At 37.7% G+C, this 72089-nt stretch overlaps 2 protein-coding genes and 1 non-coding gene across 3 annotated transcripts; 2 read left to right on the top strand and 1 right to left on the bottom strand.

The window, feature by feature from the left end:
* Positions 1-33070: 33070 nt before the first annotated feature.
* Positions 33071-36100, top strand: LOC111881029 (transcription factor bHLH18). The gene is made up of 4 exons (XM_023877424.3): positions 33071-33226; positions 33349-33905; positions 34509-34886; positions 35471-36100. The coding sequence occupies exons 2-4, from the start codon at positions 33351-33353 to the stop codon at positions 35543-35545; spliced, it is 1008 nt and encodes a 335-aa protein (XP_023733192.1). The 5' UTR covers positions 33071-33226; positions 33349-33350; the 3' UTR covers positions 35546-36100.
* Positions 36101-38454: 2354 nt separating this feature from the next.
* LOC111881009 (malate dehydrogenase, glyoxysomal) lies at positions 38455-41099 on the bottom strand. Its single transcript, XM_023877405.3, has 8 exons — positions 40747-41099; positions 40253-40468; positions 39856-40170; positions 39583-39756; positions 39448-39483; positions 39241-39330; positions 38781-38875; positions 38455-38697 (listed from the first exon to the last, which is right to left on the bottom strand). The coding sequence occupies exons 1-8, from the start codon at positions 40804-40806 to the stop codon at positions 38625-38627; spliced, it is 1059 nt and encodes a 352-aa protein (XP_023733173.1). The 5' UTR covers positions 40807-41099; the 3' UTR covers positions 38455-38624.
* A 2022-nt stretch (positions 41100-43121) lies between these two features.
* Positions 43122-43228, top strand: LOC111881030 (small nucleolar RNA R71). The gene has a single exon (XR_002846662.1). It is a non-coding gene; the product is annotated as a small nucleolar RNA R71 (small nucleolar RNA).
* The last annotated feature ends 28861 nt before the right edge of the window (positions 43229-72089 follow it).

Genomic DNA, 72089 nt, shown 5'->3' on the forward strand with positions numbered 1-72089 from the left:
TTCTTCGGCAGATCTGGAAGATCTTCACAAAAACCGGGCTCCTCGCGGCCAGAGCTTCGGCATGGGAATCTTACTTCTCGGGATCTTCGGGGCTTTGGAACTTGCTTCGGGGCTCGGGAATGATAACGGGGCTTCGGGGTATAAATGGCATGCAAATCGAGGCAAAAACTAGAGAGAAAGGAAGAATTTGGCAAAAGAATAAGGTTGCCCTCACATGCCCTTTTATAGGAGGTTGAGGCCTCGCATTACGCTCGGCGTAATGCTCTACGCGGGGCGTACTCCTCCGAAATCGTCACTGCTTACGTATCCTAAGAACTCGAGTACGAGGCGCGTCATGCTTCGTTGTACGCTGGGCGTAACCCGGATAAGTCCGGTGACTCCCCTTCGGATAATATCGGATTAATAATTAAATTTATATATTAATTATTTAATAAACTTCAAAAATTCATATCTTCTTCATACGAACTCTGTTTTCGACGTTATTTATATCCATGTGTAGGTGAGACTACGCTCTACAACTTTCGTTTAGACTCCGTCGGCTAATTTTGACTTTATTTTTATTATTTATTTTTAGTAGGCCGGGACAGGAAAACTCCGTTATAAAATCATAATTTCTTCATCCGACGTCCGTTTTCGCCTATCTTTTTATCGATTTACTACTATTAGCAAGATCTTCGATTCTCGTTTAGATTGTTTCGGCTAAAAACCGCTCGGTCTCAAATCGAATATTCAGGCTGCATACTGCTAAGTTGAAACTTAGAAAAATCATAACTTCCTCATACGAAGTCAGATTTGGGCGCTCTTTTTATGCACGCTCTCGGTTTAACGAACTCTACGACTTTCATTTAGATCACTAAGGCTAAATATCGCTCTAACGTAAATTTCACTTTTTACGTCATCCAACGTTGCCGGTTCTGTCGCGAAACTTCGACAGGTCATAACTTCTTCGCTATAACTAATTAAATATTCACATATCTAAACTCATGATTAAAGAACCGTAGCCCTATGTAAAAGTCACTAAAAAGGAAAATAAACATAAATCAAATGACATTTGAAGTGCGTTACTTAAAAATTAGTGGTTAGCAGATTTAGAGGGAATTAGTTATCCTTGTAGGTATGTCAGTCAATTTCTATTCCATAAAAAATTGATTAAATTTAAGTGAATGAAGACACCTTAGAATGAAATCGATTTCAAAATCGTCGGCATCAGAACACCTTATAACGAAATCGACATCAAAACACCTTTGATAATTCGTTGTAAGTCTGGGTCTAATGGTTTTGATCGGGGCTGTTGAGCTGCTTTGCTTGTCGCAGTCAAGTTGACGAAACCTAAATCAGAACCTGATCGACGATCATCTTCATCTTCGCTCTAATCCCATCTTGACCGATAATTTGTCTTCATTTCACGGTGGCACTGATTTCACCGTTTATCGTATCTGGAATTAGGAACATATAGAAGTGAAGAATCGGGTGGAAATAGACAAAAAAGGAAAGAGGAACGATGGTCTAATTCCAAAGGGGCTCGAGGTAGCATATAGTCTTTAATCTAGAGAGAGAGAGAGTGGTGACGGTGTGACAACCCGATATTTCAACTCTATGTAATGACCTAAAAAGTCAAGTATTGTAGCTACTTTTGAAATAATGAAATTAAATTCGAAAATAAAATGTGCAAAAGTCTCTATAGGGATGTCTATTATGCTAGATAATGTGTCAAGGTTTATAGAATTACTAAGAACACTAAAATCTGAGTTATAACGAAGAAGTTATGACCATTCTAAGATTTCCGATAAAACCGGCAACACCGATTTAACGAAAAATGCAAAGTTTCAATACAATAGTTTTTAGCCTTAAGTATCTAAATGAGATTTGTAGATAACATTAAACCATGAGCGTACATAAAAAGAACGTCCAAATCTGACTTCGTATGAGGAAGTTATGATTTTTCCAAGATTCGGGTATAGCAGTAGACAACTAAAATCTTGAAATAGAGCTCAAGAGACTTTTGACCAAAACAAACTAAATGAGAATCTAAGGTCTCAACATTAGTAGCGCAACGGCGAAAAGTCTGACGAAACGGACATCGGATGAAGAAGTTATGGATTTTTAACGGATTTTTCGTGTCCCGGCCCGTTAAAAATAAATAATTAAAAATAAAGTCAAAATTAGCAAATGAAGTCTAAACAAGAGTTGTAGATCATATTTTCAGCTACGCGTGCATATAAAGAACGTCGAAAACAGAGTTCGTACGCGAAAGTTATGGATTTTACAAGTTCGGGGTCCAAAATCCGAGGCTGTCAGGCTTGCCACGACGTGGCACAGTTTTGCCGCGACCTGGCAAGTGACTGAGGGCGTCCAATCAATGGAAGAGGATAGAATTGCTCCCCACGACGTGGCACTCAAAAATCCCCTATAAATAGAACTCTTGGGGTGCCGGGTTTAGGTGCTCCATTCTTCCATCTCTCGTGCTGAAACTCTGCGATTAAGCTCCCGAAGCCCCGATTTTCACACTCAAGTTCCGAAGGAAGGATTCTACGCTCCCGAGACTCCCGAGATTCCCGAGAATCTCGAGAAAATCGACTTTCACAAGCCGAAGTTCTGCTCGATTTTCAACTCGCCTTTTTTGATCTTTCAAGTGAGATCATACCCTTATAATCCACACTTTTAAATGTGTTATAAATACTTTTATATGCTTTTAAGGGGGGAATACAAGTAAACCACACGATTATTATCGTGTGTTATATAAAGTTTCATTATACACCTTTTTATCAATGAAATCATATGTGATTTATAACTATTATAGGGAAACTTTCGTATGCAAAATATATCACGATATCATCATATCTTTTGAAATGAAAAATGTTGTTATATATGTATAAATCAAACACTCTGCTTAGACTATATGTATATGTGTCCATCTTAGACACTATAAAAATTTATACTTTCATAACAAGTGATTCATTTTTCTAGGGATTTCTATACAAACGAGACACGCTTCTAGAAAACTATAATAGGTATAGTTTTACGAGAACATCACGAACTTTTACATACTAGAAATACTATTTCAAGAAGTTTACTTTCACCTACAAGAACAAACGAACATTTTTTTAATGTAAATATGTTTTATACTAAGTTTTGTGAGACATTAACCTCATGTACGTTCGAGTACACATTTCAAGTCCTGTATTATATACCAGAATCCCTTGGAAGGGGAGCATGGTGTTTGTGTATAGATCTATACGGGCTTGACAACCCGCGCCCTGACTGTTAGCTACAGTCCACCATTTGGGGTGACAAACGTCAGAACATTCCAACGCCTGAAGAAACGTTGTGTATAGGCATTTCTAGTCAATAACATGGTTATAAAACTCACATGGAGTATTAAAAACACATTGATTTACGGGGTTTTTCAGACGTATTGGAAATTTTATACGTACATACATTTTCTAGAAACAAACATTGGTCTTGATAGAAGGCTACATTTAGGCTAGTAGAAAATATAGGATTTTCTAGGAACAAACAAACAAGAACAAAACATTTCATTTCATACAAACATTGTCATTTAATACTTATGCAACTCACCAGCTTAAATGCTGATCTACTCTTTCAAAACTACTTGTATGTCCTAGGGATTCAGTAATTACAGGTAACAAACAACTTTTGAAGAAGGGACGCTGCGGCGTCAGTTTAAATTCATATTTTGGCATCATATTGTAATTGGTTTTGAACATGTACCTTTTAACAATGTAAACTTTCAATTATATATATGATGGTTGTATTGCTTTCTTTACTATGTATTCATTTGTTACGTTACCACATGAAGTCATTCGCCCCCGAACGTTTCCGCCGTTCCGGTTTGGGGGTGTGACAAATGGTGGTTCTCAATACCTTTTAAAGAGAAACACTCATACATGTTGAGGAAGGATCCAGATGAAACGGTGGGTTCTAGATTAGAACAATAGAAATTAGAACCTGATTGGCAGAAGCCGAGCAGTGAGACTATCAGGCTGAGGAGTAGGCAAGTGTTACATATGTGGATTAAAGCCATTGGAAGGCAAAGGCGGTGGAATATACATGTCTAGGAAACGCATAGACCATACACCTAAAGAATTGACAAAATGACATAAAATGCCCATACAAAAACCGGCAGTAACAAATACATAAATAAAGGACCAGTTTTGCCAAAACCTCACCTAGTTTACTATTCATCAAGTGGTCATCTTTAATATATATATATATATATATATATATATATATATATATATATATATATATATATATATATATATATATATGAATGACAATAAAAAGGATATAAATTATTCCAATACCGATTATGAAACGAAGATGACAAAGCTTCTTGAAAATTGTCATTTCTTGTTGCTCCAAAAACTCCATCCATAATTCAAGTATTAATCCAAAAATTAATCTAATCTAATTACAAAGATAAATGACTCATTACCAAATTATGATAGTAAATCATAACTGCAATGTTCCAAAAATATATAAAGAAAAATAAGGAAATAACACAAAAGAGAGAACGAGTCTCCTCCTTGTGCCGTATTGTGACAACCCGAAATTTCCATTTTGTACGAACATTAGCTATTCAATAGAAGCTAGTCCAGTTTCAATGAATTTCAGACTTCTCTGAATAAGTTTGTGTACATTAGGGTTTACGTTTAAGGAGATATCAGGAGAGTGGATGCTCATGGGTTTATGAAACTTGAGCATTTCAGAACTTCATAATGTTAGAGTCCAATTCCGGAATAAAAATATTTTCTGCCAAAAATATTTTAGGACTATAAATAGATTTCTGAACTAAATTCATTCATTATTCACATTTCCAACTAGAGAAAAGCCATTTTCTCTCTCACGGATCTTCGGGTTTTTATCCCAAATCGTGAGTACACTTCCCTAGTTGTGTTATAATGCTTGTTTTATGCTTAATAACATAGATTACATGTCAAATATGTGAGATCCGGGAGTTTACCGCCCAAGAAAGTTCTTGGGGAGTAAACTCCAAAATGAAGCTTAAAGGCTTTCTAGTCCCATTTCCTTGTTAGGTAACTAGCTTAGGATAATATGTATGTACATTTGAGACTAGAAAACAATCAAAAACATCTAGCTTAGGGTGTTTACGGCCCAAGAGTTTCTTGGACCGTGAACACCAAATTCAAGGGCTTAAATGTGCCCTAATCACTCCTAAAGGCTTTAGACATTAACCCTTAATTACTTCTAGCTAATTTGGGGACATTAACACATCAAAAAACCCCTTAAAGGGAGTTTTCGGCCAAGAGAATATTCATAGGCCGTAAACACCAAATAAGGGCACCAAAGTGTGCATAGGGTCCTCCTTAGCCTTAAACAAATGCCTAGAAATTATCCTACTTGTGTTTGGGACTTGAAAGAATTAAAACACCCATCCCATGAGAGTTTACGGCCGTAAACTCTAAGGGATATGGTCTTTCGGCCGTAAACTCCTCAAAGGAGTATTATATATGCCCTAAACTACCCAAAGGATTAAACCACCAAGTTAGGCTTATTCTAGAAATCATATAACACTTCAAAACACCTATTACCACCAAGATTGGAGTTCACGGCCGTAAACTCAAGGGTTTACGACCGTAAACTCCTTGTGTGGGGTTTATTGGGTAGTAAACTCTTATATAAGGCCCTTTGGTACATTAAACCCCTTTAGCCTTGTCCCATAACAACCTAAAAGCAACCCTTAGGACCTATAACACTTATACAAAGTGTTTACATGTTCCTGAGTGTCCCAACTTATTTCATTAAGTTATTATTTGGCTAATTAGTTATATATATGCTCATTATATGATAACTAGGCTCGTGCGTGTGAACAAGTCTCCGTTTGCCACCTAGCACGGTATCCGACACTACAATCCAATCCACTCACCACAAGTGAGTTCATACCCCTTTAATTAACCTTTGAAATACTTTTAAATGTTTTAAATACTTTTATGGGGGAATACAAGTTAAATACTTATAGTTATTGCATCAATCACATGTGATTACATCAATCACATGTGATTAATAACTAGAAAACCAATGATTTTATCACTGTTCAAACTGTTTATCAAACTGTTTTACTTCAAAATGTTTTACAAACTCTTTTATTTATCAAATGCTTTTATTAAACTCTGTTTTACTTCTTATAAATTGCATGCCCATATATGTATAGATATATAAGCAATGTTTAAAGGACTTAGGAAGGCCATCCGCCCTATTTCCTTTTTCTTGATTTGGATGTGGTCTGGTGGGATTTCGGGTAACCGTCTGAAGGTCGTTTCAATATTAATTATATATCAAATATACATATATAGACATAAAAGTACTTCCATATTCATGCGTATTAGACACATCATTAGTAAGTTACCATCGGGGTAACACAGGATCATACTACTACAATTTCTAGATCAATGAGTCAGTTCATTCATGAGTCTATACATTACATTACTATGAGAACTTATACATTACATTACTATGAGAACATATACAACTATACTAGAAAGAGAACATATACAACTATACTAGGAGGAGAACATATACAACTATACTAGAACGAGTAACATTACATTACATATACAAGAATACGTTAACAATGGTGATCCACTGTATCGGAACATGCCTTAAATGTCATGGTCCGAGTTGTAGCCAGAATTCTCTTGGAGGGAGAGCGTGAGTTTGCGTATAGATCTATACTGGATTGACTATCCTACACCTTGCTGCTAGCTACAGCCGGACCTGCAGGTCTGCGGGTGCCAAACGTCATTCTGTTATTACGACCATTCGTATGTCGTTGTTACCAGTCGATAGTATGGTGCAATTTATCACATAATACCTTAATATAAATCCGGTTTAAGGTAGTTAGTACAACAGTAGTTCCTATAATACAAGACTACAGTACTACAATGATTTACCCATTACATATTTTTAGTGATTATTTCACTTAAACATTAATGTACAAACTATATTTTGTTAAATGATAGTTACACTTGGGAAATTACACACTTTTACAAAAAAACGAGCATACAAAACAGTTAAGCCTTGGTAGAAGGCTACTTTAATAGAAAATATAGGTTTTTCTGTGAAATTCAAACTTTTACAAACACTTGCAAACATTTACTTACATTTTACAAACTTACACTTGAGACATGTTCAAACGTTTTTGATAACAAACATCGACACTAAAATACTTATGAACTCACCAGCTTAATGCTGATAAACTCTTTCAAAATAACTTGTATTCTCAGGTCATCAGTAGACAGGTACCGATGCCAACTTTTGAGAAGATGGAGCGCATCCAAGACTCATCTTATTATTTTGATTTACATTATTTTTGGTGTCTATAACTGTACAGAACACGCTTGTATTAAAATTATATATTTAATGCAATGGATGATGTTGTTTGCTTATTTACTTTTACTGTGTTGTGATACTTTACATGACGTCCTCCGCCCCAGAACGTTTCCGCCGTTCTTGGTTTTGGGGTGTGACAGATTGGTATCAGAGCATTGTTTATAGTGAATCAAGTATATCAACCCATAAAAGATATACTAAACTATAAACCCATTAGGGATTAAAGCACTCTGACCAAGAGTCTATACTTTAAATATTTAAAATATTTAATTAAGTATACTAGTCTGCATTCATACTAAAATCAGTGTCACAATGACAAGAACAAAAGTATTACGATTGTTAAATATCACAAGTGAGCTCGGGGATGTATGGTCAGTCCTGGGAATGGCATAGCCTGATCAACTATGCTGGTCCTAGGAGTGATTAGCATATGCCCTAGAATGGTTGTGATGTGTTAACAAGTCTAAAAACTTACCAACAATACCAAAAGAAGATCAGTAGAACTTAAACTTAAAATACTATAGGTGTATTTTGTACTACTAGTTACATGTATACTATATTCTTATACCTCTCTTCTCGCGTAGATTTAAATGGCTGGATTCCATCACGGCGACCCGTACTTTCCAAATGAAGGCAATGCTGGGTGGATCGATGAAGAGCCCGAAGATGAGCATCCAATCCCTTTGGATGATCACCTCGCAGAAGGCTTTTCTGATGGATCCGACTCCGAGCCTGAAGTCAACAACCTACCGCTAGTAGGTCAAGCCCCGAACAACAACCCCCGACCAGCTTTTCCAGGTCCTACTCCCTTGTGGGCAACCAACTTGAATCGCTGGAGTGACGAACATGGTCAACCCTTACCATACCTTGGGGACCGAAGCTTTTACAACGTCAGTGATGGTGGTTCTGCTGACAGAGCTCTGCTCGTCATTATCCGCAGAATAGCTCGTAATGTTGAGCAAGGTCGAGCAGCCATCGACCGGGTCATGGAAATTGATGCCAACTCAGGTGTCAACGCAGTCCACATCCGCCGTCTTGAAGAAGACATGGAATGGACCCGGAGAACCAATGAAACCCTGCAGCAGCTGCTGGCTGCCTCCCGAGCTGAAGTCTTGGAACTTCGAGCCCGCTAGAGGGCTCAGGAGCGACACCTTCAAGAAGTGTTTCGTCAAGTGTCAGACCTCAGGGCTCGCCCGAGGAATTCCCATCGCCGTTAGATGATGTCTAGTACATCTCTGTCTTTTGGTTAAGGAATAGCCTTTAACATCTGTGCCCTAAGTAGCACTTGTCTGTAAAATATTCCTAACTTTCAGTACTCTAATTAGGAATCTAAGAACTGTCAAACTTTTTTGTATGGTATGATGTAAGACCTACTGTTAGGTCGATTTTCCCTAACTTATTACATCAGTAATACCAGTATTATTGAAATCTATCTAATCTGTGGGAAAAATCTGTACACTTGTGTTTTCCTACTAATCTTCCTTGTTGTGATTTCAAACACCCATTCAACTGTTGGGCTATGGTTAGTTAGTCCATGTGTCACTCTCACGTTGCTTACAAATTGATTCTTACCATTTTTCTTATCTTTATAAACTTATAGCTGAAAGATGCCTCCTCGCAAGTCTCCCCGGAATAACCCTACACCTCCACCGCCTCCTCCGCCTCCGGTCATCGATACTGCAGCCCTGAATGCTGCCGTAGCTGCAACAGTGGCAACTACCATGGCTCAGTATCACTCATCTGATGCCAGCAGAGGTGGAACCCCTGTTGAATCAACTCCGGTTGAAACCCCTGTGGGCTCGAGAGAGTGCTCCTACAAGGATTTCACCAATTGCAAGCCGAAGTCTTTCCATGGCACCGGCGGAGTCATTGCCCTCTCACAATGGTTCGAGAAGACTGAATCAGTCTTCGAAATCTGTTCATGCCCTGCTGCGAGCAAAGTCAAATATGCTGCATGCACCTTTGAGGGAAAGGCCCTGACGTGGTGGAACAACCACGTTAAAGCTCTAACCCTCGTCGTAGCCAACGACATGGGCTGGGAAACGATGAAAGACCTCATGATGGAGGAATACTGCCCAAGGGGCGAAGTCCAGAAGTTGGAGCAGGAACTTTGGAACCTGACTATGAAGGGCACCAACGTGGTCGCTTATACTGCCCGATTCAGCGAATTGGTGGCCCTCTGCCCCAATATGGCTCCCACTGAAGGGAAAAAGATCGAAAGGTACATATGGGGGATAGTGCCTCCGTATCAGGGGAATGTCCTAGCATCAAACCCCGCTACCTTCAACAGTTCCAAGCGATTGGCACAACGACTCATTGACCATGGAGTCAAAACCCCTGAAACAACAACCACCCGAGCCATCCCGGAACCCTCCAAACCCGCTGACACCAAGCGGAAGTTCTGGGACGAAAAGAAGAAGCAGCGAGCTGCCAAAAAGCAGCAAATTGTGGTAGTAAATGCCGCGGTAACCCCTGCTGCTGCTGCTGCTCCGGGGAAGCAGTATGCTGGAAGTTTGCCTAAGTGCAACAAATGCAACTTCCACCACAACGGCCCCTGCCGTGAAATGCAGTGCTCTAACTGCAACAGGAAAGGACACACAGTCTGTTTCTGTAAGTTCCTGGCACAACCGATCACCCAAGTCCCCGGCTCTGGTGCGAGCCCGACCTGCTATGGATGTGGCGAAGCAAGCCACTTTAAGAGGGACTACCCCAAAGCGAAGAATGTTGGAGGAGTAGGGAGGATACCAGCTATAGGCCATGGGGAAGCAGTTGCTGACCCGACAGTGGTGACTGGTACGTTCCTCCTCGATAACTCCTATGCATGCATTCTGTTCGATAGTGGAGCGGAGCGAAGCTTCGTAAACCATAAATTTGCTCGCATGCTTAAACAACGACCACACACACTTAAGGAACAATTCACAGTAGAAATGGCTAATGGGAAAACTGAAAGTACGAATAGCATATACTTAGGTTGTACCCTAACTCTAGATAACCATTCATTCCTAATCGACCTCATGCCGGTCTCAATAAAAATCTTCGACGTTATCATCGGCATGGATTGGTTAAGTCTTCATCGCGCCGACATCATGTGCTACGAGAAAGCAGTCCGTCTAAACCTTCCGTCTAACGAAACTCTTATCGTCTACGGCGACAAACCTGGTGCGAGTCTTCGTATTATATCAAGTATTCAAGCACAGAAGTATCTGCGTAAAGAATACCATGCATTCCTTGCTCACGTCGTCGATACGAGCCTCGAAACGAAAGAACTAAAGAACATCCCAGTAGTGAGCGACTTCCCCGACATTTTCCCAGAAGAGCTACCTGGATTACCTCCGCAACGACAGGTCGAGTTCATAATCGACTTACTCCCAGGAGCTACCCCAGTAGCCAAGTCGCCCTACCGTTTAGCACCAACTGAGATGCAGGAACTCTCTGGTCAACTTAACGAACTGCTCAGCAAGGGCTTTATAAGACCAAGTTTCTCACCTTGGGGAGCACCGGTCTTGTTCGTTAAGAAGAAAGACGGATCATTCCGTATGTGTTTCGACTATTGAGAACTCAACAAACTGACGGTCAAAAATCGTTACCCTCTGCCTCGCATAGACGATCTATTTGACCAACTGCAAGGGGCGAACTATTTTTCCAAAATTGATCTGAGGTCCGGATATCACCAGTTACGAGTACTAGAGGAGGATGTGCCGAAGACAGCCTTCCGAACTCGTTATGGACACTACGAGTTCGTGGTGATGCCATTCGGATTGACCAATGCGCCCACAGTTTTCATGGATCTTATGAATAGAGTATGCCGACCTTACTTGGATCAGTTCGTCATCGTTTTCATTGACGACATCCTGATCTACTCCCGAAGTAAGGAAGAGCATGACGATCACCTGCGACAAGTTCTAGGGACATTACGAAAGGAGAAACTTTATGCGAAGTTCTCGAAATGTGAATTTTGGATCCGAAGAGTCGAATTCTTAGGACACGTGGTAAGCGAAGAGGGAATCCACGTGGACCCATCCAAAATTAAAGCCATTGAGAACTGGTCAGCACCGAAGACGCCTACTGAAATTCGTCAATTTCTAGGCCTCGCTGGCTACTACCGCAGGTTCATACAGAACTTCTCCCGATAGCGAAACCTCTTACAACCCTGACCCAGAAAGGCGTGGCCTTTGACTGGGAAGAGAAACAAGAGAGAGCGTTCCAAACGCTCAAGCGAGCCTTGTGCACCGCGCCAATACTATCCCTCCTCGAAGGGATAGAAGACTTCGTAGTCTATTGCGATGCATCGAATCAAGGGCTCGAGTGTGTTCTGATGCAGCGAGGTAAGGTCATCGCCTACGCCTCGAGACAGTTGAAGACACACGAGGTTAACTATACGACTCATGATCTTGAACTAGGAGCAGTGGTGTTTTCTCTGAAGATTTGGAGACATTACTTGTACAGAACGAAAAGCACTATCTTTACCGACCACAAGAGTTTGCAACACATTTTCGATCAGAAGGAGCTCAACATGAGACAACGACGGTGGGTCGAGCTACTCAGTGACTACAAATGCGATATTCGTTATCATCCGGGTAAAGCCAACGTAGTAGCAGACGCCCTAAGTCGGAAGGAATATTCTGGTCGCAGAGTCAAGTCATTGTCAATAACCATCCATTCACAATTGTCTAAGCAAATTCAGGCGGCTCAACTTGAAGCCATGAAACCTGAAAATGTGACAAGTGAATCCCTTAGAGGAATGGACAAGAATTTAGAAGCCAAGGGTGACGGAGCCTTATATTTCATGAACCGGATCTGGACACCGAAACACGGTGGTTTTCGAGACTTGGTCATGACCGAGGCGCACAACACTCGGTATTCCATCCACCCAGGTTCAGATAAGATGTATCTGGATCTTAAAAAGCTATACTGGTGGCCTAATATGAAAGCAGAGATTGCTACCTTCGTAAGTAAATGCCTTACTTGCGCAAAGGTTAAGGTCGAGTACCAGAAGCCCTCCGGTTTACTACAACAACCAGAGATTCCAGAATGGAAGTGGGAGCGGATCACTATGGATTTCATAACCAAGTTGCCCAAGACAACGGGTGGACTTGATACCATATGGGTCATCGTCGACAGATTGACCAAGTCTGCACACTTCCTGCCTATCAAAGAAACTGACAAGATGGAGAAACTTACGAGAACATACATTAGGGAAATCGTATGGCTACATGGTGTACCTATGTCCATTATCTCCGATAGAGATAGTAGGTTCACCTCAAGATTCTGGCAATCACTACAACATTCCCTAGGAACAAGGTTGGACATGAGCACAGCCTATCATCCACAAACCGACGGATAGAGTGAGAGGACCATCCAAACACTGGAAGATATGTTGCGAGCCTATGTGATTGACTTTGGGAAGGCATGTGATACTCATTTACCCCTTGTCGAGTTTTCCTATAATAACAGTTATCACACGAGCATCAAGGCTGCTCCATTTGAAGCCCTCTACGGCCGAAAGTGCAGATCCCCTCTGTGCTGAGCTGAGGTGGGTGATACCCAATTAGCCAGGGGGCAAGCTTCTGACAGTACTCTCACCGGTCCGGAGATCATTCGGGAAACGACAGAGAAAATGGTTCAGATTCGTGAACGATTGAAAGCCTCTAGAGACCGACAGAAGAGCTACGCTGACAAACAAAGAAAACCATTGGAATTTCAGGTGGGAGACCGAGTCCTTCTCAAAGTCTCACCCTGGAAAGGCTTGATACACTTCGGCAAGCGTGGGAAGCTTAATCCGAGGTACATAGGACCTTTCGAGATTCTTGCAAGAGTCGGCCCCGTAGCTTACAAACTCGACCTACCCGACGCACTTCGTAACGTACATTCTACATTCCACGTATCTAACTTGAAAAAGTGTCTGTCCGACGAGACTCTTGTAATCCCACTCGACGAGATCGAGATCAACGAGAGCCTCATCTTCGTGGAAGAATCGGTAGAGATCATGGACCGTGAGGTAAAGCAGACGAAGCAAAGCCGTATCCCTATCGTGAAGGTTCGCTGGAACGCCAAGCGAGGACCGGAATTCACTTGGGAACGCAAGGATCAGATGAAACTGAAATACCCTCATCTTTTTGCTTAATTGTTTGTAACTTCTTATTTGCTTAAATTCTAATTTCGGGACGAAATTCCTTCTAACGGGGGGATGATGTGACAGCCCGAAATTTCCATTTTGTACGAACATTAGTTATTCAATAGAAGCTAGTCCAGTTTCAATGAATTTCAGACTTCTCCGAATAAGTTTGTGTACATTAGGGTTTACGTTTAAGGAGATATCAGGAGAGTGGATGCTCATGGGTTTGTGAAACTTGAGCATTTCAGAACTTCATAATGTTAGAGTCCAATTCCGGAATAAAAATATTTTCTGCCAAAAATATTTTAGGACTATAAATAGATTTTTGAACTAAATTCATTCATTATTCACATTTCCAACTAGAAAAAAGCCATTTTCTCTCTCACGGATCTTCGGGTTTTTATCCCAAATTGTGAGTACACTTCCCTAGTTGTGTTATAATGCTTACTTTATGCTTAATAACATAGATTACATGTCAAATATGTGAGATCCGGGAGTTTACCGCCCAAGAACGTTCTTGGGGAGTAAACTCCAAAATGAAGCTTAAAGGCTTTCTAGTCCCATTTCCTTGTTAGGTAACTAGCTTAGGATAATATGTATGTACATTTGAGACTAGAAAACAATCAAAAACACCTAGCTTAGGGTGTTTACGGCCCAAGAGTTTCTTGGACCGTGAACACCAAATTCAAGGGCTTAAATGTGCCCTAATCACTCCTAAAGGCTTTAGACATTAACCCTCAATTACTTCTAGCTAATTTGGGGACATTAACACATCAAAAACACCCCTTAAAGGGAGTTTACGGCCAAGAGAATATTCATAGGCCGTAAACACCAAATAAGGGCACCAAAGTGTGCCTAGGGTCCTCCTTAGCCTTAAACAAATGCCTAGAAATTATCCTACTTGTGTTTGGGACTTGAAAGAATTAAAACACCCATCCCATGAGAGTTTATGGCCGTAAACTCTAAGGGATGTGGTCCTTTGGCCGTAAACTCCTCAAAGGAGTATTATATATGCCCTAAACTACCCAAAGGATTAAACCACCAGGTTAGGCTTATTCTAGAAATCATATAACACTTCAAAACACCTATTACCACCAAGATTAGAGTTCACGGCCGTAAACTCAAGGGTTTACGACCGTAAACTCCTTTTGTGGGGTTTATTGGGTAGTAAACTCTTATATAAGGCCCTTTGGTACATTAAACCCCTTTAGCCTTGTCCTATAACAACCTAGAAGCAACCCTTAGGACCTATAACACTTATACAAAGTGTTTACATGTTCCTGAGTGTCCTAACTTATTTCATTAAGTTATTATTTGGCTAATTAGTTATATATATGCTCATTATATGATAACTAGGCTCGTACGTGTGAACAAGTCTCCGTTTGCCACCTAGCACGGTATCCGACACTACAATCCAATCCATTCACCACAAGTGAGTTCATACCCCTTTAATTAACCTTTGAAATACTTTTAAATGTTTTAAATACTTTTATGGGGGGGGGGGGGAATACAAGTTAAATACTTATAGTTATTGCATCAATCACATGTGATTACATCAATCACATGTGATTAATAACTAGAAAACCAATGATTTTATCACTGTTCAAACTGTTTATCAAACTGTTTTACTTCAAAATGTTTTACAAAATCTTTTATTTATCAAATGCTTTTATTAAACTCTGTTTTACTTCTTATAAATTGCATGCCCATATATGTATAGATATATAAGCAATGTTTAAAGGACTTAGGAAGGCCATCCGCCCTATTTCCTTTTTCTTGATTTGGATGTGGTCTGGTGGGATTTCGGGTAACCGTCTGAAGGTCGTTTCAATATTAATTATATATCAAATATACATATATAGACATAAAAGTACTTCCATATTCATGCGTATTAGACACATCATTAGTAAGTTACCATCGGGGTAACACAGGATCATACTACTACAATTTCTAGATCAATGAGTCAGTTCATTCATGAGTCTATACATTACATTACTATGAGAACTTATACATTACATTACTATGAGAACATATACAACTATACTAGAAAGAGAACATATACAACTATACTAGGAGGAGAACATATACAACTATACTAGAACGAGTAACATTACATTACATATACAAGAATACGTTAACAATGGTGATCCACTGTATCAGAACATGCCTTAAATGTCATGGTCCGAGTTGTAGCCAGAATTCTCTTGGAGGGAGAGCGTGAGTTTGCGTATAGATCTATACTGGATTGACTATGCTACACCTTGCTGCTAGCTACAGCCGGACCTGCAGGTCTGCGGGTGCCAAACGTCATTCTGTTATTACGACCATTTGTATGTCGTTGTTACCAGTCGATAGTATGGTGCAATTTATCACATAATACCTTAATATAAATCCGGTTTAAGGTAGTTAGTACAGCAGTAGTTCCTATAATACAAGACTACAGTACTACAATGATTTACCCATTACATATTTTTAGTGATTATTTCACTTAAACATTAATGTACAAACTATATTTGGTTAAATGATAGTTACACTTGGGAAATTACACACTTTTACAACAAACGAGCATACAAAACAGTTAAGCCTTGGTAGAAGGCTACTTTAATAGAAAATATAGGTTTTTCTATAAAATTCAAACTTTTACAAACACTTGCAAACATTTACTTACATTTTACAAACTTACACTTGAGACATGTTCAAACGTTTTTGATAACAAACATCGACACTAAAATACTTATGAACTCACCAGCTTAATGCTGATAAACTCTTTCAAAATAACTTGTATTCTCAGGTCATCAGTAGACAGGTACCGAGGCCAGCTTTTGAGAAGATGGAGCGCATTCAAGACTCATCTTATTATTTTGATTTACATTATTTTTGGTGTCTATAACTGTACAAAACACGCTTGTATTAAAATTATATATTTAATGCAATGGATGATGTTGTTTGCTTATTTACTTTTACTGTGTTGTGATACTTTACATGACGTCCTCCGCCCCAGAACGTTTCCGCCGTTCTTGGTTTTGGGGTGTGACACATATCTCCCCACTGCCAGCGTAATATGAAAATGTGATGCTTCTTCTGTTTTGTTCTACTTGCCGCCAACCACGAGTTGCCCTATTCCAACGCAAAAAGATAAATTGGGTTCACTTAATTTTAAAGGGATGGTGGAAAATTGGAATTGGGCTATTGAATTTAAGAAATGGGCTGCAATATTCAATCTTCATAATGGGCTGCCAAAACTAAAGTTGGCAGCTTTCTGTCCAGCTGTTCACAAGGCCAAAAATCATATCAAAACTTGTTCAAATCCGCTCATTTTTGTGGGGACGAGATTGATGAGTTAGGAAGACGTTCGTAAAATTTCAGTTCAATCGGACAACATTTGCCCCTCCGTCTGATCGGTTGAAGAAAGTCACACAAAGCTGGTAAAGTCCGAAAAATTAATTTATATTGCTTTGTTTTTCTTTTCGCTCCTGTATATGCTACGAGACTTCAATTTTGGTTGCAAGGAATTCGATGTGGCTTTAACGATGCTCCGAAATACTATCTTGCTCGAACAAATCTACACAAAAAAAGCTTAAACGAGTAAAAATATTCAAAACAATAAATCTAACGATTTAATGCGAAAAGAATATTAAAAATGTTAAAACCAAAAGAAAATGATTGCCAACATATATACAAAAAATCAAGTTATCATGAAGAAAAGAATATCATTTTGGAGTTGTGGGACTCTTTGGATCCAGAATAGCAACATCATTTGGAGGTATAAAGCTCTGAACTTGATTGAAAGTTGTTTAGATCTCGTTTAGTTATGAAATCATGTTCTTTTGGTCCCATAAGGTTGGTATTATGAGTATGGTTTACTCTAATCCGCATAAGTTGTCCTTTCAAACATTTTGGAGCATCGATAAGCATAAAAATGTAATCTTAGTTGTTAGTGTGACAACTCGAAAACTTCTACCCGGTACATCTAGTCAGTTAGTCTAAGTTAAACTCATTTCTGTTAACTCATAACACTGAATAAGGGTTCATTTAAACATTTAAAGCCTTGAGTAAAACCAAAGTTTGAATTAGGGATGGGTTGGTTTAAGATTTAGGGTTGCAAATAGGCAAAACACTCCATCAAAAGGAGTGTGTGACCACACACATGAGTATGTGGCCGCACACCCGAATGTATGGCCGCACACCCGAGTGTGTGGCCGCACACCCGAGTGTGTGGCCGCACATCCGAGTGTATGGCTGCACACATGAGTGTGTGGCCGCACACTCGAGTGTATGGCTGCACACACGAGTGTGTGGCCGCACACCCATCCTCCAGCCGCACACTCATCCCTATTTATACAGGGTGACCCTTTCACTCATTCCTTTCATTTGGCTGCACTCGACTTTCTCTCTCTAAAAACTTCATCCAAGAACACACTAAGGGCCTAAAAAACGTGAAGAATTCCATCATTTAGCTTGTTATACAGGTAAAACACCTAAATCTAAGCCTGCAACTCTTCATGTTCTTCGTGTTCTTAATCACTTGAAGGTGTATGGCCGCACACCTTCATAAGGTGGCTGTACACACCTCAAAAACCCTCCAAAGTGAGTTTTGGCCCTCTATCTCTTAGTTGGACTTGGTTTGAGCCTTGAAACACTTGAAAATCGACGTTGGAGACGAAGAGTGTACGGCCGCACACTCCTGTGTGCAACCGCACACACAGCCTGGCCGCACACCATGGCCGCACACACCTTAAAGGTGGCCATACACTCACCTAACGCAATCCTTTAAGGTCCTAACACTTAGTGCAAGTAGTCCCATGTTCCTAGAGTGATTTTCCATCACATTTAGTGGTGAAATACCTTCATTTGACTCCTTTATGTATCACTACATGTTAATTAGGATCAAATCATGTTCAAGGCTTCACTTGAACACCCAACTTTTCGTGCCGATCCTTCATTCAAATCACCCGAGGTGAGTTCATACCCCTATATTTTTCGTGTTTTTAATGTTTTCAGGGGGGAATACAAGCCAAACTCAAAGTATTTTATTAAGTTTTAAACTTATTAATGCAGTCCAACGATTTGCACGTTTAATAACATTTTTAGATATTTTATCTCTTTTTGTAATATGTTGAGCATAAGGGAAACTACTATTTTGGAAATCTAACTTCATAGCTTTCAGAAAGGTTTTTACAAAGCAGTTCTATATCAACTCTAATAAACTATAACGGGTATAGTTTGGGATAACCCTCTAGGCATTTCTACTTAATCAGATTTCATACAAGAATATGTATAAACTATGGCATATTTAGTTTATGTTATATGTTTTTCTCAGAAATATAAAGTACATTTATTCAAGGATAATTAGTGTTTTATGCTGATTTCTCGCTAGTAAACTAGATTATACAGAATTGTGAGGCGCTACTTCAATACTGTACCCTTAGGTGTATAGTGATAAATCCTTTTAGTATAACCAGAGTCTCCTGGAGGAAGAGCGTGAGATTTGTGACAATCCCACACCAAAACTGCTAGCTACAGTTTGGCGGGCACGCTTGTGGTGAACAAATGTCATTTAGCTTAACACCTGAAGAACGTTATAAAGGTATCTCGGTTATATCAAGTATGGTTATACGACTCGCAAATAAGTATAAACTAACTTTGTTTACGGACTCTCTTCTTCATTTATTTTATTTTAAGTAATAAAACTACTTTTATATATGCTGTTAGAAATCAAGGACTTCTAAACTGACATCTTGTCACACCCCCAAACCTGAACGGCGGAAACGTTCGGGGCGGATGACTTCATGTGGTAACGTAACAATTGAATACATAGTAAAGAAAGCAATACAACCATCATATATATAATTGAAAGTTTACATTTGTCAAAAAGTTACATGTTCAAAACCAATTACAATATGATGTCAAAATATGAGATTAAACTGGCACCGCAGCATCCCTTCATCAAAAGCATAATGATACCTGAAATTACCGATTCCCTGGGAAATACAAGTAATTTTGAAAGAGTAGATCAACATTTAAGCTGGTGAGTTTCATAAGTATTTAAATGACAATGTTTGTATGAAATGAAATGTTTTGTCCTTGGTTGTGTTGTGTTTAGAAAATCCTATATTTTCTACTAGTAAAAAAGTATCCTTCTCTCAAGACCAATGTTTGTTTCTAAAATGTATGTAAGTGTAAAATAACCAATGTGTTTGAAAACCTTGTAAATCAATGCATTTTGAATACCCCATGTGAGTTTTATAACCATACTATTGACTCGGAATGCCTATACACAACGTTCTTCAGGCGTTGAAATGTTATGACGTTTGTTACCCCAAATGGTGAACTGTAGCTAACAGTCAGGGCGCGGGTTGTCAAGCCCGTATAGATCTATACACAAACACCATGCTCCCCCTCCAAGGGATTCTGGTATATAATACAGGACTTGAAATGTGTACTCGAACGTACGTGAAGTTTATGTCTCACAAAACCGTGGTATAAAAACATATTTACGTGTTAAAATGTTCGTTTGTTCTTGTATATGAAAGTGACTTCTTGAAAATCATGTTTCTAGTATGTAAAAGTTAGCAATATCCTCGTAAAACTATACCTATTATAGTTTTCTAAAAGTGTGACTTGTTTGTTTAGAAAAATGCCTAGAAAAGGAATCACATTTTATAACTGTATAGATTTTTGCAGAGCCTAAGGTAGGCAAGTATACATATAATCTAAGAAGATGTTTAGTTTATACATGCATTACAACAATTTATATTTTTAAAGATGGGATTCTATTGTAATATATTTTGTATACGAGAGTTCCCTATAAAGTTTATAAATCACATATGATTCTACTTAATAAAAGTGTATAAAAATCTTTATATATAACACCCGATAGTAGTCGTGTGTTTTACTTGTAATTCCCCCCTTAGAAAGCATATAAAAGCATTTAGAATATTTAAAAAGGGTTAATTAAGGGGTATGAACTCACTTGAAAGTTTGAAGATAGCGAGATGGAAAACCGGGCAGAGTTTCGTCTCGGGAAACGGATTTTTCTCGGGATTCTCGGGAATCTCGGGAGTAAAATCGACCCTCGGGACTTGAGCAAAAAGACCAGAGCTTCGGGGTAGTGCGGGCACGGAAAACGAGGCAAAACGCAAGAAAATAGAGAGAGAATGAGCAAAATTTTTGGGAACCCTCGCATTTCTATTTATAGAGGGCTGAACCGCCTCGGTATGCGGGGTGTACACTCATACGCAGCGCGTACTCGTACGTCATGCATGACCGAGTCCTCGACTGCCTCGGCTTCGGATGGGATGGAAAGGGGATAGCTTCGCATAGGGGCGACGTGGACGGACCGAGACCAAGGCCCTCGCGTACGCGGGGAGTACGAGGTTACGCGGTGCGTAACTCGGATGAGGACGCTGACTCCTCCTTCGGATATTACCGGATTTTGAATTAAATTTATATATAATTTATTTAATAAACTTCAAAAAATCATATCTTCTTCATACGAACTCCGTTTTCGATGGTCTTTATATCCACGCGTAGGTGAGACTACACTCTACAACTTTCGTTTAGACTCCGTTGGCAAGTTCCGAAATTATTTTTATTATTTATTTATAAAATGACGTGATTAAGGAATTTCTTTAAAAATTCATAACTTCTTTATCTGATGTCGGTTTTTGCCAGACTTTTCACCGCTGAAATACCATTGTCAAGACCTTCGATTCTCGTTTAGGTCATTCCGGCCAAAAGTCGCTCGATCTCCGATTCGAGTTTTTAGCTGTCTGCTGCTAAGCCGAACTTGAAAAAATCTAAACTTCAATATACGAAGCCGGATTTGGGTATTCTTTTTACGTACGATCCCGGTTTAATGATATTAAACATAGTAGGTAGTTAAATAGAATCTTTTTGGACATTTTGTTATCAAAGTTAATTTCTTTAACTCAAAAGTGGTTACAATACTTGACTAATTAGGCCATTACAAAGAGTTAAAATATCGGGTTGTCACATCATCCCCCCGTTAGAGGGAATTTCGTCCCGAAGATTAAAGTAGTATAGATACTAGTGAACATGAAAGAGATGAGGGTACTTTTGTTTCATCTGATCTTCGCGTTCCCATGTGAATTCAGGTCCCCGCTTGGCGTTCCAGCGAACCTTCACGATGGGTATGCGACTTTGTTTTGTTTGCTTGACCTCTCGGTCCATGATTTCTACCGGTTCTTCCACAAAGTTGAGGCTCTCGTTGATCTCGATCTCGTTGAGTGGAATAACAAGAGTCTCATCGGACAGACACTTTTTCAAGTTCGAGACGTGGAAGGTTGGATGTATGTTACTAAGTTCACGCGGTAGGTTAAGCTTGTAAGCCACAGGGCCGATTCTGGCAAGAATCTCGAAAGGCCCTATGTATCTTGGATTTAGTTTCCCACGCTTTCCAAAGCGTATTAAACCCTTCCACGGTGAGACCTTTAATAAAATGTGGTCTCCTACCTGGAATTCCAAAGGTTTCCTCCTTTGGTCAGCGTAGCTTTTCTGTCGGTCTCTAGAGGCTTTTAACCGATCACGAATCTGAACGATCTTCTCTGTCGTTTCTCGTATGATTTCCAGACCGGTGAGAGTGCTTTCAGGAACTCTTCCTCTAGCTAACTGGGTATCGCCAACTTCAGTCCAGCACAGAGGGGATCTGCACTTTCGACCATAGAGGGCTTCAAACGGAGCAGCCTTTATGCTTGTATGATAACTATTGTTGTATGAAAATTCGACAAGGGGTAAATGGATATCCCATGCCTTTCCAAAGTCAATCACACAGGCTCTTAGCATATCTTATAAAGTTTGTATCGTTCTCTCACTTTGCCCGTCTGTTTGTGGGTGGTAGGCTGTACTCATGTCTAGCCTAGTCCCCAGGGAACTTTGTAGTGACTGCCAGAATCTTGAAGTGAATCTACTATCTCTATCGGAGATAATGGATATCGGAACACCATGCAGTCGCACTACTTCCCTTAAGTAAGTTCTTGTAAGCTTTTCCATTTTGTCAGTCTCCTTGATGGGTAGGAAATGTGCGGATTTGGTTAATCTGTCGATGATGACCCATATGGTATCGAGTCCACTCGTCGTCTTGGGTAACTTGGTTATGAAGTCCATAGTAATCCGCTCCCATTTCCATTCTGGTATCTTCGGTTGTTGTAGTAATCCTGACGGTTTCTGATACTCGACCTTAACCTTAGCGCAAGTAAGGCATTTACTTACGAAGGTAGCAATTTCTGCTTTCATGTTAGGCCACCAGTACAGTTTCTTAAGATCCAGATACATTTTATCCGAACCTGGATGAACGGAATATCTTGAGTTGTGTGCTTCGGTCATGACTACGTTTCTGAAACCACCATGATTCGGGGTCCAGATTCGGTCCATGAGATAGTAGGCTCCGCCACCCTTGACTTCTAGATTCTTTTCCATTCCTCGCAGGGATTCACCCGCCACATTTTCAGGTTGCAAAGCTTCCATTTGTGCCGCCTTAATTTGTGTGGATAAGTGGGAATGGATAGTCATAGTCAGAGATTTGACCCTCCGACCAGTGTATTCCTTTCGACTGAGGGCGTCAGCTACCACGTTGGCCTTGCCAGGATGATAACGAATTTCGCATTCGTAGTCATTTAGTAACTCAACCCATCGTCGTTGTCGCATGTTGAGTTCCTTCTGATCGAAAATGTGTTGAAGGCTCTTGTGATCTGTGAAAATAGTACTCTTTGTTCTGTATAAGTAGTGTCTCCAGATCTTCAGAGCAAATACCACTGCTCCTAACTCAAGATCGTGTGTCGTATAGTTCACTTCGTGTGTCTTAAGCTGTCGCGAGGCATAAGCAATAACCTTCCCTCTCTGCATAAGAACACAACCAAGTCCTTGATTTGACGCATCGCAATACACTATGAAGTCTTCTATCCCTTCGGGGAGGGATAGTATCGGTGCGGTGCACAAGGCCTGTTTTAGCGTCTGGAATGCCTTCTCTTGTTTCGCTTCCCAGCCAAAGGCCACGCCTTTCTGGGTTAATGTAGTAAGAGGTTTCGCAATGCTAGAGAAGTTCTTTATGAATATGCGATAGTAGCCAACGAGACCTAGAAATTGACGAATTTCTGTAGGTGTCTTTGGTGCCGACCAGTTCTCAATGGCCTTAATTTTGGAGGGGTCCACGTGTATCCCTTTCTCGCTAACAACGTGGCCTAAAAATTCGACTCTTCAAATCTAACATTCTCATTTAGAGAACTTCGCATAGATTTTCTCCGTTCGCAGTGTTTCTAGGACTTTTCGTAGGTGCTGACTATGCTCTTCCTCACTTCGGGAGTAGACAAGTATATCATCGATGAAGACGATGACGAACTGATCCAAGTAAGGACGGCATACCCTATTCATTAGGTCCATAAATACTGCTGGTGCATTGGTTAATCCGAACGGCATCACTACAAATTCGTAGTGTCCATAACGAGTTCGGAAAGCTGTCTTTGGAATATCCCCCTCTAAACTCGTAATTGGTGATATCTGGATCGTAGATCTATCTTTGAGAAGTAGTTTGCTCCTTGAAGTTGATCGAATAGGTCGTCAATACGGGGTAGAGGATAACGGTTCTTGACAGTAAGTTTGTTCAGCTCTCTGTAGTCGATGCACATACGGAACGATCCGTCTTTCTTCTTTACAAACAGGACCAGTGCTCCCCAAGGTGAGAAACTTGGTCTTATGAATCCTTTTTGAAGGAGTTCATTAAGTTGACTGGAAAGTTCCTGCATCTCTGCTGGTGCGAGACGATAAGGTGACTTCGCTACTGGGGTAGCCCCTGGAACTAAGTCGATTCTGAATTCGACTTGGCGTTGTGGTGGTAATCCTGGTAGATCTTTTGGAAAGATATCGGGAAAGTCGCGTACTATTGAAATGTTCTTGATGTCCTTCAGTTCTTGACTTGTATCAACGATGTGCGCTAGGAATGCTCGACAATCCTTCCACAAGCACTTTCGAGCTTGGATGCACGAAATGATGCGAAGGTTTGTACTTGATTTGTCGCCGTAGATAATTAATGTTTCGTTGTTAGGGAGATTAAGACGGACTGCTTTCTCAAAGCACATGATGTCGGCGCAAAGAAGACTCAACCAATCCATGCCGACTATGACATCGAAACTTTTAATTTGGACCGGCAAGAGATTGATTGGAAAAGAATGGCCGTCTAAAGTTAACGTACAGCCCATGTATATGTAGTTAGTGTTTTCGGTTTTTCCATTGGCCATCTCTACAGTGAATGATTTTTCTAACTTGCTAGGTTTAGGTTTAAGTGAATGAATAAAGTTTTGACTCACGAAGCTTCTCTCCGCTCCACTATCGAATAATATGCATGCATATGAATTATCGAGAAGGAACGTACCAGCAACTACAGTTGGGTCAGCTACAGCTTCGTCGTGGCCTATCGCCAAAACTCGTCCCACACCGCCGGTGCCTGCTGCCTTAGGGCAGTTCCTCTTGTAGTGGCCCACCTCGCCACAACTGTAGCAAGTCTGGCCTACACCCGCACTGGGAACTTGAGTGATCGGTTTTGCGGGGTCCTTGCAGAAACGGGCTGTGTGTCCCTTTCTGTTGCAGTTGGCGCACTGCATTTCCCGACAAGGTCCATGGTGGTGGTAAGTGCATTTGGTGCACTTTGGAAGGTTACCTACATAAGGCTTTGTGGGGTAGGGATTTGTAGGGACTGTAGTAGGTACAGTGGCAGCATTCATTGAAACCAGTTGTTTCTTTGCGGATTCTTGGGAAGACCCACCCTTCCCTTTATTCCATACTCTCTTCCTGTTGTTGTTGTTGTTGTTGTTGTTGTTGTTGTTGTTGTTTCCTTTCTGTGGCTCTGGTGCAGAAACGGTTGAGTTCTGATGACCTCCGTAGTCAATCAGAGATTGTGCCAGTTCCTTAGCACTTTCAAAGGTGTCAGGTTTGGAAGCTAACACGCTTGATTGTATTTGGGGCGTCAGTCCCCAGATGTACCTTTCTATTTTCTTGCTCTCGGGAGCAATCATATCTGGGCAAAGGATTGCCAGATCGCAGAATCTGTTGGTATAAGTTGCGATGTCGGTACCAACCATTCCGAGAGTCCATAGTTCGTGTTCGAGCTTTTGAATCTCTCCCTGTGGGCAGTATTCTCTCATCATCATGGCTTTTAGGCTCTCCCAGCTTATGGAGTTTACCACTATCAGGGTAAGTACTTTAACGTGGCCATTCCACCAAGTTAAAGCTCTATCAATAAGGGTGAAAGTTGCAAATTTGACTTTGTTGTGCTCGGGACAGGAGCAGATTTCAAAGACTGACTCTGTCCTTTCAATCCACTGCCTCAGGGCTATCACACCACCAGATCCATAAAACATCCGGGGCTTGGCATTAGTAAAGTCCTTATAGGTGCATTCTCGGGGTGGTCCATGACTCTCGCCATGGTTGGATGGGTGTGTGCCAGATCCCGAGCCATTAGTACTCGAGTTGTTGATCTGTGACATGGCAGCTGCTACCGCTGCGGTGACTGCTGCTTGGAACATAACAACATCAAATTGAGGTGGTGGAGGTGGTGGTGGTACAGGCGCTTCCCCACCGTTGCTTCGCCTTGGATTCCTACGCGGAGGCATCCTTCAACTATAGGTTGAAAAGGTAAAGATAAGAATTCCATAGAATAGAAAATTAATGTGTCTCGTGAACTAAATTGCTATAGTTCAACAACAGATGCTAGTATGAGTCTTAAAATAGAAGAATGAAAGTTATTTGTAAGACTGAAAGTATGAAACAAGTATTTGGTTTCTCAAAGACTTTTCACGGTTCGAACGAAATACTCAACGTAGTAATAATAGTGTCACTTATATTAATACAAAAGTTGATACAACGATCATGAAAATTTGACCCCTATAAGGGTCTCCGATTACAAAGTTCGAGAAATTTAAAGACTTTTAGCCGAGGTCCTAAGCTATAACAAAATTTGAGTCTTTGACAAGCACTACTTGCAATGTAGGTTGCGCTTGGAGCTTGACTCTGCATCTGATTGCTTCGACTCCATTAGACGCCTATCAAAAGCGGCTTGTTGTTCCCTCAGTTCAGCGAGGGCTGCAATCATTTGTGCTTGGAATGCCTCGGTTTGGAGTTGAGCATTGTCTTGTATCTTGTCCAGCCTACGGATGTCAGAAGTGTGAACCTGCACTTCCACGTTGACATCCCGGAGTCGGCTAGCTTGAACTCCGGACTGATAGGACTGATTGGCTAGCTTACCCACCATTACCGGGAGTGCCCGATCAGCCGAACCTCCGCCGCGGACATCATAGAAGTCCCGGCACATGCCGTAGGGAGGGCGTATGCCTTGTTGTTGGCTCCAATGATGGAGGTGACTTCCCCAGACGGGAGTCGGTCCTTGAAAGTTCCTTACGAAGACGGGAGGTTGAACGGGTGGTGGATCGATCACTTCCGGCTCGGAGTCGGTACCGGAGTCATCATCCACTTCTATGGGTTCCTCGTCCTCTTCGGGATCATCTTCGACCCATCCTCCGTTGCCTTGGTTAGGAAAGTAGGGGTCGCCGGGGTGGTGAAATCCAGCCATTTGACTGTACGAGAAATAGGGTTATAAGAATTGAATAAAGTTAAAACATGTAAAACATGTAAGTTAAACTAGTTTAGGTAGCAAATACTCCTATAGTATTTAAATTCTTGTGTTTGATTCTAGTAACAGTTTGGTAAGTTTCGACTTGTTGCTTACTACGATCATTCCTCGATATACGTTGGTCCAATCTCGGGCAAATATAGTTGATCACGTTATATTTGTCCAAAATCTGATTACATATATCGAGTCTTAATCGTAGTGTCAACTTGTCTAAATACTTGTTGTATAGTTAGATATCAGGAAAATAATTTGTTGTATACATGTATTTGTACTTAAATGAACTATCAATTTAAGTTAAACGTAACGCTGCTTAAGCGTAAAAAGAAAAATGTTTTGTCAGAGAGTGTTAGTCCCTTAAGCATTTATAGTTTGTATATCTTATGTGGTTCGATATACTTAGTTCACTATAAACATTGCTCTGATACCAATCTGTCACACCCCCAAACCTGAACGGCGGAAACGTTCGGGGGCGGATGACTTCATGTGGTAACGTAACAATTGAATACATAGTAAAGAAAGCAATACAACCATCATATATATAATTGAAAGTTTACATTTGTCAAAAAGTTACATGTTCAAAACCAATTACAATATGATGTCAAAATATGAGATTAAACTGGCGCCGCAACATCCCTTCATCAAAAGCATAATGATACCTGGAATTACTGATTCCTTGGGACATACAAGTAATTTTGAAAGAGTAGATCAGCATTTAAGCTGGTGAGTTTCATAAGTATTTAAATGACAATGTTTGTATGAAATGAAATGTTTTGTCCTTGGTTGTGTTGTGTTTAGAAAATCCTATATTTTCTACTAGTATAAAAGTAACCTTCTCTCAAGACCAATGTTTGTTTCTAAAATGTATGTAAGTGTAAAATAACCAATGTGTTTGAAAACCTTGTAAATCAATGCATTTTGAATACCCCATGTGAGTTTTATAACCATACTATTGACTCGGAATGCCTATACACAACGTTCTTCAGGCGTTGGAATGTTATGACGTTTGTTACCCCAAATGGTGAACTGTAGCTAACAGTCAGGGCGCGGGTTGTCAAGCCCGTATAGATCTATACACAAACACCATGTTCCCCCTCCAAGGGATTCTGGTATATAATACAGGACTTGAAATGTGTACTCGAACGTACGTGAAGTTTATGTTTCACAAAACCGTGGTATAAAAACATATTTACGTGTTAAAATGTTCGTTTGTTCTTGTATATGAAAGTGACTTCTTGAAAATCATGTTTCTAGTATGTAAAAGTTAGCAATATCCTCGTAAAACTATACCTATTATAGTTTTCTAAAAGTGTGACTTGTTTGTTTAGAAAAATGCCTAGAAAAGGAATCACATTTTATAACTGTATAGATTTTTGCAGAGCCTAAGGTAGGCAAGTATACATATAATCTAAGAAGATGTTTAGTTTATACATGCATTACAACAATTTATATTTTTAAAGATGGGATTCTATTGTAATATATTTTGTATACGAGAGTTCCCTATAAAGTTTATAAATCACATATGATTCTACTTAATAAAAGTGTATAAAAATCTTTATATATAACACCCGATAGTAGTCGTGTGTTTTACTTGTAATTCCCCCCTTAGAAAGCATATAAAAGCATTTAGAATATTTAAAAAGGGTTAATTAAGGGGTATGAACTCACTTGAAAGTTTGAAGATAGCGAGATGGAAAACCGGGCAGAGTTTCGTCTCGGGAAACGGATTTTTCTCGGGATTCTCGGGAATCTCGGGAGTAAAATCGACCCTCGGGACTTGAGCAAAAAGACCAGAGCTTCGGGGTAGTGCGGGCACGGAAAACGAGGCAAAACGCAAGAAAATAGAGAGAGAATGAGCAAAATTTTCGGGAACCCACGCATTTCTATTTATAGAGGGCTGAACCGCCTCGGTATGCGGGGCGTACACTCATACGCAGCGCGTACTCGTACGTCATGCATGACCGAGTCCTCGACTGCCTCGGCTTCGGATGGGACAGAAAGGGGATAGCTTCGCATAGGGGCGACGTGGACGGACCGAGACCAAGGCCCTCGCGTACGCGGGGAGTACGAGGTTACGCGGCGCGTAACTCGAATGAGGACGCTGACTCCTCCTTCGGATATTACCGGATTTTGAATTAAATTTATATATAATTTATTTAATAAACTTCAAAAAATCATATCTTCTTCATACGAACTCCGTTTTCGATGGTCTTTATATCCACGCGTAGGTGAGACTACACTCTACAACTTTCGTTTAGACTCCGTTGGCAAGTTCCAAAATTATTTTTATTATTTATTTATAAAATGACGTGATTAAGGAATTTCTTTAAAAATTCATAACTTCTTTATCTGACGTCGGTTTTTGCCAGACTTTTCACCGCTGAAATATCATTGTCGAGACCTTCGATTCTCGTTTAGGTCATTCCGGCCAAAAGTCGCTCGATCTCCGATTCGAGTTTTTAGCTGTCTGTTGCTAAGCCGAACTTGAAAAAATCTTAACTTCAATATACGAAGCCGGATTTGGGTATTCTTTTTACGTACGATCCCGGTTTAATGATATTAAACATAGTAGGTAGTTAAATAGAATCTTTTTGGACATTTTATTATCAAAGTTAATTTCTTTAACTCAAAAGTGGTTATAATACTTGACTTATTAGGCCATTACAAAGAGTTGAAATATCGGGTTGTCACACATCTCTACCTCTAGGACGGATAACATGTTTTTTCTAAAATTGATGGTTTATTTCCTACTAATAGACACTCTTTCAAGACCGCTTTTCATAAGAAAATACAGGATTTTCTTGAAGAACACTTTTCAAATGGATTCAAAGAACATTTTCTCACTAAAACTAAATGCTTATGAACTCACCAGCTTTATGCTGATATTCTTTCAAAACTGCTTGTATTCTCAGGGAATTAGTAAACAGGTACTTCTAGAAGTTCGGAGAAGACGAAGAGTTAGAGTCGCGTCTGTCTATTTTACTATTGCTATGAATAAAACTATGTATTAAACAATGTAAACATTTTCACATATGTATTCAATGTCTGGTTGTGTTTACTATGCTTTCTATGATACAATTGTTATGATACTATACATGACGTCAGCCACCCCCGAACGTTTCCACCGTTCCGGTTTGGGGTGTGACAGTTAGATTCCTTCCATACATGAGTTTAAAGGTCTTAATGGGTTAAGTAGTTAGGGTTTTTGTGTTTGGGCATTTAATGGCCATGCAAGACCATAAAGTTGGAAACTTTGTGGTTAAGGATGTTATTTTAGGGTTAGATATGGAATATGGACAAAAGAGCTTAAGGATTAAGCTCTTAATAAGAATGGAAAGAAGTCATTCGCGAACGCTAGGCATAGCCCAGTAATGCTTAGCGTTCGAGGTCAACACAGTCTGTTTTGGTCAATGCTTGTGTACGCCAAGCATACAAGCTGAGTACGCTGGGCGTACTCAGCTGTGTTGACCAAGTTTGACTTTGACCTATTTTGACCAAGTTAGACCTAAGGGTATTTGGGTATTTTGAGTGGTATTTGAGATTGGTCATTATTTGATGATTAGGTTACCGTTTGAGCTGATATTCGTAGTTGTGTCCTGTTTAGTGATCTTTTTCAGACCAAGATGTGAGTTTTCCTCGCTGTACTTGTGGGACGAAGGCACCAAGGTCGTCCCATTGGTTTGATATAATGATATATATATATATATATATATATATATATATATATATATATATATATATATATATATATACACACACACACACTAATTGATGATATGCTGAGTATATAGTAGATTTGCATGATTGTATGATGGTTGCTGATATGCGTTAGGCTGGTATATCTGTAGGACTACCTATGATTTCTATATGTACAATTATCTGTCTGCTGAATATTCTTTTTATATGTTATAGGTCGACATGTTATGTTGGGGTTGTGACTACTACTTTGTACTGTCAGTCAATAGACCGAGGTAATCCAATCGAAAGATTATGGGTCAAGGTATTCCAACCGGGAGGTTGTGGACCCAGTACGTGACATGAAGGGTAATCCAACTGGGAGGTTGTGGGCTAAGGTAAGCCAATCGGGAGGTTGTGGACCCAACATGTAGGATTGTAGATGTTATGTGTTGTGTGGTGGTACTTTGGGGGAACTTAGTAAACTTCGGCTTATAGTTTCAGTTTATTGTATCAGGTACTTCAAATGACCATGACAAAGTGAAGACGTGATCGTGCACATCCTTCGGTTTTATGTTATTTGGATTTTAGGATACTCTGATTACTGAAAGACACTTTTGAAATAATGGTATTGTAAACAATTATGGTTTTAGGTTGTTTTTGAAAAATTAAAATTTATTATGATTTTTGGGATGTTACCCTAGCATTGAATAAACTACCAACAAGATGTAACATTTATAGTATATGTATTGACGTTGCTTCCTTGTTGTATCCAATGTGTGAATTGTACTTGGAATTATGGGCCTTTTTTTTCGTACAATTTGTTTATTGGGATTTGGAAGAAAAGTTACAAATTGGTGGGGAATTTCATTTTGCAGATGATACTCGTTTGATGATTGGTTAGCTTGGTTCGTTTATTTATAATCGGATAGAGTTGTTAAAGATTACATGGAAGCCACATGCTTTACAATTCGGTAGAACGTTTGGTTTTATCGAAATGGGTGCTTTTTTGGACTTTGCTACTATTGATCCCAAAAGTGTGTTGTTGTTTTTTATATAATATTGTCACTCATTTGCGTTTAAAACCTAGTTGGGTTGGGTTGTTTCAAAATCTCATTCTTGTTATTTCTTTGGGAAATCTCTGATAAAGTCTCAATATTTTGAGTCAGTTTACGGTTTAATCTCAACTTTTATTTTTTAAATATAAAAATCCCGATTATTTTATATTTTGCCCAAATTAACGAAACAATCTTTATTTTTTTTTTTCAACAGAAAATGACAAATTATTGTATACAATCAGATAATTAAGACTTTTCTGTTTCAAAATTGAATGTTGGGATTAAACCGTAAATGGACCAAAATGTTGGGACTTCATCGGAGATTTCCCTTATTTCTTTCATGTAGTTGTTTCGGTTAGTCCGGTTCTTTGCTAGCTTAATATAATTGTTTCTTTTCGGGGTTTTGAGTTTTTCATAAGTACATGCGTCTAAAACCTAGTTGGGTTGGGTTGCTTCAAAATCTCATTCTTGTTATTCTTTCGTATAGTTGTTTTGGTTAACTCAGTTCTTTGTTATTTTCTAGCTTAATAAAATTGTTTCTTTTCAAAATCTCATTCTTATTATTCTTCCATATAGTTGTTTCGGTTAGATCAGTTCTTTGCTATTTTCTAGCTTAATAAAATTGTTTCTTTTCTTAAAAATATGTTCACATAAATATGAGATAACATACAGGACATCCCAATGTTTCTACTCTTACACACTAACCTCTATCTACAAATACCACAATCAAATGCGTGAATCTATCAATTGGATTGATCATAACACACCATTACAAAAGAAGTAACGAAGAATCATAACATTACATTATCTTCAACACCAACAAAGATATCATTTCATCCAAGTTAACATTCTTTAAGTTTGGTAATGTTTACTAGAAATTGATCTTGGATTATGATGAAATGTCTTATTATGGCCTTTAATTCAACAAAAAAGCAACCATTGGAGTTGCTCCAACTGCACATGTCAACAACCCAATTTAAAATTCAAATAATGGTTCACATCCAAGATCTTCAAGGGTTGGACTGAACATTAGTTGATTTATAAAAAATAAAAAATAAAAAATAAAAAAAAAGCCTCATCACCAGTTTACCACCAATAATTTCATGAAAAAGTCTTTGAGTAACCCCTTAATTATTACACATTGCATAATTAGTTTTAAAATCCAAGTGATACCATCAATCGCCAACCATGATTTAATTAATCTTTATTCTTATTCAAGCAGTCGTGTCCAGTGCATTTTGCCAACCCCTAGAGAGAGAAAGATCAATAACTGGCTTCTAAATTATAGCTATAAAACTTAAGTCGATCTCTCCATAACAAAAGCGATTAGCCAAAAAATAATAAAGCTCTGTTCTTTATACCAAAAAGGTAAAACTTATCGTCTATTCTCATATTTAAATGCGATTTTTGATTTGGGTATTTCTATTATCTGCTGAATCCTGTAAAGCTTTCAGAATCTAACGTTCCTGTGTATATTTTGATATTTGCAGGAATGGAGATTTCACATTTCAGAAACTTATCAGAATTGACAGGAATGGAAGACGCCTCTTTCAATTTCCAATGTCCAGTCAATTCATTCGATAATCAACTAGATTCAATGGGGATTTCAGGTACGTTTGGAGGAGACAACATGGATCGTATCCATGGTCAATTAGGCGTGTTTGACATTTACAAACCTGTCATGGAACCATCTTCAAGACCATGTAAACAGCTCAAAACAAGCAGCTGGAATTCCTCCATAACCACTGATCATTCTCATTCCTTAATGACTCTGAATCTATCTCAACAAGCAACACTCCTAACGCCTAAAGAAGAAATGACAGTTTCTTCAAAGAGCAGACATGGCTTTATTCGTGATACTCATCTCCATTTTAGCAATCAAGAGAGCTCTGGTTTTAATAAAAGTCATCATGGTGGTTTTGATGTTGCGAAAAATAGTAGCAAACATACACCAGCTCAAGATCATATATTAGCTGAGAGAAAAAGGAGAGAGAAACTTAGTCAGAGGTTCATAGCTCTATCTGCTTTAGTTCCTGGCCTTAAAAAGGTAAATTTTCTTTTCATCTTTCTTGAAAGTACTTACAGAGAGTTTGTTTGCTCCTGAAAATATTTATGGGTTTTTGATAGTTCGTATTTTTATGCAAAAAGATGGTTGATTTATCATTCAAATGTGTCGAAGTTGTGAAGTGTTAACATTTTTTTTTGCAAAAAAAATGGTTGATTTTTCATGTTGATAGCTCAAATTTGTAAAAAGTTCACATTTTTATGGGTAAAGATGGTTGATTTTTTTATTCGGATACCTCAATAGTAAAAAGAAAAAAAAAAGTTCATATCTTTTATAAAAAATTAGTACTTACGAGACCTCAAATTGTAAAACTTTTGTACTTTTATGTAAAAAGTTCAATTTTTTATGCATAAAGATGATTGATTTTTAGTCTGATATCTCAAAATTAGTATTTTTTTTTTTTTTTTTGTATTTATATGCAAAAATATGGTTGATTTGTCATGCTAATACCTCAAAATAGTAAAAAAGTTCATATTTTTATACAAAAAGATTGCTTTTTCATCACAATACCTCAATATTGTAAAATGCTCCAATTATTTAATTTTTTATGGGGTTTTGGTATTAATTAGTGTGATTATCTTATAGATGGATAAAGCTTCTGTTCTTGGTGATGCAATCAAGCACTTGAAAACTCTACAAGAGAAAGTGAAGACACTTGAGGAACAAATCAAGAAAAGACCAAATACAGAATCAGTAGTTTTTGTTAAAAGATATGAAATGTTAGCTGATGTTAATGAAAGTTCTTCATCAAATGAGAATTCTGGTGGGCCCATTCATGATCAACTCCCTGAAATCGAGGCAAGATTTTTTGGCAACGATGTTTTGATAAGAATTCACTGTGAGAAAAAGTCTGGTGTTCTTGAAAAGACATTGATTGAAATAGAGAAGCTTCATCTATCTGTGATTAATAGCACTTGCATGACTTTTGCAAATTATGCACTTGATATAACGGTTATTGCTCAGGTAAAAAGTTTATGTTTTTATGCCAAAAAAACGGTTGATTTTTCATTATGATAGCTTAAAATTGTGCAACTTTTACATTTTTATGCATAAAGATGGTTGATTCTTCATTATGATACCTTAAAATAAAAAAAGTTTACATTTTTGTTAAAAAAGATGGTTGGATTTTTCATTTGGGTATCTCAAAATTGTCAAAAGCTCATATTTTTATGCATAAAGATGGTTGATTTTCATTTTTGATTACTCAAATTTGTAAAAAGTTTATATTTTTTTATGTAAAAGATGGTTGGTATTTCATTTTAATGCCTCAAAGTTAGAAAAAATTAATATTTTTATGCAAAAAGATGGTTAATTTTTCGTTCTGTTACCTCCAAATAGTGAAAGATTGTTGATTTTTCACTATGATACCTCAAAATTGTAAAAAGTTCACATTTTTATGCAAAAAGATTGTTGATTTTTAACTAGATGCCTCAAAATTGTAAAAAGTTCACAATTTTATGCAAAAATATGGTTAAATTTTCATTCTTATATCTCATGATATTGCATATGAGTCGAACTAATTAAAACCCATATGAATATTTTGGCAGATGGATAAAGAATTTACCATGACAATGAAAGACCTCATGAAGAATCTACGTTTAGCTCTCAAGCAATTTATGTGAAGATTATACCCTCTTTTATATTTTTTTTCCTTCTTTTTCCTTTTTCTAAATGGTGACTGAAAAGCCAGGATTTTCCTATCACTTTAAACCATTTTGATGCCTTAAAACCTTGTTTTGCTATGGGGTTTATTTTGCAAGAGGATTTTTTTTCTCAAACTTTTTTTCATGGTTGACTTGTTGACCATGATAACAATCCTTTTGTTGTGAAGTAGCAACCTCTTTGGCTATAAATTTGTGGGCATTTTTTTCTATAACTTTTCACTTGAATCTGATAGGGTTTTTAGATGGATGAAAAAACAGGAGTATGAATCAGTTGAAGTGTTTGGTGATGAGTGCTTTATAGGTCTATTAATGTCTCTTTTGTTGTGTAATATGTTTGATAAATCTTGATTTATGGTAATGCATTAAGTTTGTAATAATTTCCATGGAATAATTCTTAATTGTTTTTCATACTTTTGGAGAGAATAGGTCAGTTTCTATTGTTTATGTATATTCATACAGGTATTTTATGTTTTAGAATATTGTTTTTCTTTATTTGAATTGATTTTAGTGCAATATATAATTATATAAAGATAAAGATGTTTTTTGTATCTCAAATTAGTTGGAATGAATAATGATTTATCAATTTCTGACCTTGACCATATGTTGCCATCTTCTTACCTAACATTTTATTTTTAATCTTTTATAATTTGACTATGATGTATCAAAATAAACTCTTTTAAATTTTAAAACAAGACAACTATTTTTTTTATAAAAATATGACGACCCCTTACCCCACCCAAAATAAAATTAGTTAAAGCTATACATCACAAATTTCGTTTGTAAAGTTAATTATTTTCTATGCATATGCAATTATGCATGTTGCCCTTTAAATTGTTATAACTTATTCTTCATTACAAGCCTACCATTATTTGTGTAAATTCTTAAAAAAATATCTTAATTTTCAAGAAATGGTTTTAAACAAGTAAATAACAAAATCAACCTGGTTTTTCCATCATCATCGAAATCTTAAAGATTCTTAAAATCACGATCGTAGGATAATACGATCATATCTAGGTAAATCAATCATGATCACATGTGAGTCGTTTTTGGGTAAGATCATAGTAGGATCATACAATCAATTGTATGATCGTTGCTATTTTTTAATTTCTAATAGTTTGTCTTGGACTAATTAAGTACATCGAATATGAACCCTATAATACTTGTTTTGAATTGTTTATTATTAAATGATGTATTAGGGAATCATTTATTGTTAACTTAATGTTTAGCTAATTGATACAAACATTTTTCTGTTTTAAAATGTTTTTGGTAGAATCTTACAATCTCAGTTCAATCTTACGAACACGATCTTAAAAATCGGAAAACGATCATATATAGGATCTTGATCTTGACAGCCTTAATATTGTTTTTTAAAGGAAAGCATAACACAATATTTCTCTATCTTTTTCAACTAAATCTCATCATTTTTAATAAAATATATTAAAGGTTAACTGATTGTTATAATAACAACCAATATCACTTTGGTATTAAGTTGGATAATAAACTATTTGGGTTGTTAAATAGATTACTCAATTCACTTTTCGTTCTTAAATATGTCACAACTTATAATGTGTCATCGTTTTATAACATACGCATGCATACTTTGTATCATATCATCATTAATGTGTCATGTAATGTGTTTGGCTATTGAAATTGTCCTGAATACCATATGACATTAAATTCAATAATACAACCTTTTTTTTATTAACAAAAATAATTGATTATCCAAAAAAATAATTAATTACTATATCAGCAGAGATCCGGTAATCCTCTTAGGTCAATGGTTTAAGGAGATTATGATACTCTTAAGTAATATAAATATATTATAGTGGACCAAAAATCTGGTTCCAACAGATTTATGTTTAATTAAAAATTAGTAAAAATAAATATAAAATATCTTCATTGGGTGGCAGTTTGACCTTTCATTATGAACTCATTTGTTTGAAAGTAAAGCTCGTAAATGGTTGGTGATTGTGTGATCATAAGTTTGAAACATTGAATATCAAATGTTAAATATGCAAAATGAATTATTAAACTATTAATAATCCAGTTTAAGCTTTCTAAAAAATCATCTACGTTTGTAAAATGTGGTTTTTAAACGAAAAAATATATATTTATACGGTTTAAAATATAATAAAAAGGTATATTTATACGGTTTCAAATGGAAAATGGTTAAAATCGAACAAAATTTAATAAATGATGTTCGATTTGGAACAAAAAAACATAATGTCAAAATTGAAAGAAAAAATTAAATTTAGTGTTAAAATCGAAAAAAAATAAAAACTTAGTGTTTTTTATAAAAAAAAAAATTCAATTTTGATAGGTAAGAATATCATGTCAGCATGTCACTTCATCAGAACTGACACGTCATCATGCTACGTCAACATGTAACCTGGTTGACCGGTCAAATGGTCAGAATTGTAACAAATTTGAAAACACAGTGTCAAATTTGAGAAAAAAAACACAACGTCAAATTAGAATTTTGGTGTAAACTAAATGTCTTTTGTGTTATTTACCCAAATAATAATAAATCAGAACATGAGAAAATATCACATGAGAAATGCTTCATTTAATTCTTTCTTCATTCATGTGTAGTCCATTATGATTAGACTACACACAAAACACTACCTTATGTTGTTCATTCCATTCCTTCAAGATTCCATTTCATCATTGCAAAGATACTCTTAATATCTCTAAGTAGAACTTGTTTCCATTGATCATAGTTCTCATAACTTTATTTGTATACAATGTTCAACATTTTGAATACACCCAACAATAATCAAATTCTTTTTTAGATTACGCATCAAGTTAAAACCTATTTTTTAGATTACGCATCAAGTTAAAACCTAAAGATTGTAATGTCCATAAAATAGATGCAAGAAGTAACAAGATTAGAATATAATATGTGATATAATTATTCTAATACATCTATTTTATGTATATTTGGATTCGTACATTACATGCAACATGAAGTAACAAAGAAAGCCATGATAATAGAATCAACACTTGTATACCACCTCATCATTCTCACACCACCCTTTCATTTCCTTATAAAAGAAACCCCCTTTTCAATACTTGTTGCCAACTCTTTTTTAGCTTCCTCTAATCCAGCCCTATTTATGCAAACATAAATTTCTTAATTTCACCCAAAATTCAAAATAAGTAAAATAATATTGTGTTTCAATCAATTTCTTACCTTTCATATTCATTCAAAGGTCCAAGTTGGTATATTTCTTCCGCACCACCACGCCCTAGTTTCACTTGGGTTGCAAAGAAGGGTAATTCCGTCACCTATTATCCAACATTTTTCAAAAAACTTCATAAATTTAAGATTTATAAAAGTTATTATTTATTTATTTATTTATTTTTCATAAAGTCATGTATAAGTAAAGTGGCTGAATAGGTAATGATGTCTGGATAAAGCGATGTATACATAAGGTTTGTTTCTTTTCTAGACCGAATAAATCATCTGAATTAGACTAAATGACCATTTTACCCTAATGTGATGTATACATACATTAAGCCAAGATCTTTTGGCTTAATCCATTAAGTCAAAAAGAAACAACCATGTATAGTTGTTGAGATCAAGTGTTTAACCAATTAAGCTCATTAAGTACCTATTCATGTGGGATGGGGGTATTATAGTAATTTTATACCTGAGAATCTACAAAAGCACACTCCACAATGCCAGCATCACCTCTTAAGCCACGAAGACAACAATCTGCGAATTTAACCGCTGCATACGCCTGTGAAATTTGATTAATTCTCTATTTTAATTTCATGGAATAAATGACCATTTTACCCTTACATTCTGAATAACAAATTTCACAATATTCATTAAATTTAATCCTTATTCGGCTTACCATTGAGAGTGTTGCAGAGCCAGCCCCGGCTTTCGCCTGAAATTGTAATTTTAGGTTATCATAAGTTTATATAAATAATTAAATATTAATTTTAAAGAGAGAAAAAAAATGATGTGGTTTTTAACTTTTTATTACCTGAACAACTTCAGTTCCACCATCTTGAATGCGCTTTGTTAAGTATTCGGTTTCTTCTTTAGTGAAGGAACATGGAGGCTTCACCTGTGAAAGCAGGGGCAAAATGGTAACTCCAGCATGTCCTCCAACCACAGGGACACTAACTTCTCTTGGATCAAGTCCCAAAACTTCAGCCTGAAAAAGTAAAATCAATTAAAAATTCTCTTGTCTTGAAAACTTCAAGCATGGTCAACAAAAGTCAAACTTGTAAAGAATAACAAACTGACTACATACCACAAAAGTGTTGGCTCTAACAACATCAAGCATGGTGACACCAAGAAGGCGTTTGGGATCATAAGTTCCAGCTTTCTTGAAAACTTCAGCAGCAATTGGAACTGTAGAGTTGACCGGATTACTGATTAAGTTGACTATTGCATTAGGGCAACACCTGGCAATTCCTTCACAAAGAGTTTTAACAATTCCAGCATTAATCTTGAAAAGATCATCTCTTGTCATTCCAGGCTTTCTTGGAACACCAGCAGGTATGATCACAAGATCCATCCCTGTAAGTGCAGCATCAAGCTGTGGTTGCCCTAGAAAACCTCTCACCTGACAAAAAAAAATGGTGAATCAAGGGCATTGTAGACATTTCACAAAATAGCTAAGAAAGTAGTGATGAAAAGAAAGTTACCACAGCACCAGTATCCATATGGCTGATATCAGCTGTGACACCAGGGGCATTGACGACATCATAGAGATGAAGAACAGAAACCAATGGATTCATCTTCATTAGCATAGCTAAAGGTTGACCGATCCCTCCAGCAGCTCCCAGTATCGCAACTTTGAATCCAGGCGCTCCTCCTTTTGCTCTGCAATTAGCTCGCTCGAGTACAGAGCCTCCTTCCATCTTCGAGTACATAATTGAACAAAAAACGAAGATTGTAGTTACAATTAGGGTTTATAGTTCTAATCTCATCCGTATTGAGCTATAGACATTAGTCGAATTCAGATTTGAAACAGGCTAATACAGTAGACATCAATCCATTGTCGGCGAAACCAGTAAATTCAATTTCAGATTGTAGCAGATGAAGAACCCTAACGGGTCATATGAGCTGAAACAAGAATCTATTGAATCACATAACACCGGAATTATGTGGCTATGAAATTAAGAATCGAGGGAAAAACCTGGGAATTTGAAGGGTGGAGATGAGCTGCGATTCTTGCAATTCGCTGATTGGCTTCCATAGTTGTAGCTTTTTTTTTTTTGGTGTCGGGTGTTTCTTGGTGATCAAGAGAAGTGAATAAATGGAGTTTAACAGGGAAGAAGTCTGGAAGATAAAGTATGGATAAATTTTCCTTTTTTAAATGGTGTCAATTTAATAGTCGAATAAAGAATAATTCACAAAATTATTTTGTGGAAAATAATCCCTTATCCTTTATCTTGTGTGTTTGTGGTTCTGTGTGCAGATGTAGTGATTGATTTTGTATTCTTTTGAAGCTTGATTGAGAACCCAATCGAAAATTAGGTTAAAGATTAAGATCTTCAGAATTTGGGGAAACTTTCTAGGGTAATTGAAGTTGCGAATTTGATTGTAACCCGATTTCATTCAAAGCTGAATTTATTGTTTACCATGAATCCTCTTTTCTTACCTAACCGCCATGAGAAGAAGCAAGTTTGGAGGAACTGATTGAGCTTGTGTCAAAAATGGTTGCATGGAAGTTCCTGTTGAAGCACGTTTAGAATTGTCTAATTTATAAAAATAAAGATAAATAAATAAATAAAAGGTTCGTAAATAAATATGACTTTTTTTTTTTTGAAATTGAGTAATCTAACTTCAAGTAATTTATTAATAAAAATCAACTTTTTTAACTTTTGAAAAAATTGTTATTTTCTTCGGAATAGGTCATTTGGGAGAAAAAGTATTCATTATGGAAGATTCGGTGACAGTTGGAGTTTGGATTCCGAAATATGACACCGTACATTTCAAAGAGTAAGTTTAGAATCTCGCATGTTAACTATGACACTCGCGGTGTTTAAGAAAGACCTTCCAAGTATGATCGGGACTTTAGGATCCGCTTCCATATCTAATACTATGAAGTCCGCGAGAAACACGAACTTATCGACCTTCACCAATAAATCTTCGCATATTCCTCTCGGGAATGTGACCGTTTTATTTGCTAGGTGAATTGTCATTCAAATTGGCCTTGGCTCCGGAAGATCTAGTTTCTTGAAGAATGAGTACGACATGAGATTTACACTTGCCCCCGAATCACCTAGTGCATAAATGGTAGCTAAGTTTCTGAATTGACAAGGCAATGTTAAGCTTCCTGGATCACCCTTTTTCTTAGGTAGTTTGTTCAACATGGCAGCTGAACAGTTCTCGTTTAGGACCACTTTCTTCACCTCTTCCATCTTCCTTCTATTAGTTAGAAGTTCCTTGAGGAATTTGGCATATTTAGGCATTTGTGCAACCGCCTCTATGAATGGCATATTGATTTGAAGAGCTTTTATGTGTTCCAGAAACTTCTGGTAGTCAACATCATTCTTTTCTTGTCTAGATCGAGATGGAAATGGCAGTGGTGGTTGATATGGCTTAACAGGAGGCTTGTTTTTCTGTTCAAGTGGGGGACTCGTCGAGTCCGTAACCTCGACTCGGCGAGTCGGGTCGGGAATTTGTGATTCTTCATGTTCTGCTTCTTCCTATTGCACAATCTTGGGATCTTCTTGATGAATAGGGGCCACAGGAGTTATAATCTTCCCATTCCTAGTTGTCACGCTATTTATATGTACACATTTTGGGTTGCTTTCGGTATTACTAGGAAGTCCACCCGGTCTTCTCTCGTTCACTTGTTGTGCAAGTTGGCCTAGCTGCTTTTCTATGTTGAGAATAGATGTTTGATGATTCCTAAGCAGATCATGTTGATCTTTCATCATAATTTGGTGTTCTCTCAACATATTTTGTTGATCTTTAATTGCAGCATCGGTGTCATTATATCATTTTTCGGATGCGGCCACGAATCTTGAAAGCATGTCTTCTAAATCTGATTTCTTTTCATGTACCGGTTCCTCCCTTTGATAAAAGCCTCTAACTTTTTGCTTATATTTTTCCTCCCTTGTCTTTTTGTACTCTTCATATGGTAGCCATTCTTTTTTGGGTTTTCGCCAATTGTCATCAAGCCTATCACCACTCGAATAGCACAATCGTACCTTCCGGTTCCCATTCTCATCAAGGTCACAATCCTTAGTAAGTTGGGGCCCTCTACAATTTTCACATCCCACTCTAATGACATGGATGGATTGGTCCATCTTAGTCATTCTCCGGTCCATTCTTTCCAATTTTGACATTATTGCTGCCATGTCATCGGTAATAGAGTTCACTGCCCCTCGAGTCAGGTCATTCCTTAGGTTGTGATATTCTCTAGAGTGCTTAGAGAATTCTTCAATTAGTTCTTTGATCACCGGGGGTGGCTTCTTTGTGAGAGGTCCTTGCGAATCAAGGAGCTACCTAGTTGTTACATTGACTCCATCATAGAAAATAGAGACTTCTTGTTGACTGTTTAGATCATGATGTGGGAAGTTCCTTAGTAGACCCTTGTATCTCTCCTAAGCCTCATAAAGTGACTCTCCAGCTTGTTGTTCAAAGTTGGCTATAGCTTTCTTCAACTTGGCTATCTTTGAGGGAGGGCAAAATTGGTCTATGAATTCTTCTTTCATTTTAGCCCAAGTAGTGATCGATCCTGGAGGTAGTGATTTCAGCCAATCTTTCGCAGCTCCCTTGAATGTGACGGGAAGCATACGAAGCAAAATGGTTTCGCGAGATACATTTGGAACATTGAAGTAGTCGTCTACATCGTTGACCTTGTCCAAATGTTTGTATGCGTCTTCGTGATCTTTCCCGTAGAAGGGAATTTCCTTAAGTTGAGCAAGTATGTGGCCTTTGAGTTCGAAAGTGGCAGTCGCGGGAATCACGGGTTGCACGAGTCCTGGGTCGGTATCGTCACGTATCCTTTTCTTCCATTCACCCATGGGAACTTCATCGATGTTAGCCATGATGTTAGCGAGTTCGTCTTCAAAATCGCTTCCTTCTTCGGATTCGGTTTCTTCCCTTTCGGTTTCGTACTCAGTATCCTCCTTCTTCGGGTCTTCGTCCGCCACTGAAGAGATGCTGGATTCTCCTACTTTTTTGCCCTTTTTCTTACTAAAAACAAATTTTAGATTCTTCAACGGTGAATTCTTCGATGTTGCGGTTTCTCCTACGTTTTTGCCTTTGTTTTTCCTCAAAGTTGTTTCCGGGTCTTCAAGTGGTGGAGTCAAATGTGTACCTCCTCCCCTGGTCATAAACGAACTGCAAACAAAACAGAAAACACACATAAAAAGAACAAAATAAAATAAAAACGGAACTAAATTTCAGCGATGGACTCGTCGAGTAGCTTCGATTGCACTCGGCGAGTTCCAGGCTAAAACTGGAAAAAAAATTAAACAAAAATTCTAAAAATTCAGATAAACTTAAAACTAAACCTAATACCTAGACTACTAAAGCAGTAACTTTGTGCAAGATTGATCTCACACAAAGGATCGATAATACTAGAAATTAGAATTAATTTTTTGAACCGTTCCCCGACAACGACGCCAAAAACTTGATGTGTATATAAATGCACGGGTTTTAGTCGTACTTTTAAGATGAAATTTAAACACACAACGCAGTGGACTTGTCTATTACTGATATAGTTGAATAAGTAGGATATCGAACACAGGGAACGGAAAATTAAACTAATAACTAGAATTAACTAAGCAAATAGATTAAGTAAAAGGTTTTCTCTAGTTTTACAAGACTAGAAACTTTGACAAACTATCTAACACGCAATTTAAATGACTAACAACTAAAACTAGTAAAAACCAAGTAAATTCAGTAATCAAAAGGGTTTCTGTTTAGGTTCGATTCATTTACTCCTATGGTTAATTTTATGTCAATGCAATGGATTAATTGTTATTGGTTACCAACTAAGGTGATTAGATTCACATTCGCTATTACCAATCCTTAGAAAATAAATTAATTTAAGCAGTGATCAAGTGATTAAACTAACAAATTCCCTAGTTTAATTATTCGGATTAAATAAGACTTGTAATTAGTTAATCAAATTAATAATTCAATTAACCTCCTGTTGATGGTTTATCACACAAGCTCACACATTAATTTACCTATTCTCTAGTTAATCCTAGTTTCACATTCACTATTCCTAGGCATATAACAATGTTTTCACATAAATCATATGAGGTAAGCAATTAATAGATGTTCATGCAGCTTAATTACTTGACAATTAACAGAAAATAGTTATGGTTAATGCATAAGGGTCTTTAACAAGCTTAATTTAACTAAGTTCATCAAATAACAATCAATCCAAACATAAATTAATCCATAGGAGCAAAATTATCTACCCTAAACAGAAACTAATTAGTTCATAATCAAACCACACATAGTTCAATCAAACCACACATAACTCTAATCAAGCCACACATAGTTCTAATCAAGAATAAAGTGGAAAAGTAAACTTATGTTGCCTTAATCTTCTTAGAATTGAGGATTAGGGTTCTTCATGATTTCCAAGGCTCTAGATGTATTCTTGGTCGCAAGGTAACTCCACCAGGTTTCTCTAACCAACCTCAATTCGGGAATGTGAATTCTATTTATAATTTTCGAAAAACAGGGTCTACTCGTCGAGTAGAGAACCGACTCACCGAGTCCTCCTTGTGGAATTCGTATACGGCAAGGACTTTACGTATTGCTTCGCGAACCTTCGTGGGTACTCGTCGAGCAGACGTCCCTACTCGTCGAGTGGCATCAGAATTTGACTCTCTTCTTCTCTCTTTAGTTCCCGAGCTTCCGATCGCCTCTCCTGCTTCCGAGCATATATTTTGGACTGAAAATACAATTTAAACACTATTAAGTACCTTTTGTCCATAATTTGCAAATAACTAGCTAATAAATAATAAAAATCTATACTAAATATATAGCTAAAGTGTTGTTGAAGGTGAACTCGTCGAGCTCTTGCTAGACTTGATGAGTGGGGACGGGTTTGTCGTATTATGTGGACGAAGGGACTCGGCGAGTTGGTGGACCAACTCGGCGAGTCTGGTCAACCAAAGAGTTGACTTGACCAGGGTTTGACTTTGACTTTGACTTTGACTTGGATTCAAGTTGACCCTTGAGGGGGGTTGTGGGTACAAATTGATAACCTAGAAGGGCTTCTGTGTAGGGATTGAGGAGTCGAGGAGAGCTGATTTTCACACTGAGGACAGTGCAGACGCTACACGACATCGAGGTGAGTTACCTTCCAGTAGGGGTGGGTCTAAGGCCACAATGTCGGGCCACCAACAAGAGTAATTGGTAGATTTGTCTTTGTGATAATTATCTTGGTATGCTTATGTGATATGCTTATGAGATATGCTTATGTGATATGCTTATGAGATATAATTATGAGATATGCTTATGTGATATGCTATGTGAGTTAGTGGTAGTAGCAAGGAATAGCTTTCCCTTGACTTGGTCATTAGGACCGAAGGGTAGGTCAGTACCCCCAGATATGCCTAATAGTATGATTATATTTTGTTATTGTATGATAGAGGTAGGGGTGAAATAGTCCCCGATGTTGGCTGAGATTGACCGGAGGGTAGTCAGCATCCCAGAATGGCCTGACATGGGTAGGTCAGCACCCCAGAATGGCTTGATATGGGTAGTTCAACACCCCAGAATGGCTTGACATGGGTAGGTCGGGCACCCCAGAATTGTCCGGCAGTATGTATGCTATGTGATTGTATGGTATGTGGTATGATGGGGGAACTCCCTAAGCTTTGTGCTTATAGTTTCAGTTTTGGTTTCAGGTACCTCTTCATCTAAGGGGAATGAGCCGGCGGCGTAGCAGTGCATCACACACACATTTGATTTCCGCATTGAGTTTTCTGGGAATGTACTATGATTTATACTACTGTTCGATGTTGTGATTTTTAGACTTATTGATGATGGTTTATGGGTTGATATGATAATGACAAGGTTTTAGTAAACGAATATATAATTTACTTAATTACAAATTTTTTGGACTAAAAAATTGGGATGTTACACGTGCTCAAAGAAAAAGCCACATCAGAGCGAGTACATGTCATAGCATACATGATCGATCCAACGACGAAAGCATATGGAACTCGACTCATTTATGCAATCTCTACATCGGTACTTGGAATCTGAGTCTAACTCGGCTTGGTATTACTTTGGATAGGTAGCTCCCCTTTCTTTGAATTCTCCATGCTAAAATGCTTTAGCACCTTATCCAAATACGTACTTTGACTAAGTCTAATTAGTCTTCTAATCATATGGCTCAAAATCCTTATTCATAGAAATAAGTAGCCTCTCCTATGTCCTTCATAGCGAAACACTTTTCAAGCTAGGACTTAACTTCCTGTAAGGTTGGAATGTCGTTTCCTATAAGTAGTATGTCATCAACATACTATACCAGCAAAGTCACTATACTCCCACTAGCTTTGACATATACACAAGATTCATCTTCAATTCCAGAGAAGACAAACTCTTTAACCTTCTCGTCAAAACAAAGATTCCATCTGCGAGAAGCTTGTTTCAATCCATAGATTGATTTCTCAATCTTACACACGTTATTGGGGTATTTAGCATCCACAAAAGCCTCTAGTTGGCTTATGTAAACATCTTCAGCCAACTTTCCATTAAGGAAAACGGTTTTGACATCCATCTACCAAATTTCATAGTCATGAAATGCAGCTATGGCTAACATATCCCTAATAGATTTAATCTTGGCCACCGGTTAAAAGGTCTCGTCATAGTCAACCCATGGGGTTTAAGTAAAGCCCTTCGCAACCAGTCGAGCCTTGAAGGTGTGCACCTTTCCATCCATGTCAAACAAGTTCCAAACTTGATTGCCATACATGGAATGGATCTCGCTGTCCATTGCCTCTTTCCATTTAGCAGACTCAGGGTCCTCTATGGCTTCCTTGTAGTTAGAAGGCTCATCGAAATTTACTAGTGTACTATCACTAATAAACGTATCACCATCTGTAGTTATATGGAAACCATAAAACTCAGGTGTCATTCTAAATTGAGTGGAACGTCTAAGAGGTAATGACTCATCAATGGGTTCAACAGGAATTTCTTCCTTGGGTTGAGTGCTAGTGTTAGAGGTTCCTTCATCGATTGGCTTTTGAATTTCTTCAAGATCAATTTCACTTCCACTGTCCTCTTTGCATATGAGCTCTCTCTCTCTCTTTCTCTCTCTCTCTCTCTCTCTCTCTCTCAAGACTCCCCTTCCTGCTATGAAGACCACATTCTCACTTGGTCTGTAGAACAAGTATCCAAAGGACTTTTGTGGATAGCCGATGAAAATACATCACTCACTTCGAGGTTCAATCTTGTCATGAGTGTCTCATCTAACGAAAGCTTCACAACCCCAAAGCTTTATATGTGCCAATGTGGGAACCTTCCTTGTCCGCATCTTGTGAGGTGTTTTGGCAACCTTCTTTGTAGGAACAAGATTAAGAATGTGGGTGGAAGTCTCTAAGGCATGCCCCCATAATGAGATTGGAAGTGTGGCTCGACTCATCATGGAACAAACCATGTCCAACAAAGTTTGATTACGTCTCTCAGCCACACCATTAAGTTTTGGTGTCCTAGGAGGTGTTAATTGTGAAACCATTCCACATTCCTTAGGTTAGTCGTGGAACTCAATACTAAGATACTCACCACCTCTATCAGATCTAAGCATCTTGATCTTCTTACCCAATTTATTCCCGACTTCATGTTTGAATTCTTTAAACTTTTCAAAGGTTTCCGACTTATGCTTGATTAAGTAGAATATCCATATCTGCTATAATCATCGGTAAAAGTCACATAAAATCGATTTGCATCCCTTGTGATGGATCTAAAGGGCCCACATACGTCCGTGTGTATGAGATCCAACAATCCCTCAACTCTTTCATAAGAACCAGTGAAAGGTAATTTAGTCATCTTTCCAAGTAAACAAGACTCGTTGTATCATTTGACCTTAAGTCAAATGATTCCAACACTCCATCCTTTTGGATTTGAGCAAATTTGTTTCTTATTGACATGTTAGAGACTAGAATGCCACAAGCATGCTTTGTTTAAGCCATAGCCGAATCTATTTGTAACACACTATTTCCTAAATTTTCTACACCAATCACAGTTTCATACACGCCATCACAAGGTAATGCTTAAAAAAAATACACCATTATAGTAAGCATGAATAGAACCATTCTCATTATCAAAAGAATATCTAAAACCTTGTCTATATAAACCTTGAAATGAAATAATATTTCTTGTCATTTCTGACGAGTAGCAACAATTATTTAAGTTGTAACATCCTAAATTTCAGAAGTTTGAGTTAAGAGCCTAAAGTGTAGATTTAAGAAGGGACTCGACGAGTAGGTATACTTACTCGCCGAGTCGGAGCTGGATCCGGGTTATAGAATAAGTGATCGACTCGGTGAGTCTGGTCTGGACGAGAAAATCCCTAATCTTAGGGTTTGCACCCAATTTAAAGGACCTTATGTCCTCTCCTCAGCCCCCTTGTCGGCCAGAAGCTTCTTTAAGTGATTCCAAACCCTAATTTGAGTAATAGGAGGAGGAAAGTGAGCTTGGGCTTTTACAAGAGAAAGATTTGGAGGATTTGACCACTAAGGAGCTGGAGGATTAAACTCTTTGGTTGTGAGCATCAGTTTGAAGGTAACAATCTGTCACTTTGCCTTTGTTGCTTCTAGATCTTTTCTTGGATGATGTTTTGGGGCCATTTTGGCATGTTAAGGAGCCATTTCAAGTTAGAAGTCCAGATCTGAGGTTGCTACTTCAGATCTAGGCTTGTCTTGGTCCAAAAACCCATAAAGTATCAGCCCTTGGTGTGTTGGTGAAGTATGTTTGTCTTAAACCCTAGCCCTAGAGTTTTTTAAGCCTATAGCTCCTTGGTTTCACGAAAATTTTGCAACTTTACGTGAAGGGTGGGCGTTAGAAGAGTGGATCTACAGTTTGGAGCCCCTGCATGGCTCGAAAAGCCACTGTATGGATTAAGATCTGAAGCGACTCGGGGAGTCACATGGGTGGACTTAGCGAGTTGTATGAAGATGGGTAGGAACTCGACGAGTTGGAAGAACAACTCGACGAGTCTGTTGAAGATTGCCTTGGACTCGGCGAGTCTGTTCTTGGACTCAACGAGTCAGGTCGCAGAACCCCAACCACTTTTGGTTAAGCTTCAGATCTGTGAGTCGGTTGGCGACTCAGTGAGTTGTTCAAGATGGAATGCTGAGATCGTTCAACTCGACGAGTCCAGGGGCGACTCGGCGAGTTGAGTCGTGTTATGGGGATTTCCTGAATATAAGAACTCGACGAGTCGATGGGTTGACTCGGCGAGTAGAGTTAATAAAGAAGGTTGACTTTGACCAGGACTTTGACTAAAGTTGACCTCGGGAGGACAGTTTAGTCTAAGTGTTGTTATTGGTATTGGTTGCTTAGGGAGCTAGAGGAGCAGCATTTCGGAGAATTATCGGTTAGCAGCCGGAGGGTTATCGGCCGCATTCAGCAGTTCAGGTGAGTTTCCTTCCAGTAGGAACAGGTCTACGGCCATAATGCCGACCCGTCTAGTTAGCAGTAGATCCGGACTTCGGTTCGATGCAGTAGTTTAGTGTGCTTGATGTCTTTGTGATTCAAGCATGTTTTTATGTTATGTGTTCCGGACTTCGGTCCGATGCAGTATGCGATATATGTGTTTACGTTAGTAGTTATGATTATGTTATGTCGTGTTTATTCAGTTAGTCCGGACTTCGGTTCGATGTAGTTAGCCGGACTTCGGTCGGATGCAGGGGGCAAGGCCCCAGTTAGTCTGGACTTCGGTCCGATGCAGTTAGTCGGACTTCGGTCTGATGTGGGGGCAAGGCCCCAGTTATTCCGGACTTCGGTCCGATGCACTTAGCCGGACTTCAGTCCGATGCAGGGGGCAAGGCCCCAATTAGTCCGGACTTCGGTCCGATGCAGGGGGCAAGACCCCAGTTAGTCCAGATTTCGGTCCGATGCAGTGGGCAAGGCCCAGTATGTGCTTTATATGTTATTGCATGGTATGTGGTAGTTTGGGGGAGCTCACTAAGCTTTGTACTTACAGTTTCAGTTTGGTATCAGGTACTTGATATGGGCTTATTTAATCATAGAAATCATTCATTATCTTATAAATTATTGTTGATTTTATATCATTTTATGAACAAAAGATACTTAATTAGTTTAATATTTCAATTTCAGCAATAAAAGACATGCTTGGGTGAGAAAGGAAGAGGATTGAGTGATTGGAAGCTTGGATCTTGGATTTTGAAGAAAGAAGGATGTTGCTGGACAGTTTGACCCCTCGTCAGTGTTTTGGCCATATCTCATGAACCATAACTCCGATTGACAAGATTCTAAATGTTCTGAAAATAGACACATTTTCGGACGACTTTCGTGTTTTGAGAAAATGTTGATTCCAAGTAAACTCGACGAGTTTTTACCAAAAACTCAACGAGTTGGTTAGAATATTCTCGATTTAAGGATGCCTTGCCGTACACGCTGTATACGCGGATTATCGAAAAAAACTCAACGAGTTTTTGGTGAAAACTCGTCGAGTTGACGCTGTTTTCAGAATTTATATATAGAAACACTTCTCATTCGAACCCTAACTTTTACTGGAGGGTAGCTGCGACTTTTGAAGACCAGAAGGGTTCTTGGAGCTGCTATTTTCGATATTGCAACATAAGAGGCAATTTAGAAGAGAATCAAAGGCAAATAATCATTCTTCTTTTCTTAATCTTTGTTTTGAACCATGTTTGAATCATTAGATTTTGATTTTAGATTATTACTTGTTGTAGATATGAGCTAAAAGCTTTTTACTTCTGTTTGGATGAGATAATCTTATGAACATGGTTTGATTGAGTGGTTGGATTAATATTAATTTGGTTATTAATCTTGTTAAGCTTGTTAAAGATCCTCATGTATTGATGATAAATGTTTTCTGTTATTAAGTAAGTTATTGAGTTGCATGAACATCTTCTTGATTACTTGATTCATATAGTTTTGTGAATACAAGATTGTATGCCTAGGAATAGTGAACATGAAACTAGGGTTAACTAGAAAATATGTAAATCAATGTGTGAGCATGTGTGATGAAAAACCACATATGAGTTGATTGAATTGAACAAATTTGATTAGCTATTATTACAAGTCTTACTTGATATGAACTGAACACTAGGAAACTTGTTAGTTTAATCAACTGGCCACTGTTTGAATTAACTTGTCTACTAAAGGATTGGTAATAGTGAACATGAACCCAATCACATTAGGAATCGGTAACCATTGACATATTGATCCATTGCACTTGCCACGAAATCAACCATAAGAATAAGTGAATCGAATCTGAACAGAAGTCTCTTTTATCATTGAATCTAGTTGTCTTTTCTTGTTCTTCTTAGTTGTTAATTGTCTTTGTTTAAGTGTTAATTGATTGTTTAAGTTTCTAGTCTTGCAAAACTAGAGAAACCCCCTACTTTTATTAATTGTTTTAATTAGATAATATTAGCATTTATTTTAATTGTTTACCGTTCCCTGTGTTCAATACCCTACTTACCTGAACTAAACTGCTAATCGATAGGTACACTGCCTTTCGTGTGTTTGTATTTGTGTTTAAGTTAGTAGGATTAAAACTAGTTCTTTTCACACACATCAGTACTTACGCAAGCAAGGGGAAGAGCTCGGATTGATGGCATGGCACACACCACAATTTCAGTTTATTCTTGGGAGTTTTAATTAGATATTTTGATATGATATTAACTTCAGTATTGAATTGATACATCTACTATGGCATTTTGAGACATACGATTCATGGTTTTATTATCTAATAGTTGATGTTGCGGTTTTTAGTAATATTAAAACAAAAATTTTGGGTCGTATTTTGGGACGTTACATAAGTCTAAACATAACCCACTACTAAGCACTAACGAATAAACACCAATCTTGGTAGCAAGTGGCAATCTCCTATTGCCCATAATTATGTTCATCTTCCCATGCTCCACATCTTCACTTCTTTTTAGTCCCTACAAGTCAGAGCAAATATGAAAACTACACCCTGTATCAAGAACACAAGAATTTTAATGTGATGAGTTTTTAGATAGAATAGTGTAAACACCTGTCGAGGTCGGCTTAACCTTGCCATCCTTGATGTCTTGCAAGTACTTGGGGAAACATCTCTTCCAATGCCCCTTGTCATGGAAGTAAAAGCAAGTAGCCTCCTTCGGATCAGAGGCAGGGGAGCTTCAGAACTAGATTTGCCTTTAGGACCATTACTTGACGACCCGACTTGAGACTTTCCTTTCCAGTTCTGTTTTGAGGGAGCTTTCCTCTTCTTCACTTTCCCTTTCCTTATGGCCAAGACGGAAGCAACAATAGCAGGAGTGGAGGCAATACTCTTTCCCTTCATCCTACTCTCGGAGGTTCTCAACAAGCTTTGGAGTTGACTCAATGTAGTTTCCTCCTTGTTCAGATGATACGTTATAACAAATTGATCATAACAGCTAGGCAATGAGTGCAAGACTATGTCAATAGCCAATTCCTCATCGAAGTTAAGATTGAGCTTCAACAGACAATCCACTTAACGTTGCATGTGTTACAAGTGGGTCGTGACGGAACCATCAAAAGTGACCTTCGATCAGATGCTCAAGAACGAGAAGTGGTTGGAGTTGTTGTTGGAGGACCTGGAAGCATTGTTTGAAGATGACATCTGAAAACGATAAGATTCAATTAGATAAGAAAATCCTTAATATAACACCTGTAACATCCCAAAAATACAGGCCAAAAATTTCATTTTTAAATACGTCATAATAAAACCAACAGTGTAATAAAACATCTATAATATCATGTCATGTCAAAACCAAAGTAGAAATAATCAAGCGTGTTATCATAAACAATATCAGAGTGTAATCCCAAAGATCTCATGTGCGGAAAACCATAGTGTGATGCGCTGCGATCAAGCCGGCTCCTTTCCTTTAAACACGAAGTACCTGAAACCAAAAATGAAAACCGTAAACACGAAGCTTAGTGAGTTCCCCCATCATACCACATACAATACAATCACATAACATACATACTGCCGGGCAATTTTGGGGTGCCCGACCTACCCGGTACGGCCATTATGGGGTGCCAACCTACACGTGTCAAGCCATTCTGGGGTACTGACCTGCCCGTCGGTCCTAACAACCGACCCTCGGGGACTATTCCACCCCTACTGCTACTATCACATATATCATAACATTAACATATTATCAGACATATCTGGGGTGTCCGAACTACCCTTCGGTCCTAACAATCGAACTTGGGGACTATTCCCCTCCTACTATCACTATCACATATAACATATCTTGCCAGCATATAAACATATCATCACATACTGTCAGACATATCTGGGTGTCTGACCTACCCTTCGGTCCTAACAACCGAACTCTACTACTATCACATATAACATATCATGCCAGCATATAACATATCAGGTAGTAGCAAACCTAGATGATATCACAAAGACAATCATCTAACATACAAATCGTACTGGTGGGCCGGCATTGTGGCCGTAGACCCACCGCTACTGGAAGGTAACTCACCTCACACTGATGAAGTCCCGAAGACAATCCCACACTTGCTGAAGTCCCACAGACTCAACCCCAACTATTGGCTGACAGATTCCCGAACTATCAACACCAAAATAACACCTAATTAATAATTGGGTACCAATACATAACCATAAGTACATTCTTTGGGTAATTACTGTTGGATAAGGTGTCTAAGTCCATAACTATTTCGGGTGTGTACTTGACCCGACCCGGCATGGTCCATTTGGGTTGCATGGCACCATGCAATTGGATAGACTAATTGAGAGAAATAACACTTGGAGATTATTAATATATTATAAGTTCTAATATATTAATAATATTATTTGATTAGTTTGATCAAGAATTAATTTGGAATTAATTAAGTGATCAAAGGATAACTAATTAAATATATGGGTTGATTATGTAAATCATTCATATCTTGTATAGTGGGCTAAGAGGCTCTATGGATTATCAAGTTGGGTTCTACCCATAGGATGCTCCATGGATGCTCCATGGGAGTTACAAACCCATGGGTCATGGAAATGAAGAGTCATGACACATTAGGGTTTACATGGTGTAACCCTAGATGTGTCAACACTATATAAGAGTCCCATTCTCCACCAAAATCGGTTACACACATACATACACATAAGAAACTAGAGGGCTTGGCCGATTTTAAGAAGTGTGTATTATCTCAAAAGTCTTTCCAAGAGCATTTGGTGTTGTGTGAAGCATTTGAGGCATCACACTTGGGGTGCTAGGCTCACAAGGTTTCAAGGAACATAAGCAACAACAAGGTAAGTTATTCTATCTTTCATTCAAGTTAAAATTGTTCCCCATGTATGCTAGATAGGAATATAACCTTGGAAATTCAACTTTGCATGATAATTAGACAAACATAGATCCAAGGTTATTAGGGTTGCATGTACACTTAGGAAGTGTTAGAATGCTCAAAACCCATCAGTGGTATCAGAGCCTAGGCTTGTTTGTTTGTTATTTGTGCTTAAAAGTTGAAAAAAGTCGAAAAACTTGCTGTCTGCCTGATGAACTTGTCGAGTCCATGGGGAGACTCGCCGAGTTCACTTGTATCTTCAACCTACTCGCCGAGTAGGTTCATGCACTCGGCGAGTAGGAGCCACAGAGTGCAGATTTTCGACTTTAGTTGCAGGAAATGGACTAGAAACATTACCCTAAACTGTTTTGGTACTTGAAAACTTGTTTTAGATGGTGTAATGTCTTTGCTAATCCATTTACAACAACTAGTTATCAAAATTACAAAGTTTTAAGTGTAGTTTCGATTCATGAAAGTGCTTATGTTCATGTTCTTGATCTTATGATGTTTAGATGATCATAGGAATTATTTGTAACCTATGTGGTAGTTTAATTCTTGATCATAATGTGTTTTAATGGTATCCATAACTTGTCCTCAAGTTACGGAAAACCAAAAGTCACTTGAGTTAAAAACCATTAAAAGAACACAAGAGTTAGAAAAATGAAGAGTCTTCATTTTATTACTCTATTAAACTCATAAGTTACAAGAAATGAAAAGTTTTGAAAGTTTACAAAACTTGCCCTCAAGTTTTGGAACAAGTAAAGTCAAGTTAAAACTTTAGTTCCAACCCTTAGAATTTTAAAAGTTAAAATTCAACCCTTATACTTATATTATTATGATTTAATAATTATATATATATATGTGTGTGTGTGTGTGTGTGTGTGTGTATAAGAACAAAGTCGTCTTACCGCTAGTACGCCTTATTCACGAAACCGGTCTATAAGGTGGGTATAAGGTTGTTGCCTATAAAATGGCAACTTAATGGGTGTCCACTCTCACCCACCGCTTGCTTGATCGGTGGAGGGTCGTTAGCCGAACGGGTAAGACAAGGACTTATAAATTCTCATTAAAAGTATGATGAATATTATAAAGTAACTAAATGTTTTATTAAATTCCCAATCTTAGTTACTTTAGGAAAAATGTGAATAAGGTGCTAATCCATGAAATTACACTTTACACTTTGTTTAAGTCGTTGGTGGAGCGTGTGTGGTTATCCGGCACACTAACTTGGACTTAACAAGGTAGGTAAAGGGTGACTTAAGGTTTATTATAGTATCGATGGAGCGTGTGTGGTTTACCAGCACATCGATTGAGTGATAAACTTTAAGGGTACCAAGTGATTTGCATGGTTACTTCACACCTCATTTTGTGATCCTCGGTATCCCAGTCATAAAACTTGGAGGGCACACTCGAGATTGAAACATGCCTTTGAAAAGTTCATTCAATCTCAAAGAATCTAGGAATTTCTAAGAACCAATCAAAAACCTAATATTTAATATTTCGTTTTTCGTGGTGGAAATTGGTGAATCGTCATTCACCTACCTTTCAAATATGTTGTAGCTTGGATTACGGCATACCTCTTCCAAGTTATAATATATTGTGATTGGATCCTAGCCTTAATATTACATTTGGGTGTTTTATTAAGGACTCTCTTAATATCTAAACTAATCTTGTTCATTTCTTTCAGATGTCTTCAAACAATGTTGCTTCTGGCTCTAACCCTAATAGGTCCTTTACCCTTATGAACTTGTGTGGGAAAGTCACTTTTGATGGGTCCAACTTCAATGAGTGGATCAGAAACATCAAGATGATTACCTGCTACGAGGACAAAGAATATGTCCTTGACAAGGAGCTTAAGGAGATTGATGAGACCACTGCAACTCCCCAGGAGATCGCTGACTTTCAGGCACATGAAAGGGATGCTACGAAAGTGTCATGCATCATGATGGCCACGATGACAGAGGAACTCCAAAAGTCTTATGAGGATTTTTACCCTTATGAAATGCACCAAGATTTGATGGAAAGATACCATCAAAGTGCACGAAAAGAGAGGTATGAAATCATCTGCTCCATGATAACAACCATGATGAAGGACGGGGAATCCGTCACGAGCCACACGCAGAAAATGCAAAGGTATGTGGATCGTTTGCTGAAGCTTAATGTGAACTTCCCTGAGGAGCTTGCAATAGATATCATTTTGCACTCCTTACCATCGTGCTATGATCAATTCCGCATAACATATCACATGAATAAGGAAGAGGTCACACTCAGCAAACTTCAGGGACTTCTCAAGACCGCAGAAACAGGTCTTAAGGGGAAGTCGGTTGTTAACACTCCTACTCAAAACTCTACTCCGGTTTTGGCAATTGGGAAAAGTCGAGGGAAGAAGAGAAAGAGCTCTTCTAAGGGTACCAAGGCTCGGACCCTTGATGGCTCTTCTTCAAGTGGAACCAAGAAAGGTTTCATCACTCCTTCTTCTGACCCAAAAGAGGCTGAATGCTTCTATTGCCATGAAAAATCACATTAGAAGCGGAACTGCCCAAAATACCAGCAAGATGTGAAGGATGGGAAAGTTAAACCCAACCATGCAGGTATTTACACTATCATTTCTAATAACTCACCCCATTCTAAATCTTGGTTCCTTGATACCAGTTGTGGTATTCATATTAGTTGTGACTTGCAGGGACTAAGAAGAAGTGAGAATGTGGAGCAAGGAAGAATAAACTTAGTCATGGGGAATAGGAAAGCTTTACCTGTTACCAAGATTGGAGTTTATACTTTATCGCTAAGTAGTGGGTTTAATTTAGATTTGAATAAATGTTGTTATTCGCCAGGAATGGCAAGAAATATTATTTCCTTTCATGCTTTGTACAAACAAGGGTTTACCTTTTCGTTTAATAATGAAGTTGGTTCGATTGATGCTTTCTTTAATAATGTTCTTTATTTTAAAGCATTACCTTGTGATGGTGTGTATGAAGCTGTATCTGTTATAAATAACTTAGGAAATAATGTTTTGTGTATTGATTCTATTAATAATAATAACTTAGATAAAGCATCATTATGGCATTGTCGTCTTGGACATATAAGCAAGAAACGCATAGGCCAACTCCAAAAGGATGGAGTCTTGGAGTCATTTGACCTAAAGTTAGATGATAGTTGCGAATCATGCTTACTTGGAAAAATGACAAAGTCACCCTTCACAAGTTCATGTGAGAGGGGTGAAGGTTTGTTGGACCTTGTACACACGGATGTGTGTGGACCATTCAAACATGCCACAAGGGATGCTAATCGTTATTATTTGACTTTTACCGATGATTATAGTAGATATGGATATGTCTACTTGATCAAGCATAAGTCAGAGACTTTTGAAAGGTTTAAGGAATTTAAACAGGAAGTCGAGAATCAATTGGGCAAGAACATTAAGATGCTTCGATCCGATCGTGGTGGTGAGTATCTTAGTTCAGAGTTCCTTGACTATCTAAGGGAATGTGGGATAGTCTCACAATTGACACCTCCCAGGACACCACAGTTGAATGGTGTGGCTGAGAGGCGTAATCGAACCTTGTTAGATATGGTTCGTTCCATGATGAGTCGAGCTTCGCTACCAATCTCATTTTGGGGGTATGCCTTAGAGACTGCCGCCCATATCCTTAATCTAGTCCCTACAAAGAAAGTTGTCAAAACTCCTCACGAGATGTGGACTGGTAAAGTACCCAAACTAGACCACATCAAGATTTGGGGTTGTGAGGCTTTCGTGAGACGCGAGACTCATGATAAGCTCGAACCCCGAAGCGAGAGGTGTATTTTCATCGGCTACCCACAACGATCCTTTGGTTACCTCTTCTACAGACCTAGTGAAGATGTGGTCTTTGTAGCTAGGAGGGCTTTCTTTAGAGAGAGAGAGTTCATAAGCCAAAGAAACAGTGGGAGGCAAGTTGATCTTGAAGAAATTCAAGAGTCAAGCGGTGAAGGAACTTCAAACCCTAGCACTCAACTTGAGGAGGAAACTCCTGTTGAGCCAATTGACAAGTCTGTACCTCTGAGGCGTTCCACAAGGGTTAGGAATGCTCCTGAGCATTACTATGGATTCCATATTACTGCAGAAGGAGATACACTTATCAGTGATGAGACACTGATAGGTCTGGATGAACCTAACAGTTACGCGGAAGCCATGGCAGGCCTTGAGTCAGCCAAGTGGAAAGAGGCAATGGACAGCGAAATACAGTACATGTATGACAATCAAGTTTGGAACTTGGTTGAGAATGTACCAGGTCGTAAGACAGTAGGGTGCAAATGGGTCTTCAAGAAGAAGACCGACATGGATGGTAATGTACACACTTATAAGGCTAGACTGGTTGCAAAGGGCTTCTCTCAAATTCCTGGAGTGGACTATGATGAGACCTTTTCTCAAGTAGCCAAGATTAAGTCTATTCGGGTTCTGTTGGCCATAGCTGCATTTCATGACTATGAAATATGGCAAATGGATGTCAAAACCGCTTTCCTTAATGGAAAGTTGGCTGAAGATGTTTACATGAGTCAGCCAGAGGGTTTTGTCAGCAACGAGTACCCTAATAGAGTGTGTAAGCTTGAGAAATCCATTTATGGATTGAAGCAAGCACCTCGCAAATGGAATCTTTGCTTTGATGAAAAGGTCAAGGAATTTGGCTTTTCTAGGAGTGAAGAAGAGTCTTGCGTGTATGTCAAGGCTAGTGGGAGTATAGTTAGTTTTTTGGTGTTGTATGTGGATGACATACTACTCATAGGAAATGACATCCCAACTCTGCAGGAAGTTAAATCCTGGCTTGGGAAGTGTTTCTCTATGAAGGACCTAGGAGAAGCTACCTATATTCTAGGGATAAGGATCTTGAGAGATCGGAGTAAAAGACTAATTGGACTTAGTCAGAGTACCTACTTGGATAAGGTGCTGAAGAGATTCAGCATGCAGGATTCCAAGAAAGGAGAGTTACCCATCCAGAGTAACACCAGATTGAGTAAGACACAAAGCCCTAGTACTGAGGCTGAGATAGCAGAAATGAGTCAAATACCTTATGCTTCGGCTGTAGGATCGATCTTGTATGCTATGACGTGTACTCGACCTGATGTAGCCTTTGCCCTGAGCATGGTTAGCAGGTATCAGGCGAACCCTGGCAAGGCACACTGGACTGCGGTAAAGAATATCCTCAAGTACCTAAGGAGGACTAAGGACTGGGTCCTTACCCTCGGTGGGAGTGATGACTTGAGAGTTGTAGGGTATAGTGATGCTAGCTTCCAGACTGATAGGGATAATTTCCGCTCTCAGTCGGGCTGGGTCTTTACCCTAAATGGAGGAGCAATTTCTTGGAAGAGTTCCAAGCAAGAGACAGTGGTTGATTCAACTTCTGAATCAGAATATATTGCAGCTAGCGAGGCGGCAAAGGAGGCGATATGGCTGAAGAACTTCATTGGAGACCTTGGAGTTGTACCAGCTATTAAAGAGCCAATGGAGATTTTCTATGATAGTGAAAGTGATGTTGCCTTAGCCAAGGAACCAAGGGATCACGGGAGATCCAGACACATCGACAGAAAATACCATTTTATCAGACATCGAATAGAAGAAGGACTCCTCGTGGCAAAGAGGGTATCATCAGATGAGAATCCAGCAGATCCCCTCACGAAGGGACTGACTCGGGTTAAGCATCTCCAGCATGCTCGGAGCATAGGGCTGAAGGATGATATTAGATTTAGTAGTTAGATAACCCAGAAATTTGTAAAGTGTAATTGACATTAGATGATGAATAAAAGGTGTTTTATTTATGAGTAAAGTGTTGCTATCTCTTGTCGATCGTTTACTATATTTCTTTTGCATGTTTTGACTTCCAGAATAATTTTGTTTGGTATAACATATTATTCAAACCTCCACAGTCGATCATATGTCGGAAGTAGGTATCAACCAAGACAGTCATGATTGGTTGCAGAGGTCTAAGGTGTTGGACAAGGCTACAACAATCATGAGTGCTCATAAGATCTGAGCATTCGACTCAACCTACGCTCACTGGAATCACTTCATGGAATTCTATCTCGAGTGATCGTGAGACGGTAATATCATATAAGTCTTCAAACCTACAGATATGATTTGTTACTTACAAGTTGGTTATGCATTGATTGTACGAAAACGCATTGGTAACTCGATGTTATAAAACGTGCTTTTGTGTGTAATTCAATGAGTGGTAGAATAAACATATGAGTCGAAGTTTATCTGTTCCTTCTTGGATTAGAAGCTGATTTCTGGGCCCCTCGATGATTTTGTTTTGACCTATGAACTGGGCCCGGTCAGAACTAAGTTTATGTGTTCAATTAAGTTCTTTGTCAAACAAATCGGAAATCGAGAAACAAACTGCTGGACAATAAGTAAGACATTGTTCCATGTATTTGTCCGGCTGATATCTAGAACGGAGGATTATATGATCCCTTATCTTAAATGGCGTACCATCATCTTCTCAGTTCCGAGAGACCTTGAAAGAGCTACGATTGCCGGTCGGTTCCTGAAGTACTGGAGTTATAATTATTAGACTTATCCAAGTGGGAGACTGTTGGATAAGGTGTCTAAGTCCATAACTATTTCGGGTGTGTACTTGACCCGACCCGGCATGGTCCATTTGGGTTGCATGGCACCATGCAATTGGATAGACTAATTGAGAGAAATAACACTTGGAGATTATTAATATATTATAAGTTCTAATATATTAATAATATTATTTGATTAGTTTGATCAAAGAATTAATTTGGAATTAATTAAGTGATCAAAGGATAACTAATTAAATATATGGATTGATTATGTAAATCATTCATATCTTGTATAGTGGGCTAAGAGGCTCCATGGATTATCAAGTTGGGTTCTACCCATAGGATGCTCCATGGGAGTTACAAACCCATGGGTCATGGAAATGAAGAGTCATGACACATTAGGGTTTACATGGTGTAACCCTAGATGTGTCAACACTATATAAGAGTCTCATTCTCCACCAAAATCGGTTACACACATACATACACATAAGAAACTAAAGGGATTGGCCGATTTTAAGAAGTGTGTATTATCTCAAAAGTCTTTCCAAGAGCATTTGGTGTTGTGTGAAGCATTTGAGGCATCACACTTGGGGTGCTAGGCTCACAAGGTTTCAAGGAACATAAGCAACAACAAGGTAAGTTATTCTATCTTTCATTCAAGTTAAAATTGTTCCCCATGTATGCTAGATAGGAATATAACCTTGGAAATTCAACTTTGCATGATAATTAGACAAACATAGATCCAAGGTTATTAGGGTTGCATGTACACTTAGGAAGTGTTAGAATGCTCAAAACCCATCAATTACTACATTACCCCTAGCTTGACTTATTCAAGCCCAAGGCCCAATCCATAGGCCCAAAGTCAATTAGGAATCAAAGCCCAGCACATGGCCCATTTTTCCAAATTGGGCCTAGGCCTATACATGGTCTCAAACTAAGGCCCAACATCACATAATCATTAAGGCCCAAACTAGAGCCCAATTTTCCAAATTGGGCCCAAGCCCCTTACATGGGCCTTACCCTAGGCCCATTAAATTACTCTAGACCATTTGGTTGATCTTGGATAGCCCATTTGATATCCCAATCATTAAGGCCCAATAAAAAGGCCCAACAATAAACCCAAGTGAAATTAGGGTTTCACATCAAATGATGATTAGGGTTAAGTTTCCTACTTAACGCATTAAGGACTTAATCCATTAAGTTCATCATTCTTCTAAATAAGTCATATGGTGTGATTGGGCTTAATCACACAATTCCATTCCAATGGCCCAAAAGTGGGTCCTAATAAGTCCAAGCCCATAAATCCAATATTGGGGTTTTCTAAACCCTAATTAGGGTTTATAATCCCATCTTAGCCCAATAGGCCCAAAACCAAGTCCTTAAGCCCATTAGGGTTTTCCTTAGGCCAATTAGGGTTTATTACACCCGTTAGTCACATGTTTGGGCTTTTGGGTCCATTAAGCTTCATTGGGCCCATTAGGGTTCATTAAGCCCATTAAGCCTCATTGGGCCCATTAGGGTTTCTTAGTCCCTTATCCAAACATCCAAACGAGTCCAAGCACCATCAAAGCACACCACCACCCGACACGGCTGTCGGTGGCGGCAGCCACCACCTCACGGTGGTGGTTTCGAATTTCTTTCCATTATTCAATTTGTAATTTACACTTTACAATGCTGAAAATCAAAATAAACACATACACTAAACAACATAAGCACACACACACACAACCACCCTATGGTGGCCGGTGGTGGTAGAAGGTGGCAGCCACCACCTTACGGTGGTGGCAATGGGGTCTTTCTTTGGATCTCTGGCCAAGAAAAGCTCCTGTAGCCCTAAACCATCGCAACACACGCATTTAAACACCATAAAATGCACACAGCCACCCCCCACGGTGGCTAGTGGCGGCAATGAAGAAATGGCAGCCACCATGGCTGGCGGACATGGTGGTTCTTCGCGGTTGTCGGCCATCAACCACACCTTATGCATGATATATGCGACGGCAGGAGAAGCACATACGTCACACCTGTGGCATACAACGACTCGGCAGCAACAGCGGTGCCTACAGCTGACGTTGTCGACGACAATATAACTCTAGCCATGGTGATAACGAACTCGACGAATAGAAGAAAAAGAAGATATTCTAGAAATTCTAGAATAATCTTATATATAATAATACTTTTGTCCACCAGCTTCCCTAGGAAGGTTCTGGACCGTTTTGCTCAACTATTGAGCAATTGCACTTTTAGTCCCTACACTTTTAATATATATTCCTTTAATCCCAAAATTAATTCCAAATTAATTTATGATTAAATATTAATTAATAATATGATTACTAATTAAAATATTATTTCCATAACATATTAATAAATCATTTATTCCAATTTATTAATCAAATTAATAAATTCTTCTTCTTCCTCCTCAATTAATCATCATGTCTAGTTGCAAGTGTGAAGGCAACCCAAAAGGATCATGTCACTATCAATTCAAGTACATACCAATTACAGTTATGGGCTTATACAACTAATCCAACAACAACATCCTCCTCTTGGCGCAACTCACTCCCTCATGGTGCAACATCTCCTTCTAGGCTTCCTTATGGCACAATGCGCAACGTCCATTCCTTTGGTGTAACTCCTTCTAGGCTTCCATGTTCCTCCAACTTGGTAAAAGTGCTCCAAGTATCTCCAAGTCACTCCTAGTTTCTCCAATCCACTCCAAGTTGCTCCAAACCACCTTTCGTAAGATCCGTTCCTTTGTCACTTGATCCATTCATTTGTCTGATGATCCATTCCTTTCTTTGAAGATCCGTTCATTTATCACATGCTCCATGAACCCCAAGTGCTCCATTGAGTTCTAAGTGCTCCATTGCACCCAATTACTCCATGAGAATGCTTTAAATGTTCAAGTCACATTTTAGACGATCCATATAACTTTGCAATGTCATGGTGCTCTTTCCACCACATCGTGGACACCACCAAATTCCAAATTTAAAAGGTCTATGTAACATCCCGATGATGATGTATTTTCAATTTTAACCCTATGTATGAACGAATATTGCATTTTGACCCTTGGGCTTGAGAAGGATTGCAAGAATGGCCCATAGTGGCATTTTGGTGATTTTGGCCAAAGACCTAGTACGCTGGGCGTACTTGGGCAGACCTTAGTACGCTAAGCGTACACCGCGTACTCAGGGCGTACGTGAAGAATGCTCAAACCCTAATTTTTAGGGTTTGGTCCATATATAAGCATCATTATCACCTCATTTCTCATTCCCTCATCAGGCTCCATCTGAGAAAACGTCCTTCTAGCTAACCCTAAGTGGGAAGAATGCATCTTAAGCTCATCTTTGTGTTTTGGTGGTATTCTTGAAGGAAAAGAAGGTGGTGGGAAGACCTTGGAGCTTGGAAGCAACTTAGATATGCGATTCTCTCCTTGCTAGCAACCTCCAAGAGGTAAAAAAAACTCCTTGCTTTTCATCTTATCATGTCGATCTAGCCATTTCTTCATTTAGGGCATTTTTGGTCCCAACTATGATGATTCTTAAGCATGACATGCTCTTAATCGAATAATTCATCCTTTCAGACCTAATGAGGGGTCTTGAGTCATAAAAATGTGATCTTGATGCTTATTTTTTCCCTATGCATGCTCTAGAAGGTGTTAAGGTTTTAAGAAGTCAGGACTTTGTGTATTAAGCACTTATTAGGCATGCAAAGTTGGAAACTTAATGACTCTTAGTGGTATTTTGGCCTTGGATCTGAAATTGGGATGTGAGAGCTTAATGTATTAAACTTATATTGAGGAAAGGAGATTCTGAGCATACATCGTGCGCAACCTAGCGTACGTCGTGCGTACGGGGTCAACCACCCGACTCTGGTCAAAGCCAGAGTACGCCCAACGTAGGAGCTGAGTACGCCCTGCGTACTCAGCTGAGTAGAGAAAAGTTGACTCCTTGACCATTGACTTTGACCAGGGTTGACCAAGTTTGACTTATGGGTATTTTGGGTATTTTGAACTATAGTTAAAACTTGGTTTTTATCTGTTGAATAGGTGATCTATATAAATGGTATTTGAAGCAGTGTATTGTTTAGCTGTTCGTCAGACTGTGGGGTGAGTTTTTCCTCACTGTACCCGTGGGTCGAAGGTACCAATGCCAATCCACTAGATTATTTATCCTGGTTAGGATAGTGTTATGCTAGTCGATGGCTGATTAGTAGATCTGTGTGATTATTTGTATTTTTGGTTATGTGTTAATGTTTATCTGTTACATATGTTGATATATTGGGTTGGGTTGAGGTTATACTGCTTTGTGCTATAGCCAACAAACCTGTTAGCATTCCATATATGATCTAAGGGCCCGAATGGCATGTCAGACTCATACTGAGGGCTCGGGGGTAATCCAGTCTTTCTAGTTGTGGACCCGGTATATGTTGTTATATGTGTGTAAGTGCTGGTACTTTGGGGGAACTCACTAAGCTTTTGGTTTACTATTTTAGTTTATTGTTTTAGGTACTTCAAAGGATCGTGGAAAGGCAAAGGCGTGATCGTACACAGCTTCCTGTTTTATGTCACTAGGTCTTGGGGAAAACTCTGATTTGAAATAATGCTTTTGAAACAATGACTATTTTTGTAAACAATGTTGATAAATGGTTGATTTTGAAAAATTTAAATTTTTTGTGATTTTTGAGTGTTGTAGTTTAATAGGATCAAGTCATAGAAGAAGTATTCCTGGAACAAATGTTACAATCTTCAAGATCCAATTCATATTTATTTAGACAAAAATTTAAAGGGGAGAGAACGAGGTTGATATGATATGAAGATGGATTTATTTCAAAATTATAATGTCAAATGCAAGATGAATAATCCTAGACATATTCGAAGATCCAATGCCCGCTCGTTATATGTCTTGACTATCAAGCAACAATAAGAATTTACTCCCCACCACCATTTTTTTTCAATATTTCATTCCCCCATTTTCTCTTAGAACACCATTGCAAGTCATTAACATATTATTAATCAAGACTATTTCATTTTTTTGTGATCTTCTGACTTAGGTCTCTATAAGATTTTTCGTTGCCAAAATTTCCTTCTGATTCGTATTTCCTAAATATTTGGGATAATGTTGTGTTATGTTTTGATGTAGTAGGTTTCTTCTTGTTATTGTGATCAATACTACGGATTAGTCTTGCAATCTATAGTAAGTCATTAACTTAGAAAGTGCTTGCTTTAGGGGTTTTATTTTGATTGCTTGGGGTTTTTAATAATAGCTTCTAGAGAATTTTTTAGACGAAGAAGGCTTCTCTCTGATTACCTAAATATTATCAATATTATGTTCGTTTAGTTCATGAGCCATGGTAACTATGCCAAATACTCACACATTGGTCACTAATGATCAACACAAGATACCCCGTTCAAAGAATCAGACATCACAAAAAAGACTCTACAACATTTACAAGACATGAAGAATTTAAGAACATGCGTGCATGTGGGAGCAAGAGAAAACGAGATGAGAAATAGGGGATGATAAAGGATGTGTCAAACTATGCCAGCCATTAAGCCTAGTCGGCTGCCAAAATGGTAGTCTCATGTCATGGTAATTGGCTAGATGGTGAAAACCTTGATAAATGACATCTATGACAAAAATCATGCAAACTTTAGGCACTTACATACAAAAATATAATGTTAAGGTAATCTTATCATTTTTTTTATATAACCTTAGGTGTTTTTATGTAACTTTCTCTATAAAGTAAAAAAAAAATGATGTTTTCATAAGAGTTAAAAACTATTTAAGTTTTTCCATTATTATACCGTTATATTTTCAAAATTATTGGTATTTTCATACAAATTTATTCACATTTTCACATGTTATATCACATTAATTTCGTCTTTTAGCTAAAATAAATAAATATAATATATTACGTGGTATGATAGTTGTCTAAGAATGACAAATATCGTTTCATTGTTGTTCAGAAAATATCATTTAATTAAAAAATCAATTATTTTTTTGACTTTGATCCTTATGCTTTATTGCCAACTTCGTCCTCTCTCTTTAATGTCTTAGGGTCAAAGTCTTAAAATCAAAGCTAAAAAAAATAATATTTTTGAACAAAAATGAAACATTGTTATCCTCTTCATAGAACCTCATGTCTCGTAATATCTATGTCATCGATTTTATTTTATTTTTTTGAATAAAAAGAGATTTAACATATTATAGGAGGTAACAATGATGTTTTTTATTTAATATTTTTTAAAGTTTAATGGTTTAATATATATATATATATATATATATATATATATATATATATATATATATATATATATATATATAGGGTTAAGTTCAAATGATAACATTATTTAATGTGAGAATGAGAACACTACTTTATGTTACTATTCTACTATAAATTTAATATGTATATTATTGTAGTAATTATAATATGAATATTCAATTTTATATTGCTATTCTACTATAATATATATATATATATATATATATATATATATATATATATATATATATATATATATATATATATGTGTGTGTGTGTGTGTAGTAATTTAGTAAATTCTAATGTGAATGTTAAATATGTAATTGTTCATATATTCGGTGATGAATAATGTCATAAAGTTGTACATACAAAATTTTAATGTGAATATTAATGTGTAATTGTTCGTATATTTGTTGATGAATAATGTCATATCGTTGTATATACAAAATTCATACTAGAATAGTAAAATAAAGTAGTGTTCTCATTTCTCACATTAAATAGTGTTTTCATTTGAACTTAACCCTATATATATATATATATATATATATATATATATATATATATATATATATATATATATATATATAATTTTTTAAAATATTAATACATCATTATACCTTAGTCATTTTCCTACAAGTTAAAAGAGTTAAAATCGACTTATCTTTGTAGGGGAGGTTTTGGCGGCTTATAAGTAATATGTTTTGTAGTATATAAATTATTTAATTTTTTAGTAATTTAAATTAAATATTTAAATTACTGTATAAACATCATATTTTTTAATACTTATTTTAATTTAAAATATAAATAATTATATAGATTATTAAATAATTAATAATGATAAATAAATAATATATTTGTTAAAAAATATAATCTAATTGTGGATGTGTTAGTGAAGATTGCTTTTGAATGAATGTTGTATTATGTTGAGGCATAGATCATTGCAAAAAACTTGTGTGTCATAGTTGAAAGATCTATGACGGCATTGTCGGCATTGCACCCGTACCTATGACCCAACAAACAAAAAAAATGCTATTGACGGAGTTTAAAAATAATTATTTAAGTTATTTCTATTGAATAGAGTATATAAGCGATTGACTTATGCAAATCAATTTTTGAACATTTTAAAATTAAGACTTGTACTTAATTTGGAATTGACCATATCAAATTGGCATGTGACCTAACAAAATTAGGAGTGTTGGGAAGATGTCATTCATGCAATTGTTTGAAAAGGTTCAAGTGCCATTTGCCATTTGAAGGTTGGAACAAAAATATAGAATTTGCATTAACTTTAAAGGTTTGTAATTAGCTTTTTTCTAATGGTAAATGCAAAGGGTACTCTGGCCGCAAAAAAGATATATGGCACCACATCTACATATTAGATGTCGTCGATCACAATTTGAACATTTGCTTCAAAATAATGTAAAAAAGGTTTTTAAGAGTGTATATTTTTTCTCTTCGAAATTGTATCCACTGTTCATTTAAAGTGTTGAAGAAAAGGTGAAAAAAATTGAAAAATTAATGAGAATACTTGAATAGACGTGATAATGCCAGTATTTACCCTTTATAACTATATATAATCATTCATATCTATATTTACTTTTATGACTATATTTGAAGGAATGATTCAATACATATATAATTTTCCACATTATTCAACAACACAATGATTATATATACATTAGAATTAGACAATCATTCGAGATTTAGTCATAATAATATCTAGAGTCGCGTCATAGGATGCTAGAAATTTGTGATAATATCTCAAATATGATATAGAATGCTAGAGATTTCATTTAAACGTAAATAATTAGATAACTATTATAGATTTAGTCATTATAACATCTAGAGTCACGTCATAGGATGCTAGAAATTCGTGATAATATCTCAAATATGATATAGAATGCTAGAGATTCCACTTAAACATAAATAATTAGATAACTATTAATAGTATTTAAGACTTACTTTAATTTAATGAATTGTATTCATATTTTTCTTATAAAAGTGAATCATTCTTTTACATTCCTTTTATGTTACACTTTGCATCTTAGTTTATGAGGTAGCTTTTAGAAAATGTAATTTTTATCATGTAGCTAGCTTTTCAACTACAAAAATAAATCACCACTTTTGTATTTGTACCGTAATGTGTAGTGAAATAGAAAATATTTAGACTAAACTACAAAAATAATTTAGTTGGATATATAGATATAATACATATCTTTAATAGTTTAATTTATGATATTTTTTTTATAAGAATTTATTATGTTTTTAGAGACTCATTTAACTTATTGGCGCATCTATCAAATCCTTTAAAATGATCACGATAGTACGATACTCCTATCTTGTTGGTTACTTATGCATTTTAAGATGGATTAACATGGGCCGCTTGCAGTTAACCATTTTTTACTTATAAGCAACCATTTTCAATTAACATCCTCCGAAAAAGAACCAATGATCACCACAGCATTCCTTGTCAACGTAAATCGGTATATATATATATATATATATATATATATATATATATATATATATATATATATATATATATATATATATATATATAAACTAAAAACCTTGAATCTTTAGGATAAATTAGCATAAGTATTTATAATTAGCTTTGAAACAAGAATAAAACCAATCAACTGAAATAACTGAAAAAATGAATCTGTAAACTAAAGGAGCATAAGTACAAAAAAACGAATGTATAACTAGAAAAATATTCATATTTTTTTTCATAGTGGAAGGCTTTTGTCTATGCATTTCTGTGTGCACTTTTATGCATTTTCGTATTTTCTCACATACGTAGACTTTTTGATGTAAACTTATCATTTTAAATATATTTGTAGATGTAAACTTATCATTTTAAAAACATTTCTAGATCCAACACTTCTTAGTTCTTACCATATATATGATTTTTAGTTTAGCCCAAAATAAACAAATCAGCCCAAATATAACATAATATAAATGGGTTTGGGCCTTTGGGGACACATTATTGGCTCAAAATAATAGCTTTTACCCACCTCCATTAACAGCGTGGAGCTCCAAATTGATTTATTTCTCATGACTCTCCAGTAACATGCATTATTTCACATAACTTATTTTGTTCCAGGGAGGCTAAAATTCACCGGCACAATCCAAGACATTTACATTTTTTCAACAAAACTAATGAGTAATGACTATTCGTCTAATCAATCCATCACATCAACACAAATACTATGGTGCGACTTGCGGTGAGCCTACATGCATGGTCGGTGGACCGTGGTAAACACCCCCTCCCCTAAAAGCCATACATTTTCTATGTGAAAGGAGGAAATTATGATTAAATGATGGGTGTGGCATAACCTCTCTCTCTCTCTCTCTCTCTCTCTCTCTCTCTCTCTCTCTCTCTCTCTCTCTCTCTCAAATGCCTACAATATATTTAAGACAAAACTTCAAAAATGGTCCCTGTGGTTTCCAAAAATATCAAGTTTAGTCCCTAAGTTCAAAAAACCTCACAGATGGTCCCTATGGTTTCAAAACTTTTAACAAATGGTCCTTCCGCCTAACTCCGTCAGCTTTCTACCGTTAAGTGAGGGGCATTTTCGTCATTTCAATACACAGGGACCATTTATGAGGTTTTGTATTACTTTTTTTTAAAATAAATAAATAAACTTTAATATGCAAGGGGTCCCACCTGTGTGTGTGTGTGTGTGTGTTTGTGTTTGATAAACAGCAAGAACATATTCATATATTCAAGAGCAGTCAAGAACATATTCCGCCACCACCACCATTCAAACACCTTCTACCACCACCACAGTCTGCAACCATGACGGTCTGCCACCTCCACCATCGGCCAAAAAATCATCCATAAACAAAAACAATACACAAAATATGGGTTTGTTCTCGAGTTCACCCCTATCTAATGAATACACACACTCGAAATCAGATTCGATGAACATAAACTCATACACACATAAAATCATATAAGATATACACACACAAAGTCAGATGAACACACACATACGAAATTTGATGAAAACCCTAACTGAAGAACGAAATCAGATGAGCACACTCACACAAAATTTGATCAACACATGTTTTCTCGTCGTCACCCTTGATGCTCGTTAGATCTGGAAGACGAAATCACTAACTGGAAACGAAGCCGTCATCGGAAAAAGAGATTGACAAAGTCGTCGCTAACAACTCTAGCTTCGATCTATGTGTCATCGT

The sequence above is a fragment of the Lactuca sativa genome, chromosome 9, assembly GCF_002870075.4.
Source record: "Lactuca sativa cultivar Salinas chromosome 9, Lsat_Salinas_v11, whole genome shotgun sequence".
In the NCBI taxonomy this organism is placed as follows: domain Eukaryota; kingdom Viridiplantae; phylum Streptophyta; class Magnoliopsida; order Asterales; family Asteraceae; genus Lactuca; species Lactuca sativa.

What these genes read in the sequence shown, in the direction of transcription:
- LOC111881029 (XM_023877424.3), top strand. Translation starts at nt 33,351, where the DNA reads ATGGAGATTTCACATTTCAGAAACTTATCAGAATTGACAGGAATGGAA. An exon ending in TAGTTCCTGGCCTTAAAAAG is followed by an intron (nt 33,906 to 34,508) that starts GTAAATTTTCTT and finishes ATTATCTTATAG; the next exon opens with ATGGATAAAGCTTCTGTTCT. An exon ending in ATATAACGGTTATTGCTCAG is followed by an intron (nt 34,887 to 35,470) that starts GTAAAAAGTTTA and finishes ATATTTTGGCAG; the next exon opens with ATGGATAAAGAATTTACCAT.
- LOC111881009 (XM_023877405.3), bottom strand. Translation starts at nt 40,806, where the DNA reads ATGGAAGCCAATCAGCGAATTGCAAGAATCGCAGCTCATCTCCACCCT. An exon ending in TTAGAGCCAACACTTTTGTG is followed by an intron (nt 39,757 to 39,855) that starts GTATGTAGTCAG and finishes TTACTTTTTCAG; the next exon opens with GCTGAAGTTTTGGGACTTGA. An exon ending in CCTTTGAATGAATATGAAAG is followed by an intron (nt 38,698 to 38,780) that starts GTAAGAAATTGA and finishes TTGCATAAATAG; the next exon opens with GGCTGGATTAGAGGAAGCTA.